The sequence below is a fragment of the Arachis hypogaea genome, chromosome 19 (genome assembly GCF_003086295.3).
Source record: "Arachis hypogaea cultivar Tifrunner chromosome 19, arahy.Tifrunner.gnm2.J5K5, whole genome shotgun sequence".
NCBI lineage: Eukaryota > Viridiplantae > Streptophyta > Magnoliopsida > Fabales > Fabaceae > Arachis > Arachis hypogaea.
This window is the reverse complement of record NC_092054.1, coordinates 14,973,896-15,045,507: the sequence shown is the minus strand read 5'-3', so window position 1 is coordinate 15,045,507 and position 71,612 is coordinate 14,973,896. Positions and strand designations below refer to the sequence as shown.

The 71,612-nt window shown below is 34.2% G+C and overlaps 7 protein-coding genes across 16 annotated transcripts; 4 read left to right on the top strand and 3 right to left on the bottom strand.

Moving 5' to 3' along the window:
* The first annotated feature begins 8,855 nt into the window (after positions 1 to 8,855).
* Positions 8,856 to 15,920, top strand: LOC112779361 (dimethylnonatriene synthase). Its single transcript, XM_025823599.3, has 2 exons — positions 8,856 to 10,164; positions 15,058 to 15,920. The coding sequence occupies exons 1-2, from the start codon at positions 9,214 to 9,216 to the stop codon at positions 15,685 to 15,687; spliced, it is 1,581 nt and encodes a 526-aa protein (XP_025679384.1). The 5' UTR covers positions 8,856 to 9,213; the 3' UTR covers positions 15,688 to 15,920.
* Positions 15,921 to 18,465: 2,545 nt separating this feature from the next.
* LOC140182154 (serine/threonine-protein phosphatase 7 long form homolog) lies at positions 18,466 to 19,076 on the top strand. The gene is made up of 3 exons (XM_072228280.1): positions 18,466 to 18,521; positions 18,614 to 18,704; positions 18,804 to 19,076. Exons 1-3 carry the CDS (start codon positions 18,466 to 18,468, stop codon positions 19,074 to 19,076), a joined length of 420 nt encoding a protein of 139 aa, XP_072084381.1.
* A 26-nt stretch (positions 19,077 to 19,102) lies between these two features.
* LOC140182153 (uncharacterized) lies at positions 19,103 to 20,348 on the bottom strand. The gene is made up of 2 exons (XM_072228279.1): positions 19,627 to 20,348; positions 19,103 to 19,226 (listed from the first exon to the last, which is right to left on the bottom strand). Exons 1-2 carry the CDS (start codon positions 20,346 to 20,348, stop codon positions 19,103 to 19,105), a joined length of 846 nt encoding a protein of 281 aa, XP_072084380.1.
* Positions 20,349 to 20,980: 632 nt separating this feature from the next.
* LOC112777219 (uncharacterized) lies at positions 20,981 to 25,392 on the bottom strand. 10 transcript variants are annotated; one of them, XR_011878118.1, is made up of 4 exons: positions 25,060 to 25,392; positions 23,505 to 23,626; positions 22,573 to 22,809; positions 20,981 to 21,463 (listed from the first exon to the last, which is right to left on the bottom strand). XR_011878118.1 is itself a non-coding variant. In XM_072228875.1 (3 exons), the coding sequence occupies exons 1-3, from the start codon at positions 25,287 to 25,289 to the stop codon at positions 22,992 to 22,994; spliced, it is 381 nt and encodes a 126-aa protein (XP_072084976.1). In that variant the 5' UTR covers positions 25,290 to 25,392; the 3' UTR covers positions 22,389 to 22,991. The 10 variants fall into 10 exon arrangements, 6 of the variants coding, with proteins under 6 accessions (XP_072084976.1, XP_025677328.1, XP_025677322.1 ...); XR_011878116.1 differs by having other exon boundaries at positions 22,573 to 22,733; XR_011878117.1 differs by having other exon boundaries at positions 22,573 to 22,733; positions 23,505 to 23,623; positions 25,060 to 25,386.
* A 29,522-nt stretch (positions 25,393 to 54,914) lies between these two features.
* LOC112775208 (GTP cyclohydrolase 1) lies at positions 54,915 to 58,546 on the top strand. The gene is made up of 2 exons (XM_025818694.3): positions 54,915 to 55,635; positions 56,711 to 58,546. The coding sequence occupies exons 1-2, from the start codon at positions 55,425 to 55,427 to the stop codon at positions 57,907 to 57,909; spliced, it is 1,410 nt and encodes a 469-aa protein (XP_025674479.1). The 5' UTR covers positions 54,915 to 55,424; the 3' UTR covers positions 57,910 to 58,546.
* A 742-nt stretch (positions 58,547 to 59,288) lies between these two features.
* LOC112775209 (1-deoxy-D-xylulose 5-phosphate reductoisomerase, chloroplastic) lies at positions 59,289 to 67,434 on the bottom strand. Its single transcript, XM_025818695.3, has 12 exons — positions 67,052 to 67,434; positions 64,062 to 64,240; positions 63,853 to 63,939; positions 63,033 to 63,158; positions 62,873 to 62,935; positions 62,241 to 62,390; positions 61,551 to 61,618; positions 61,254 to 61,365; positions 61,044 to 61,148; positions 60,555 to 60,676; positions 60,310 to 60,456; positions 59,289 to 59,669 (listed from the first exon to the last, which is right to left on the bottom strand). Exons 1-12 carry the CDS (start codon positions 67,122 to 67,124, stop codon positions 59,516 to 59,518), a joined length of 1,386 nt encoding a protein of 461 aa, XP_025674480.1. The 5' UTR covers positions 67,125 to 67,434; the 3' UTR covers positions 59,289 to 59,515.
* Positions 67,433 to 70,684, top strand: LOC140182475 (uncharacterized). The gene is made up of 3 exons (XM_072228874.1): positions 67,433 to 69,567; positions 69,643 to 69,788; positions 70,116 to 70,684. Exons 1-3 carry the CDS (start codon positions 69,420 to 69,422, stop codon positions 70,314 to 70,316), a joined length of 495 nt encoding a protein of 164 aa, XP_072084975.1. The 5' UTR covers positions 67,433 to 69,419; the 3' UTR covers positions 70,317 to 70,684.
* Positions 70,685 to 71,612: the final 928 nt, after the last annotated feature.

The following is a 71,612-nucleotide window of genomic DNA, read 5'->3' as shown; positions in this document are numbered from 1 at the left end:
ATCAGCCAAATTCTTTTCTGACCTTACAAAATCCATAGATATTACACAACTTTCAATAAGCTGTCTTATAATGTTGTGCTGCATTCTTATATGTCGGCTTTTACCATTATAGATCTTATTCTTTGCCCTAGTAATAGCAGCCTGGATATCACAATGTACAGTCACAGATGTTTCTCTCTTACTCTATAATGGGATATCTACTAATAAATCTCTTAGTCATTAGACTTCAGTCATTGCCTTCTCTAATGCTATAAATTCTGATTCCATAATGGATCTGGCAATACATGTCTACTTGGTGGATTTTTAAGATATTGCATCTCCTGCTAACAGAAACATAAAACCACTTGTAGATTTTATCTCATCAGAATCAGAAATCCAATTTGCATCAGTATATCCTTTTAAAACAGAGGGACAATCGGAACACAATAAACTAAAATTCATAGTTCCTTTCAAATATCTCACAATTCTAGTTAAAGTAATCTAATGATCTTTATTAGGATTATGAGTATATCTACTCAATCTATTTACAACATATGTAATGTCAGGTCTAGCACAATTCATCAAATACATCAAGCTACCAATTATAAGAACATATTCAATATGATACACATTATCACCTTTATACTTAAATAGATGTAAACTTGAATTATATGGTGTAGATATAGGTTTGCAATCATAATATCCAAATTTTTTAAACATATTTTCAACATAATGAGATTGAGATAATATGAAACTATCATTTTTTTTATTATCTTTATTCCAAGAATAACATTTGCAAACCCATATCCTTTATATCAAATTGAGAAGATAAAAACTTTTTAGTTTCATTTACTTTCTCTAAACATGTTCCAAAAATTAATAAATCATCAACATATATGCAAACAATAACACCAACACCATCATTAAATTTGCTATATATGCATTTATCAAATGCATTAGTCATATACTGATTAGAAAGCATAACTTTGTCAAAATTTTTATTCCATTTTTTAGAACTTGCTTTAAACCATAAAGAGATTTGACAAGTTTACGTACCTTATTCTCTTTAGTTTTTACCATGCAACTTTCGAGCTGATCTATGTAAATTTTTCATCAAGATTTCTATTTAAAAATGTAATTTTCACATCCATTTGATGTACAATAAATTTAAATATAGATACAATAGCAAATAAAACTCTAATAGATGCAATTCTAGCAATTGGAGCATATATATCAAAATAATCTACATTCTTTTGTTGTTTGAAATCTTTAGCTACTAATCTAACTTTATATTTATCAAAACTACCATCCAGTTTTAATTTCTTCTTAAATACCCATTTGCATCTAATAGAATTTTTATTAGGAGGTAAATCAACTAATTCTCAAGTATGATTAGACATAATAGATTCAATTTTAGCATTTATAGCATCTTTTCAAAAAAGAACATTAGAAAAAGATATAGCATCATTATATGATAAATGATCATTAGAAACAAGATAAGTAACATAATCATCACCAAAATTATTTTCTTTTCTAGCTCTCTTACTTATTTCATTATATTGTTCCTCAACAACATTATCAGACAAAGTATGCATGTTAGAAATATTTTTATCTTTCGACTTATTAGGATATTTATTTTCAGATAAAGAGCATTACAAGAGTCAATTATGGTATTATATATATTCAAGTACATCACTTTTAATAACAAGAAATCTATATGCACTACTATTTTGAGCATATCCAATAAATACATAATCACATGTTCTTGAACATATTTTTCTTTTCTTAGGATCCGACAACATAACTTTAGCCAAATAATCCTAAACTTTTAAGTGATTTAGACTAACCAAAATTCATAGGGTATTTTGCTAAGCTTCTTGTGCGGTACTCTGTTTTGTATATAATATGCAGATAAAGTAGCTTTCCCCACATGAAATGAAGTAGTCTTGAATTAATAAGCAATGCATTCATTATTTCCTTTAAAATTCTGCTTTTTCTTTCGGCTATGTCGTTAGATTTAGGAGAATATGGCGGGATTATCTCATACACTATACCATGTTTTTCACAAAACTCATTAAAAAGATTAGATTCATACTCACTACCTCTATCAGTTCTTAACCTTTTAATCTTCTTACTAAGTTGGTTTTCTACTTCAACTTTATACTTAATAAACATATCACATGCTTCATCCTTAGTTCTTAACAAATGCAGCTTTGTATATCAGAACAATCATCAGCAAAAATGATATAAAACTTTTTTCACTTCTAGTTGGAGTATGTTTTAAATCACCCAAGTCATTATGCACAAGTTCTAATAATTCACTTTGTCTTGTAACTTGTTTAGAAGATTTCTTAATCAATTTTGTTTCAACACATACATCACATTTATCTAATAAGAATTATCTAACTTATTAATTGAACACATTTCTTTTAATTTCAAAATATATAGTACATTAACATGTCTAAGTCTATTATGCCAAACATCAAGAGAATTAATCAAATAAATCTAAGCTGAGTTTCTTCCTTTATTATTATTATTATCAATAATGTTTAAAATAAACAGACCATCATTTTGGTAACTTTTTTTTACATAGGCATTATTCTTAGACAACATGATAATATTATTATTATCAAATGTTATCATGACCTTGATATTATTGAGAAAGTGCACGGACACAAGACAATGTTTGATGGTTGGAACATATATTATATCATACAACATAAGAGTTTTCTCAAATGCCATTTTTATTGACACTTTACCTTTACCTAAAATGAAAACCTTGCCAGAATTTCCTAGATAAACAACTTTATTTCTATTATTTATGAGAGTAAACTGGAAAAATAGTTTCTTTTTAGCACAAATGTGCTTTGTGGCACCAGAGTCCACAACCCAACTTTGGAGTCTTTCATTATATAGCATTCAGAAATCATTGCCATTATGACTTTATCATCTTTGTGATTTGCTATGTTTGCGAATACCTTTCCTCCTCCAGTTCCACTATTGCTTCCGTCTTCTTAATTGTTATTCCTTTTCATTCTATACAAGTTGATGCAAAATGTTCAATCCTACCACAAATAAAACAAGCACATTCCTTCTTTTGGGGGTTAAATTCTTGCTTCTTAAAATGAGACTTAATTACCTTACTATGAAATTTATTCGAATGATTTTTGTGCACAATTTTAACAATATTGGCTTTAGCATGCACTTCTTTATTATATTGCTCATTAGCCATATTTCTATTTTTATCCTCTATTTTAATATGTAATATGGTCTCTTGCAAATTCATGGTTTTTCTTTTTTGCATAAAACTCAATTTATAATCTTTCCATGAATCCGACAATTCATCAACAATAATTTGAGATACGAACCTTTCGGGTAAAATATCTCCTTCCTTAGCAAGTTCATCTACAAGCTTAATAAACTCATTAAGTTGAGAAGAAATACTTTTATCTTCTACCATTTAGAATGCATTGAAATTATGAACTAAAAAATTTTTACTATTTTCTTCTTCGTAAATATATTTTTGTACCAATGCATCCCAAATAATTTTAGCATGAACATAATGACAATAAATATCATATAAATCATTATTTAATGCTCTTAAAATTGTATGTTTTACATAATTTATCTTTTATTTTTCAATCTTTCAAAATTTGATCATAATTTTCGGTATCCTCATCCGGTTTAGGATCAACTAAGACGGAATTGATTTTAAAAAAATATAATACTTTTATAATCTTATTTTGCCATCGTTTAAAATTAGTTCCATCAAAACGATAAATCTTTGAAACATCGAAAATAACTTTTATAGCGGCTAAAATATTATAATCCATAATAGAATAATTGTAATAATAAATTCTTAAAATTGTTGAAAATTAGACTTCCAAAATAATATTTTAGTTACTTTAACTATAAATAAAATTTTGTAAACAAATAAATTAAAAGAATATTAGAACGAGTTTACTACGAATCGTACTAAGCACTATCCTTAAGGATTTATTACCGTCCTACCCGTAGGTGGAATGGTTTCGACGGAAATCCTCCAAGATTAAACATTGATCATCAAAAATACAGTCCACACCAATATTTTTGGAACACTTAGAACAACACAACTTCGTTCTTTCTCTTAATTAAAAAATATGTTGCAAGTAACTCTTGCTAATATTTGAGAAGACTTAATGTTATTAAGAGAAAAAGAGCACAAGTTGTAGATTAAAAAAATTGAGTGTGTTTTGGGGTATATATATTATTGCATCTTATATTTCTCCTTTTATATAATTTAATTTATGCAACGGTCATAAAACAATTCAATAATTTTATTTTTAATTAGTAATAATTCAATTTAATGCTTTTCTTCTTAATTAGCATATTTTCAAGAAGATTAACAACGGTCATAAATCAATTCAAAACTTTTATTTTTATATTAGAATATCTCATGTGGTACTAAGTTTGAAATACAATCTTAAAAACACAACATTAAAAATATTAGAGTTATAACTGAATATTTCTTTCCAAATTAAAGGTATTCATACTTAAAATCTAACTAAATCTTTAGAAGTTAGATCCTCTAAATTTTGAATTTTTATTTGAGAAGGTAAAATGTGATCTCTCTCTCTTAAATGTTTTCTCTCTCATATTTTTTTTGTCCTACTTATGAAATAAACAGTGAGAGACTATATTTTATCTTCTAAAGTAAAATTCAAAATTTAGAGAATCAAAATCTAAATCTTTGTCGGTATATATTTTGGAAAAAATATCCTATTAATTTTAACGTTTTTGATATAAAAATAATTTAATTATAAAATTAAAAAGAATGCAAAAACCTAATTAAAAAATATATAAAAATTTAACTAAAAATTTAATAAAATTATAGAAACCAACCCAATTATTAAACCTACCTTTATTTTATTGTTCATCAGAAATTCACCAAAAAAAAATATAGCAACAGAACTTGGAAGAACGAATATCACAACTCCAAAGCTCACCTAACTTATGATCCCTGTGTATTGTAGTGTGTATTTTAACGAAATAAAAAATATCTTTCTATAATGTATGCACATAATTTATTGTTAGGTTAGCTTCTCTAATTCTTTCTACCATGTTTTTCAATAACAATTTATCATCACTCTCCAGCTTAATTATTAAGGCAAAATAATTGATTTTTTCAATATTTGTGTGTAAAAAATCCCAAGGGCAGAACCAAACCACATAGAAACAGATCGACCAACTTCAACGTGTGGATGAGATGACTATGGTGGTTGTTAAATAATTACATCAACAGCATTTAATGGAAGAGAGAAAATTGAGACATACATTTATAGTTTAATATACTTGTTGAGTAAACTACTAAGGGCCATTTGGAAAATTTTAGAACTAACTTTTTTTAATTTTTGACTTATGAAAAGTAGTAATATTAATGTTTGGTGTAATTTTTAAAATTAAATTGCAATTTTTTAAGAAGTTATTTAGGAGCTTATAGAAAAGTTTAAAAAAAAAAAAGACTTCTCTCATAATACTTCTATTTTTCATCACATTTCTATAAAATAAACACTTTTAGAGTTAAAAATCCAAACACAAAATAACTTATTTATAAGTTACTTTTAACAAAGTCATTTATTGTTTAAATTATTTTATCAAAATAAGTTTAATTAAATTGGTTACCCAAACTGAGCCTAGATACTCCAAAAATTTTGATATGACTAATAAGATTCATAGTATTGTGAATAAAAATGGTTAGATATTTCTCATTGATTGTAACATGATTGATATTGATACATATATATACAAGTAGAATAGTGGACAGCTCATCAAATTCTAGAAGATTCCTAATTATAGTAGGATGCAAAGAATAAAATAATAGAATACAAAAAGTGAGTGATGAGTCACTACTTCTAGAAGATTGATGTAACATAAACGAAAAAAAAAAAAAAATACTCAATTCGGTCTTTATCTATTTTTACGAAGAATAAAGTAATTTTTGTCTAAAAAAATGGACATTTTGATCCTCAACCTTTTTATTATGGGAACCTTTTTATTGTGGGATAATACAGTCTCTCCACAAACTATTAATAATTTTATTTTTAAAAAATTCCTTCATTAATGGTGGTTAAGTGAAGAAAAATCATTGATAAAAATGAAAGTAAAGTACCAATCCGGTCCTGTCTATTTCCCAAAATGACAAGCCGATCCTTAACCAAAAACACGTTCCATTACGGTCCCTGACCCTATACTCCGTCTGCCAACCCGGTCCTTCTGCCAGTTTTCCGGCAAAAACTTGACGGAAATTGCTGACGTGTCAGGTTAAAAAATGGACAGGGACCTAGTTGTCTCTAAATTTAAATTGGTTAGGAGTTTATTTGTCCGTATTATTCTTTAAATAATATTTTTTAATTATTTTTTTATTCATTATATTAATATTCTTTTTTAATAAATAAGTACAAACTAATTAATAAATTATTCAAATTTAAAAATATCATTTATTATAAACCCAAATAAATAATTTTTAAATATATAAATAATAAACATTAAAATTCAATTAATATATTAATAATAATAACCCTATGATATACTATTAGTATTATGATCTAGCTAATTTTTACAATAAAGTGAAAACTAATGAACACATTATTTAATATATAGTAAACTTTTTTTGACTAATAACAAATTTAATTTTTTATCTCTTTAAACTAAATTAATAATTCTATTTGATATCTTTACACTAAAATACACTATGAGTAGGCTACTAATACTAAATGAAATAAAACATAATAGAATTATTAATTTAGTTTAAAGAGATAAAAAATTAAATTTGTTACTAGTAAAAAAAAATTTACTGTATATCAAATAATGTGTTCATTATTTATAATACTAATAGTATATCATAGGGTTATTATCACCAATGGATCCACTCCTATAGGTGTGGGGGCAAGCGCCCCCACTACAGTTTGAAATTTTATTTAGTAGTATATAATAATAATATTTATTTGCCTCCATTAAATTATTAAATTTGACCACACAATAATTTTTAACTTTCGACACTTGATAATCAATTTGAGAACTTCATATTAGATTTTCATTATAATAATCAATTTTTAAACTTAAATAAGATTGGTGTTCTTTTTTAGAAATCGGCTCAAAAGAATATTATCTATCCATTTGTGTTTCTTCTTTTGAAATTAGCTTTAGTTTTTTTTCATAATAACTACACTAATTGAATGAATTTTTCAACTATGGATATCATCAAGAGCTAATTGTATGAAAGTTGAGTTTTAAATGATTGTTTAACGAATAAATGATATTTTTAAATTTGGTTTCATAATAAATGATATTTTTAAATTTGAATAATTTATTAATTAGTTTGTACTTTTTTATTAAAAAAAATATTAATATAATGAATAAAAATATAATTAAAAATATTGTTTAAAGAATAATAAAGACAAATAAACCCCTAACCAATTTAAATTTAGAGACAACTAGGTCCCTGTCCATTTTTTAACCTGACACGTCAGCAATTTTCGTCGAGTTTTCGCCGGAAAACTGACAGAGGGACCGGATTGGCAGACGGAGCACAGGGTTAAGGACCGTAATGGAACGTGTTTTTGGTTAAGGATTGGCTTGTCATTTTGGAAAATGGACAGGGACCAGATTGGTACTTTACTCTAAAAATGATGCCACAACAAAAAGTAATTATAGTACAATACTTTTTAAAGGAAAAAAATAATATCGAATAAGAAATAAAAGAAAAGAACTTTAATGTTGATAATATTAGTATTGGTGATGATGACGGTAGAGGAGATAATGATAATGATAAAGTATGGTTACACAATAAAAATAATAGAGGTATGAGTGATAATAATGAGGATTAAAAAGATAATGGTAGTAGTAGTAGTAATTGGTTATACTGTTAAAAATATTTTTGTGGAGGTTTAAAACCCCACAAAATACAAATAAAATCTCTATAAAATTAATTTTTATTATTATTTAATAAATTTTTTAATAGAGAGATTGTATTGTTCCAAAATAAAAAAGTTGAGGGTCGAAGTGTCCCTTTTTTTTTTATAAGGATCGCTTTGTTCTTTGTGAAAATGGACAAAAATCAGATTATGTCTTTATTCAAAGAAAAATGATATCAATCTTTTGAATTTGATTGGATTCTTTGCTCTTTATGTCAAAAATTTTTAACTTAAACGAATTAGTATAAAAAGGTTGACAAGAGAGAGAGGGGTCTAGTGAATATATCCACTAATTGATTACAAAAAAGTTTTATCAATTCGATTTAAACCTTTTGATGCATAAGATGATAATCGATCTCTAAATGTTTAACTCGTTCATGAAAAAATAAGATTCGTCGTAATATAAAAAATATTATGATTGTTAAAAATACTTAAATATATAGTTAGAGTGTTAATTTTTAGTTTTCATATGCTCCAATCCTTTTGTATTTTTTGAGCAAATAAATATATAATTCTATGTGTAAAAAAAAGTATATATCTTTTTTGAAATTTAAACATGTAAGTTTTCCTATAAATAATAAAACAAATAAAGGATTGTTTAAGAATATTGTGATGCACTTATTATAAATCTTTAAGGATAAAAGAAGTATTAAATTTTTGAGAAAAATTTGAGAACAACTTATAAATTTCTGAATTAAAAAATAAAAATATTAAATATTTAAATAAGTTTCTAAAAATTTGTAATTAAGTCTCTAAAAAAATAAAATTGAAGACTAAAAGACAATTAGTGTCCAGCGTTATATAATTCTTCAATGATTTACTTAGTGACTTTTTTAAAAAACCTATAAATCTACCAAAATTTTCCAGTGAATTATTTAATACTTTAGTTTCTTCAAATATTATAATTGACCACAAAATCTACCTATTCTGATCATGAATGGCTACAATCACTTCTCATTATGAAATATCATTCTTGTTGAACAAAATATTTGAGAGTAGTCTATTTTTTGGTTGAAGATTGAAGAGTAAAATTAACAACCAAGTTGAGTTGGTCTAATGGTTAACTCACTAGTGTGTTTAGAGAATTTAAATCTTACCTTTTACTAAATTTATAAAGAATGCACAACAAAATTATATATTTTTTATTTTTTTTTTAACTTAAACAAAATAGTCGTCACTTTATCTTGAGAAAGTATTTATTGCCGAGTACAGAGATTTTGATCCTTATAAATGCAAGTGCAGCTAGCATTGTGTATTGTACATATTCTCCTAGAGACATACCATGGATTTGGATATTAATTCTCTCCAAACTCTTATTTTGGCTTTGTTAATCTTATACTTCACCATAAGGTCCATTAGATCACATAACAATAGTGGATCCAAAAAAAGAAATATCAAAACCAAAGTTCCTGAAATACCAGGGGGTTTACCCATCATAGGTCACCTTCATCTTCTCAATGATAAAATCCCTTATTTTAGAACCTTCTCAGCCATGGCTGAAAAATACGGCTCAATCTTCGCTCTCCGGCTCGGCTGCCACCCTATAATCATGGTTAGCAGCGCAGAGATCGCCAAAGAATGCCTCACAACGAAAGACAGAGTCTTTGCCTCGCGGCCGGACACGGCCGCAGGCAGATTCTTGGGCTATGACAATGCCGTTTTTGGTCTCGCGCCATACGGACAGTACTGGCGCGAAATCAGAAAAATCGCGACGCTCGAGCTTCTCTCGAGTTCCAGGCTTGAGAAGCTGAAATACATCAGAGACAGAGAGATTTACACTCTTGTCAAAGATTTGTTCAGTTTTTGTAACTGCCACGGGAACTCGAATAAGTTAGTTAGTGTAACCATAAGTGATTTAATAGAGCACATGACGTTTAACATTAATGTGCAGATGATAGCAGGGAAAAGGTTCAGTGATGAAGCGATTAAGGAAGAAGATAGTGAAGGATGGAGATTAAGGAAAGCGATTAGAGATGCTACTTATCTTAGTGGTGTTTTTGTTGTAGCTGATGCGATTCCATGGCTTGGTTGGTTTGATTTTCAAGGGTATGTGGGTTTTATGAAGAGAACTGCTAAGGAATTGGACTCTATTCTTCATAGGTGGATGGTTGAACACATTGAGAAAAGAGGTGAATTTGAGAATGATTTTTTGGATGTGATAATTTCAGCATTTGAAGAAAATGATGAGATTTATGGCCATAAGAGGGACACAGTTATCAAAGCAACAGCACTGGTATGTTTCACTGCGTTAATTACTATTACTGCTAATTACTACTAATATATATATAATATCCGGTTTATAATTTTGGTTAATAATTGAATTACTAATTTTCAGGAACCGGATATTTCTAAAAATTGGGCCGGTTCATCGGTCATCAAATCAATCCGGTTCAAGATAAATACTGATTTACAAAGATTTGTCAAAAACTAAAAAACATCAAATAATTGGTTAATTAATCGAACCATTCCAATTTTTAGTAATTAACTAATTTAAAAAATAAAATATTAAAATATATTTTTTTAAAATATTATATATTTTTATATATAAATATATTATTTTATTATATTCAATTTAATTTCAATTAAAATTTTTTAATTTTTTAATTTCTAACTCTACTTATTTGATTAATGATTTAGTTTTCAGAAACTTGGCTAATCTGATTCGGAATGCTTAGCTAAGAAGCAAATTTTCTGTAACTAAATTTGTTGCTGATAATTATTCGCATAGAGTTATATATTATATAATATATAATATTAGGATATAAATATTTTGATTTGTCTCCGTAACTTCAAACTAAAATGCCTATCCTGTCTCAAACTAAGAAATCTATAACATCAGATTTTGAATAATTATGGTATTTTTGTCAAAATAAAATATAAGATATAACTTATATGTAACCTATGCTAATTAATAATAAGCCAGACTTTTGGTATGTGATACTAATAACTAACTAAAAACATATCATGTATTTTCAGTTGATATTTATATATCGAAATTTTTGTGGATCGTAGTCATTGTTGGAGAAGTTTTAGACATAAACATGCCACGTTGCCAACCTTGTTTTATATATGATAGAGTCTATCATGATTATCATTTTAGTAGCTAGAATGGATATAAAAATTTAGTAACACTTATAAAGTATTAAAAATTATATGTTTGCAACATTTTTTATTTTTATTTTTAAATTAAAATATATTTTTAAATATTAAAAAAATAGTTGTAAAATTACATAATCATAATAACAATAATACCTTTATATATAGGTACATATTAATTTGCTTAAACTATGATGACTACAATGTCTTAAAAATTAAAAAATTATTAAAATTAAATTAATATTTTTATTATTTAATAATATTTTTTAATTTAAAAATAAAAAAATATTATTAAAATATAAAAAATTTGTGACTTTAATTTTACAATATTTGTATAGGTACTGAAACATCTATGTACTAAAATTTGCCATATATATCCAATGGTTCTTAATTAACAAGGACATAATAGTCATAAATATGAAAAAATGCAACACAACACAACAGCTGCCCACAAAATTTGTTCTGTACATATTTGTGGCCTAGCTTTTTGTGGTGGTCCTTCTGCCTAACTAACTGGTGAAAAAGATTGCCAATATGGATGAAGTCTGTTTGTATTCTGTTTTTTGTTATGATATTTAAAAATTATTGTTTAATTGTTAAAAAATTTAAATAATTAATAAAAAATTAAAAAATTTAAAATTTAAAAATTTTTAAATATTAAAAATTAATCATAAAAAATAAATTAGACAAAAACTACCCACAAAATAAGACACATTATAGAATTGACCTTTTACTGTTTACAAATACTAACTGAAGCTACTTTATGCAACTATGTATGAATAGCTTTAATAATCCAATAAGTTTAACAAAACTTGACCATTGATCATTGGTGCATGAAGTTGCAAAACTTGAGTCTCATTTCATTTTCTTTTTTGTTATTCGGCCATCTAATTTTGATTGATATGCACGTTGATATTTCATGTGTAGCTTCTACTAAAGTGATATAAATGAAGAATATATTTAAAATTATTTCTGAATTTCTTTTAATATGTTAAGGGTATGTGAGCCAAGTACAATAGTAACAAAAATGTTATTCCTAAGAGAAGGCGATCTCTATTTAAAAAAAATAACGATATTAGTATTGGTAATAATGATGGTAGAAGAGATAATAATGATGATAAATATAATTATATAATAAAAATATAAAAGTAAAAGTCATAATGATGAGGATAAAAAAAGAGATAATAATAATAGCCATAATTGATCATATTATTAAAAAAAATTGTGAAATTTAAAATTCTATAAAATATAAATAAAATCTCTATAAAATAATTATCGTTATTATTTAACAAATTTTTTAATAAAGTTATTTCTCAGGAATCGTGGGATGTCAACGCATGTTGCATGTTTTTTAGTTTAACGACACAATAATGTCAATGGAATTTAGCATTGGATTATATTATAACTATTAGTTTGTAATTTAAGGATTAAAATATTACAACAACAACAATGAAGCTTTGTCTCATTAGATGGGATCGATTATATGGATCAAATGATTCATTGAACTTTATCATGTATCATATTTTCAAAGAGACCGTGTAATATAGATCTTATTTGACTACTTTATGGATGGTCTTCCTCTATCTTTCATCCCTTATCCATCTTCCATCTCATCTACGCTCTTGATTGGGTGTTCTGTCGGTCTTCTTCTCACATGTCTAAACCACCTGAGATGTGATTTTACCATCTTTTCCACAATAGATGCTAATCCAACTCTCTCTCTCTCTCTTATATCTTCGTTTCTTATTCTATTCAATCGCGTATGACCACTCATCCATCTCAACATCTTCATCTTTGCCACGCTTAACTTATGTTCGTACTCCCTTTTGGCTGCCCAACACTTTGTACCATAAAGCATAACCAGTCTAATAGCAATGTCATAGAATTTACTTTAAAGTACGCGCTTGCGCGCCTATGTGTGCGTGTGCACGTGTACGTATGTGTGTGCGTACATGTCTAATAGGCTGTTTAGTTTGTGAGCCCCTATCCAATTTCGGGACCCCCGAGATTGGGCCCGATTCCGATATAGGTTTTTCGAAAATTAATTATTTGAATTCTTATTATTTAGTTACTAAATTAGACTTTATTTTAGTGAGCATAGAAATTTTTTTTTTTTGTTTAACATAATAAGAGATTATAAATACCTTATAAATTATTGTAGTTGTCATTGAGTGACTAGAGATGTAAACCCTTCTTTTTGGGTTTCGTAATGAAACCATAGTATGGACAAGTGAGGTTGAACGAGTTTCTCTATTGTTGCATCTAGGAATTGGGTAGAAGGTTGAGTGAGTCCCTTCGATTCATCCCAAACTATGGTGTAGACAAATTAGGTTGAGGAGTCCCTTTCTTGTTGTATCAAGAAACTTGATAAAAAGTTGAATGATTCTCTTTGTATTCAATTTCAACCTATCCTTTTGTTTTCTATTTTCTATTTTCAATTTCAATTCATTTTTTTCTATTTCAATTCTTATCTTCTTATTTATTATTAGTTCTTCTTTTTTATTATTGAATATCAAATTTTAGATATTAGATTAATTCTTATTAATCTATATTTGTTCTTCTTGTGTCCTAAAAAAAATCCAGTGCCTTTCGCATTTTTTTATGTTATTGTCATTTCTATCTTCTTTGTTTGTATGTTATTATATTTTTGTTGTTTTTGTTGATTTTATTGTTTAAAAAAAATAAAAAAATATACAGAGCAACAAAAAAAGATAAAAAAAACGGAAAAAAATGTATTTCTTATATTTGTTCTTTTTATATACTATTTTATTCAACTACAAAATTCGAGGACAAATTCTTGTCAAAAAAGAAAGAAAATGATACGTGTTTCAAATGTTCGTAATATGAATAGTTCAAATATTATTTAGTAATTATTAGTTTATATTATAAGTATTAAAATGTTTAATTTAATTTTATGTATTTTAATTTTTTTTATTTAATTACTAGATTGTATGTTATGTTATTGGGTTTAGAATTTTTTTATTTAACCTAATAAGAGGTTATAAATATCTCATGAACTATTATAGTCATTATTGAGTGATTAGAGATGTACAAATCTCTTTTTTGAATTTTGTGATGAAACTATGGCGTGGACAAGTGAAATTGAATAAGTGCCTCTCTTATTGTATCGAAAAATTGAATAGAAGATTAAGTAAATCCCTTTTATTCAATTTTCAAATTACAGTGTGAACAAGTTAAATTGAAGAGTCTCTTTGTTGTTGCATTAAAAAATTAAATAAAAAATTGAATGACTTTTTTTTATCCAATTTCAACCTATCCTTTTATTTTTTATTTTTTATTTTTAATTTTAATTCATTTTTTTATTTCAATTTTTACCTTCGTGTTTATTATTAGTTTTTTTCTTATCATTATACTTCAAAACTTAATATAAAAAATCGGTCACTATATATTTGTATATTTTTATAAATATTATTTTATATATTTTTTAACAAAATAATCCGTTATTAGAATGATAAAAAAATTTGCAATAAAATAATCAAATTTCTCATGACAAAATAATCAATTTTTTTAAAAACAGTATGATAAAAAAAATTTAGAATCACTAAATATTTATTTTTAGCGGAGACAAATTTTTTATATCCATAATATAGCAAAATTGATTACACTCATGCAATACATATCCTTTTCCATAACTATAAATCTTTTTTATTATAAATACATATCTGGTTTGATTATATATGGTAATGATTTTCATTACAAATATGTTTTATTATAATTGTGAATCTAGTTAATAAAGATTGCATTGTTTCTAATATTGTGAACCACTCCATATCCATGACTGATTTTGTGATTGTTTATACTTTATATAGCACTACTCAAACTATATATCTATTTGACTTTTTTTTTTTTGGGTGACTATCTATTTGACTATTTGGTTGCTAAATAATAATAAATAAATATTTTTTTGTCTTTTGTTCTTTTTCCTTCACATGAGTGGAAAACAAAATATTTATTTCATTTGGTCAACGAAAAACAGTGGACTCACCAACTTTAATTTTGTTGTATGCAGATGCTTGTCCTAACTGGATCAGGAAGCACAGCCATAACATTAACATGGGCACTATCCTTACTCTTAAACCACCCAAATGCCATGAAAGCTGCCAAAGAAGAGTTAGATACCATCGTCGGAAAACACAAATGGGTCCAAGAATCCGACATCAAAGACCTCAAATACCTCCAAGCCATTGTCAAAGAGACTCTTCGGCTCTACCCACCGGCACCCTTAACCGGTATACGGGAAGCCACAGAAGACTGCTATCTCAACGGTTACTATATCTCAAAGGGCACTCGCTTGTTCATCAATCTGTGGAAGCTCCATAGGGATCCCAAAACATGGTCTAATCCTAATGCTTTTGAGCCTGAGAGGTTCCTTAACGCTTGTTCAGGGGTCGATTTTCGCGGTCAGGACTTCGAGTTTATACCATTTAGCTCCGGAAGAAGGTCGTGCCCTGGCATGACGTTTGGAATGCAAGTTGTGCATTTGACGTTGGCTAGGTTGATTCAGGGTTTCGATATGTCAACAAAGGGTGGTGCTGAAGTTGATATGAGTGAAGGGTTAGGTGTGGCCTTGCCTAAGAAACATGCCCTTGATATTGTTCTCAAACCTCGTCTTCCTTTGGAGCTATATGAAGGCCTTTGAATGCATGTATGGGAAGTAGAGAAATAATTCTGTATTTTAAAAATATATCTAGTATATATTTTAAGAATATTCACAATTATGTATCAAAGAAAAAGGTGACTGAACATTTACAATTGTAGTCTTGTAAGAATATAAGGGATGCAGGAGAATAATGAGGTCATTTGAGAAATAAATTGTAGTTGTATTACTCTTACTGGTATCAATAAAGGACAAAAGTATCCTGTTGCTTATTACTTTTAAAAGCTTACTGGAAAATAATTGCTTATTTTTAAAAGTTTAAATCTGAAGCTAGATGATATTTATTACCAAATTACATGCGCTTTTTAATTTGTATATTGGGACTGAAATAATGTTTTTCACCGTTATTGAGACTCTGTGTGTAATCCTTGGATATAGACAATGACAAAAGATAAATCGAAAGCTCAGATTTACAACACCACAAATCGAAGGGTTAGTTTTCTTCAAATCAAACCCTCAGATTTGAATACAACTGGAACACACTTATGAGACAATCGGATGGCCAAAAATAAATCAACGAAAGATCGAACGGTGAATGCAATGATGCCCGAAATCTGAGGCTCAAATTTCACTCTTCATCAATCTAACGGGCAGGGTTATATCAACAATGATCAATGGTAAAAGAGGACTCTACAATTTTGAGCCTCAGTATTGTGGATTTGTGGTCAGTAACCACCTGTGCCCCATGCACATGGAGTGAATGGGACTTGATAGCAATTGTACGAGAGTATCTCTTGCTTCTCTCTTCATTCATCCCTTTCAATTCCATTTGGTTCAGTTTCAGCAATCTTTCTTCATCTTTTACCTTTCATAGCTCCAAATTCATACATTTACAATAAATAAAAACCACAATACCTAAGAAAAAAAAATTAAAGAAAAAGATCGAACTTCATATTATTAACTATCTTAGCCAACCTCATTATGTAAGTATTTTTGTTAATTTTTTTAATATAAATAAAAAAATAATTATATTGTAGATTTGATGTAATTTATAGTAAATATATTATAGTTAAACATATATTGTTTGTTGATAATGGTTATATATATATATATATATATCGTCCTGAACTTTATATTATTAACTATCTTAGCCAACTTCATTATGTAAGTATTTTTGTTAATTTTTTTTAATATAAATAGAAAAATAATTATATTGTAGATTTGATGTAATTTATAGTAAATATATTGTAGTTAAACATATATTGTTTGTTGATAATAGTTAATTTAGTCTTTTATATATATATATATATATATATATATATATTATAATATTAGTTTGTTCGTTTATAATAATAATAATAATAATAATAATAATAATAATTTTGTAGGTAAAAAAAATTAGTAGAATATTAGTTATTATATGATTAGATTTGTTTTATAGGTTTATTAATTGTATTTGTTTGAGTAAAATAGTAATTAGAATTTAGTTTAGTGGGTAGTTTTATTGATGACAGTTGTTGCTGGAATTTTTGGTAGTTTTTATTTAGTGTTAGTGACATAATAATTTAATTAAGCACTATTAATAGAGTTTAATTTCTCTATAATTATATTAATTATTTTAGATTGTAGGAGAATATAAATTAGAATTCTTAAATTTATTTTATAGATTTAGTAATTGTATTTGTTAGTAGAATGGTAATTAAAATTTAGTGGAATGATTAAAATTATTGATACCACCTGATTAGATTTATTTTATAAATTTAGAAATGTTGATTAAGAAATATTAATAATTATATTAATAGAGTGTAGTTTGTGAATAATCTTATAAATTCATTTGAGTTGTATGAGAATGTAAATTAGTACTTTTAATTTAATGAATAAACTATACTTGTAACAAAATAGATAGCAATTTGAACTAATTATTGTCATAATTTAAATAATTAAGTTATTGGAGATAATTATTAATTAGTTTTTGTGTTAAAATATAAGTAATAATGGTCATTTTGTTGATAAGAAGCTTAGTGATAATGACAACTAAGTATAGAGGTTAATTTATTTTTTGTTTGGGTGTATATTTAATGTTAGTTATAAGTCTTTGTACTCATGTATGATTAACTACCAAAAGATAACTTGAGTTAATTATTCGTCTATATTTTGTAGGGCACAAAAACTTTGAGGTGTGTTCACATGAACTCATCGGGATTATACAATCCGATTGTTAAGCTTCTTGTCCAAGCCATTGGATTTTATCATGTATCCTAAGTTGGAGTGATCCAAGGTCAGTCAGCTTTGGTAACAGCTCTAGTAGAGAGATGGTATCCAGATACTCATACCTTCCATCTCCCGACGGGTGAGTGCGCCGTTACGTTGGAGAATATGGCTCTAATCCTAGGTATTCCGATAAATGGTCTACCCGTGACAGGAACAACCATAACTAGTCAGGAAGCCATGGAATCTGAATGCTTACATCAATTTGGAGTTGCACCGAGAACCAGTGATTGCAGAGGAAGTTATATCAAGATGACCTGGATTAAAAATGTGAAAGAAATATTAATTTTGAATGATCGAGTTGCCATGGAAAAGTACGTTAAATGCCATATATTGTTGTTGTTTGGGTCAATCTTGTTTGCTGATAAGTCTGGGTCAGCGGTTTACTGAAAATTTCTTCCATTGCTTCGTGACTTCTCACAGATACACGAAATTAGATGAGGATCGACATCCCTAGCACACTTGTACAGAGCATTGTGTAGAGCATCTCGATTTAACTGTAAAGAGATTGATGGTCCACTGACATTGTTGCATATTTGGGCTTGGATTCGTATGCCGGTTCTTGCCCCGATTTCTAGAACCCCGTGGTTCTTTTCACTGGCTAACCGGTAATATCAATTGTTAAATGAGATTGAATATTGTGTTACTTTCTATTGCAATATCTGGTTTGAAACTTTAGTAATAAAAAAAATGTTGACAGATGGCGTAACTGGGAGCATCATAATTGGCAATATAGATATCATACTGTTGCTTATTTTAGGGGATTGTTAGATGAAGTTCAGGAAGGTCAGGTGTATTCTCATCCATTGATATAGAAACATCTGGATATACATGTTTCTTGATGCCTTCGTATTATGTAGTGCTTAATAATATTTTTTTATCCAATCCAGTTTGTTTGGGAAGCTTACGACGTTGATCGGATAGAGGCAGATGTCATTCCAGAAGACATCTGTAGTCAATCAGAAATTTGGAGTGCAACGATACCATTGATATCGTTTGAGACTCTTGAGTGGTATGCAACCGATAGGTGTAGGAGACGATTTGGGTTCGTACAGGGTGTGCCACATCAGGAGAGGTCTCTAGATGGCCAACATGGTAAGATTTTGACCGGACCCAAAAATTTGGATTGGTCTGTCACACACAGATTTTGGATAATGCAGTAGACCAACCGATATAGTCATGTCCTAATTCATGAGCCTGTGAAATTAACCTGAATGTTCCCGGCTGCGCGTTGATTTGCATGCAATTTAGAGGTCACGGTCTCTGAAAACACATAACCAGCATTAATTCGAGCCTCCGCTTCAGCCCTTTTCCTGGTGAATAACTCATTCAGTCTGTAAAATGTTGCCTTTACAAGTGCAGTGACTGGGAGATTAAGCGCCCCCTTCAATACCGAATTAATGCACCTCCACTAAATTTGTAGTCATGTGACCCCATCGATATCCACCATCGAATGCCAAAGCATACTGTTCACGAGGAATTCTGTCCAGCCACCTTGTGTATGCTTCACCCCGCTCGCGTAAACGTTCGTAATGCAACTAGTATTCGCGCACTGTCCTAGAGTATCCTGCGACACAGAAAAAACAAGACATCCATTACAATGACGGTTACTATAACATGCAAACTATGTATTTATTTTAGTTACCTATGTTGACGATAAGCTTTTGGAGATATGGTGCCTTAAATTTTCTCAAAAAATTAGACTCTATATGCCTGATGCAGAACATGTGGAAAGCTCTCGGAGGCGACCAAGCTCCATTATTGCGTTCCACGGCCGAACTTATAGAATCGTGTCGATCAGAGATAAAGCCCACACCATCCCGTGTCACCACATGTCGTCGCAAATTACTAAGGAAAAAATACCACGCATCAGAAGTCTCACCCTCGACAATAGCAAATGCAATGGGCACTATATTGTTGTTTCCATCCTGTGAAACTACCACCAACAGACAACCCTTATATTTTCCATATAAATGAGTCCCGTCTACCTGTACAACTGGTTTGCAGTGCCTGAATGCTCTAATGCAAGGGTAATAACTCCAGAAAACCCGATGTAGCACCCGAATATTAGGAACCAAGTCATCCCCCTGATAACAAGGCATGGTCTCAAAGTGGACGGCTGCTGATGGCTCCTTAGCACACATGACTTCAAACCATATAGGCAGAGCTTCATAGGAAGCCTCCCAACCTCCAAATATTTTTTCTACTGACTTCTGCTTTGCCAACCATGTTTTCCGATAACTTATAGTGTAATTAAACTTTGATTGAACTTCAGCAATGACAGATTTTACCTTTATGGATGGGTCAGCTTCTACCAATGTCTTAATGGCTTCTGCAATTATGATTGAATCCAGCTTGAAATGGTCTTGAGAAATACTTGATCTAGTGCAAGTGTGACTACCATTATATCTTCTAATTTCTGAACAATACTTCATCTGGATCATGCTAACCCTAATCAGTCAATTACAACTTGTTCCGTACTGTGTACATTTGGCATAGAATGTTTGGGGTTCTGATTCATACATCCGGTAATCTACGCCTCTTCGGATAGCATAATCTTTAACTGCTGCAATCACAAATTCGCGAGAACTAAATTCCATCCCCACGACAAATTCACCATCTGCCACAACCAAAGGCTCTACAACAACAATATCATGATATAAATTCACAAAAGTACATGTACAAGTATATATAAATACATACAATTTTATTAAACAAATTATAAATATATAAATTTATAATAAAATATTAATATAAAAATACATTAATATATCCATTCACGTAAATATATAACTTTCATGTTAACAAAAAATATAAGTTATATTATTCGGTAACCGTATAATATAACATAAGAATGTATTATACGGTTATATAATAATATCAACATATTATCTAAATTTAAATAAATATATACATAGATTTTAAATTTTGAATACTTGGACAAAATATATAATAGACATACATAAATAAATATACAAATATGTATAATATAAATTATATAACCATATAATTCTTAAATATAATTTAACTTTAATATATATATAATTTAATTTTATACACATCAGGATAATAATAATCATACTAATTGTCTTCAATAATAATATATAATAGTGCAATTTATATTTTAATTCTACAAATACAGTTACACATCACTACAGAACCTAATAATAACCATACTATTTGACATCAAATTTAATTATTTATATCATAAAGTTACTGTATAATTATCTAAACTACATACTTGCATTAAAATTTTTAGGATATTCTGGTGCATGCATAGCCTCCAGATCTAATGCACGCATAAAAGATGGCTCTTCGAATGGTTGCTGATTTGCTAGTGCATTTGTCACTTCCGCCACATCTGTCTCCATGATGTCATCAGCTTCATCATCGTTTTCGTTTGGCTGAACAACCTCATAGTTGCTGGAACTCAATGTACAGCTCAATAAATGACACTCGTGATCGACTTTCGAAGTAGACTGAAAACATCTCTTGCATGCTCCCTTCATCCGATATAAAATACTCGATATCATCTTCGGTATATGCGGATCTATTCTTTCGCAAATAACACATTTTAGTTCTTCAAATAGTATTGTAAAAGGAACAATAACATCATATGGATTCTCGCATACAAATCTTACTCCCTCAGGTGTTTGTAATAATATCTGACCATGATAATATAATTTTAACATAATTCTATCCTCCATTTTTTTTCAAAACAATGTCTCTCCTTTCAGCATTAGTTCAAAGTTGCAAAAATGAAAAAGAAAAACCCAGGCTTAGAACGAAGAAGGAAAAGATGAATTGAAGATGAATTGAAGAAGACGAAGTGTACGAGGAGAGTATATATATATTACAAATCTGACCCTCAGTTTTCAATTTTAATGAATTAAAGTTTTTTTAAATTCGAAAAATTGATCCACAAATTTCAATTTTGCATTTCATGAATTTTTTTTTAATCCAAAACTTACCTTCCGATTTGCTTTCTTCTATAAAAAAAAAAAAATCTAAATCCACACAAATCAAAGCACCGATATGTCCACTCCTTAATTTAAATTTTACATTATTAAAATCTGACCCTATGTTTTCTAACCCCCTACAAAACTGAGGCTCCGATTTATATTTTTCAATTTTAAAAAAAAATCAACTCCATATCTTTCAAAAACACACCAGGTTTCCATATCCAAGCATAACATGTATTCCAAATTCATAACTAAATAAATGAGCCAATTACATGCATGTGTAAATCTTATCTTTCTGGTTGTCTCCTGTTACAAACTTACACTTGTAGTCTTGTGTAAGAATATATGGATTGCAGTAGAATTATCAAGTTAGGGAAACAAAATGTCGTTGTGTACCCAAATTGTAGTGGTATTAAATATTAATATATAAATATACGATTTAGCTAACATGTACTTTAAGGGTATATGTTAAAATTACCAATTAAAATAAAGTTTTATAGAAAAAATACAAACTTTAAATTTCCAATGCATTTATTAAAATAATAATTTTAAAAACTTCTACTAATAATAACATTAACATGTGCTAAACCCATAAATATATTGGCTGCTAACATCCAAATAAAGATAGATATAAGAAGGAACTCAGACTTCTAACAAGTGCAGACTCTCCTTGTTATAATACTACCAAACAACTCACCATAGATCCTCATCTCTGGCATGGACTAAATTAACATCCTTTAGTGCAGGATCTTCATCAACCACCTTGAAAACAACCCTTTCATGGATGCAGAAATTCTTGGAAGACGTTGCTTTCTTTGTTAAAGTATTACTTCTTTCCCTTCTTGCCTTGCTTCTTCTCTGTATGATATCAACAAAGAACTCCAGATGTGTTTGGAGAAGCCAAAAGATAAAAATTGTTTCAACAATTACTTATCTGCATAATCACTTTGTTATATAATTGATTATCTGGGAGTTAATTAATGTTTAGATATTTTAACTCGAGGGATTTAAGATAATACGTTGTGTTTGGACCATTCAAAAGAATGTTACTTTTTGTATGGTAAAATTACTGATAAGGTTATAGAATGATTGCTTACATTATTTAGTACTTAGGAGTTAGGATCCATTCGGTAAAAGCAACATTTCTGAAACAATAATCAGCTTTTACTTACAATCATAAACTTCAAAAAAAGATTTATACTTATAAACTATTTCGCAACTTACAATCTATTTTTTTATTTACCAAACTATTAGATTGTTTCAAAAAACTGTTTATAGAGATTATAAAACATGCTCTAGGTGCATTAGTGATAAGGGTTCATCAGTCCTAATCTTTCCATCCAATTTTTTCAATTTTAGTAACACCACACTTGACTTCATCTTGTGGATTTTGACTAAAAAACATATTTGAGACAAATATAAAGGAAGAAACAGTATGCAGGCCTGAATGACTTGCTCAATTTCTCAACTGTAACAGGTTCACTTGAGATTTGAGAATAAAGTACACATAACCCTAAACATATCAACACACACAAACTGCACTACATCTCTTTGCGTAAGTATCTATATAAGAAGATATATATTAAAAGTCTGTATTAATATGAGAATGCTGAGGACAAATTTGCTAACCTTGTTTCCTCCTTGCTTCAGATTTTGCAAAGAATTCTCTCCATTCATCAGTTAGAACAAAAATTGGCTCGTCATCTTCTTCCTCGTCATGTAGCTCTACATGCTCCAGCTCTTGTGAACTCCTTATACGAACAAAAAAGCATCAGAATAAGATCACCTTTCAAAGATAAACAAAACAACATCAAAGTCTTATCCCATTAGATTGAGTAAGTTACATGGATCAAATGAAGACAAAGATAAACAAAGAGGAGATATATATAGTGCTTAATGTGTTTCATGGGTTCGTAGTTACAACAACAAAATGGATACACCGGCAATGAAATCATGTGTAAACAAAATTGTAGAGTTCAATTTCCCTAGTCAACCAGGACAGCACAACATACAGTATCTATAGTAACATTGAACAATGTCACACTTATTTTGGCGATGGAAAAAAATGGATAATCAAACTAACCAGGACAATTATCACAGGAAAAATTCCTTAATTTTAAGGAAAAGATTATATATCTAGTCAGCTTGTGATCTTAAGGAAAAACTATTAGCTGGGGTGACAACAGCTCAATTACAAAAGTGAATAAGTGATTGGCATTACCCAACCACAAATTTGTCCATCGTTAGAGATCACAGAGACAGTTCCTCACACAATAATCCAATTCTAGGTTTCTAACCAAGAACAGCAGGTTTCCCTTAAACTTTTACAGTGTGAAGTGTGCCATTTTAGTTCCCTAAACACAAGGTGGAACTCAAAATCTAACTATCCAATGGTTGAATTCAGAATCTGTATACTCTTCAACACTTCCCAACATTGCACTTTCTAGCATCCTTTCAACTATCAAGAGAAATCAAATCACCCTTTCTATCTTGCCTATTGCCCTCACAATTTTTTGGCCCAAGGGTTGCTTATGTAAAATTCCGGAGATTCTTGCATGAGCAGAAATTTAACACATCACATTTACATAGACTCAATTATTTGAGTCCCAGGATTTTTATTGTTAGCTAGAGCCTAGAAGCATGGACAGGCCGACTAAGTGAGGTGTCTGTGTCCTATCATTTTAAAAATTGTGCGTCGAGTGTCCGTATCCTTGCTTTTGCTTCATAGATTATGAGTGTTTCTAAATGACTAAATGTGATGCAGTAGATTCGTGCTCATCCAGCAATTTTTTTTTCATAAAATCCTCCCTAACAAGAATAATTCCAAGATTCAAACCCCTTAACATTAAAAACCATATAGTTCTTCTGCAATCGCAATCTAGTTCAACTACTGCCATAAATTACTTAAGCAAAAGCAAACTTCAATTTGATTCTGCAAACTATCTAACACAAACTTAAATTTCCAACTACAGTAAGGGTCTAAGAATTCTGCAAGAAACCCTAACACTGGAAACTACCATATTGCTATAACCTATATATTTCCATTCTCTAACGATCCTATGAAATTAGCTACAGTTAAACCTTTGATCTTGCTTTTTTTCTTTTACTTTTTTTCTTCTCAACACAACTAGTGTTTCAATCATAAGAAAGAAAACACTGAGAGAGGAGAACGAAAGAATCTTACTGTGCAACAAAAGCGTTGGATTCTTCATTATACTTAGTAGCCTGTGAAGTTGGAAGGTGTAAGGGAGCAAAGAGGTGGGGATTCTGAGGAAGCGGACGGAGATACTGTGGCGGCGGTGGGAAGTGGTGGGTGTGGAGTGGGCAGTGGTGGCAGTGACCGCGGAGGGGGCAGTGGGGACAGTGTGCTTGTGGAAATGACCTCCGTACCCTGAATTCTTGTGACGAAGCCATTTTCCGTTACACTACGATTTTAGGTTCACCCACAACGGAAGAGAAATGTGATGCGAACAAAAAGAAGAATGACTTGGTGTTGCAAATGTCCTATGATAAGATCCGGGATAAGCATACATATAAAATATAAATTAATTTTTTAAATTATTTTTAATATTTTATTTTAATTATATTAAATATTTAAAATATTTTTTTATTTTATTAAATAATAATATATGCTATATCTACATTTATATTAAAAATATATGTTAAGAATAAAATTTAGCATGTTGATATATGATGATATTTATATGTATTTAAATATGTTTAAAAATTTTTTTTTATTTTTTATTAAAACACAGTTAGACACAATAGACACAAGTATCAATGAGTGTCGAATCTAAAATGTGTCCGACACACGAATACAACAACTCAACAAAGTGTCCGTGTTTCATAACAAATGTATAAACAGTAAACGAATAAACTCCTATTTTTAGACTTTTTTTTTTTATAAATAAAAAAATCATATTTATGTTTTTAGTTAAAATTCAAATTTTTTACTGTTTTAGATATTATTTCTTTATTTTACAATCAAGTACTATAATAATGCATTCACTACCAACACTATAACAAGAAAACAGGTCTCAAACTATAGCGCAAATTTGCATACGATATAGCTAGATAACTTATTATTATTAAATATATGATTATTTTAATTATTAAATAGTCATCCAATATTTGTCGTGAGCAAGAAAAACTAGAAAAGTTACAACATCAGAACGTTCATCTACAGAGAAGATTTGTAATTTGTTTTCGGATGAAGAAAATGAGATTTGTGATTTATTCCTAGATAAGACAGAGGATGAGTTTATTGGTAGTGATTGGAAGGAGATGAGATAGTATAATGGTAGTGGTGGTAAAGGGAAGGAGGCAGCGATATCGGCAATGACGGTAGTGAACAGGGACGGATCCATATGAGTGGATGTGGAGACAAGCGTCCCACTACAATTTGAAATTTTATTGAGTAGTATATAATAATAATATTTATTTGCTCCCACTAAATTATTAAATTTGACTTCACAATAATTTTTTATTCAACTTTTGACACTTGATAGTCAATTTGAAAATTTCATATTAGATGTCAGTTATAATGATCAATTTTTAAATTTAAATAAAATTTGTGTTCTTTCTTAGAGATCGACTCGAAAGAATATTATCTATCCATTTGTGTTTCTTCTTTTAAAATTAACTTTAATTTTTTTCATAATAACTACACTAATTGAATGAACTTTTTTAACTATGAATATCATCAAGAGCTAATTTGTATGAAAGTTGAGTTTTAAATGATTGTTAATAAAAAAAAAGGACATTTTAATTATATTATTAAGGTTTCAAAATTTGAAATATAAAAAATTAAATTTTAAATTATATGTTATTATTTAAATTACTATTTTAGTATTTTAATTTGTAATTAGATATTTTGAAACCTAATCATATTTTACAATAATAAAATATAATTATAAGAACAATTATGCTACGTATACATAAAATAATCACTTGTACAGAATAAATTTTAAAATATAAATTTTGAAATATAAAATATATATTAAAAATAAGTTAAATGATATATGTATTTATACACAAATTTATAATAGATAATTTGATAGCTAATTTTTTATGGAATAAATTATTATTTGTATCCATGAAAGATGCAAAACAAATGTATCCATATAAGAATAAAACGACAATTATACCCACGAAAGATAGCTTTCGTGTGCCAAGAATACCCTAACGGACCAATTGTGTAACCAACGTTCGGATATTCTTGGCACACGGAAGTCATCTTCTGTGGTTATAATTGTCATTTTATTTTTATATAGGTACATTTGTCAGCATCTATATTTTTTATGGGTACAAATGATAATTCATTCTTTTTTATGTAAACATAATATTTTTATTATAAAAATTATTATAATGTTATATATATTTTGTCCCCACTATCAAAATTTTCTGAATCCGTCACTGGTAGTGAAGGTGGTAATTGAAGATGAGAATGGTGGTGAAAAAAAATTTAAGTGGTAGTAAGATTTTTTTTAGTGACTAGGTGGTAGTGAGATTTGGGACCAAAATGATAGTGACGTAGAGTAAAATTAGAATTTAAATTAGATTAGATTAAAAAATAGTTTAAAAATTTTAAATAAATTTTTAAAATTTAGATAGTTTTATCAATAAAAATCCATCTTTCATAGATATAAAAATCAATTTCATCTTTTTATAAATAAATTTGTTAGCATTTTAAAATTTTGTGAGTAAAAATAATAATTTATTCAAAATAAACACTAAACTCATTCCTTTTATTTTGCCCGATACAATTGAAAACCATTGCCCAATAACAACAATAATAATAAAACGGGCAAAAAACATAAATAAGTCAAGGAAAAAATAATTTTACACAAATCAGCCAAAGCAAAATCTGATTCATCAATCAACCAAACCACGTTTACATGTAGTTCGAACCTACCTGCTTCGAACTTGGAATGCATGTACTTCGAATCATATAGATTCGAATTACTCACTGGCACTCAAAGCAATATAATTCGAATTCAGCTGATTCGAATTACGCAGTAACATGTAATTCGAATCATGTTGATTCGAACTACTTTCATGCACGTCATTCAACGTAATTCGAAGTGGGTTAATTCGAACTACACCAAGTGTAGTTCAAACCAGGCTGGTTCGAATTATAAAGGAGCAGAGTTGTATATATATGGTGTGAATGTGGGTTGCTCTCATTAGAGGGGAAAAATGGCTAGCGAGGAGAGTTTTGTAGTGTTGGTTCACCATAGAGGATCGATTAAGAGGAAAACACATTCCGGTGTGAAGTTCACTAAGAAGGGTCATCTCTGTATTATCGTGAGGCCTATGACTAGGTATGATGACCTTGTTAACTCTGTACTGCTGAAACTTGGTCTGGAAGGTGTGAAACGGGTTAAGAAGTTTTTCTATCGCATTCCAATCACGGTGCTCCAAGAAACCGTGAAGTATGATTGTTTCACCATCGGGAGTGATGAGGACTTGTAGGTCATGTTTCAATGTCGCCGGCAATTTTCCGAAGTGAGGACACCAGAGCTGTTGGCAAAGTTGGTTGATGTGGTATCCAGCTCGGGGGTTCGAACCAGAATACCCCCACTTTAGGCACGGTAGCCGGTTCTAGCTCCAGACCTGCTGGTGATTCTTTGTCTGTCCCTGTGTATGAGCCACCCGTCCAGCCAGTCGCCTCCCCTTCGTTCGCTGTTGATCTCAACGGCAGTGTAGGCGTCGAGGTTGGAATAGGGGATTTTGTGCCGACCTCTTTACAGTGTGCTTTATCGGATGGGGTTTGGAGATGGATTGTTGGATGATCCAGAGGACGATGATGTGGAGCCAGATATGATTGCTAATGACAGTGGCAATGATGTTGGAGCGAGTGAGCCTGCAGGGGTGGGAGGTGGTTCTAGCTCTGGCACACAGCAGTACCCTCCACATTTTTCATCTTTGGAGTTGGATGCCATGAGGCAGGAGGGTGTTCCTGGGGAGCCTGCTGGATTTGGCGCTAGAGATGCGGAAGGGTCTGCAGGTCTGACAGAGTTTCAGGTTGGTCAGCAATTTCAGGATAAAGATGAGGCCTTGTTAAGTGTTAAGACTTACAGCATCCACCGAGGGGTATAGTACAAGGTAGTGGAGTCTGACTATCGCCGGTATGTGGGCAAGTGTTCTGAGTTTGGGAATGGGTGCACATGGTTAATTCGGCTGAGTCTCCGGCAGCACAAGGGCATTTGGGAGGTCAAACGGTACAATGGACCGCATACGTGTCTCGCGACCTCCATCACCAGCGACCACAGGAGTTTAGATTATCATGTGATCTCGGCTTTCATTATGCCAATGGTTAGGGCTGATGCATCCGTCAGCATCAAGGTGCTCCTAAATGCCACGGCCGCACACTTTGGGTTTAGGTCGACGTACAGGAGGGTCTGGTTGGCGAAGCAGAAGGCTGTTGCCCTCATCTATGGTGACTGGGATGAGTCGTACAACGAGCTCCCTAGGTGGGTGTTAGGAGTTCAGCAGGCGATGCCTGGTACTGTTGCAATCCTTAGGACGAGCCCTGTTCAAGTTGGGGGACAGCTGGACGAGTCTCAAGCTTATTTTCACCGAATGTTCTGGACGTTTCCACCATGTATCGAGGCATTCCTTCATTGCAAGCCGTTGGTTAGTATTGACGGCACCCATCTATATGGCAAGTATGGGGGAACGTTGCTTGTCGCGATTGCATAGGACGGGAACTCCAACATACTACCCGTTGCATTCGCACTAGTCGAGGGTGAGAATGCTGAGTCCTGTTCCTTCTTTCTCTCCCACCATCGTCAGCACGTGACACCGCAGCCGGGTCTGCTGGTTATATCGACAGGCATAACGGCATCAAGGCCGCGCTTGAGGCTCTCGACGGATGATGGCTACCTCTAGCTGCATACCGTGCATTCTGCATTCGACATGTAGCAGTAAATTTTCCCTTAACCTTCAAGGGCAAAGACGCAAGGAGGCTTCTTGTGAATGCAGCGTATGCTAAGACCGAGGTAGAGCTCGATTACTGGTTTGATATTCTGCAGTCTGAAGACCCTGCCATGTGTGAGTGGGCGAACCGGATTGAGTATTCATTGTGGACACAGCATTGTGATGAGGGTCGGAGATTCGGGCACATGACGACAAATATCTCTGAGTGTGTTAACTCAATTCTCAAGGGGGTCAGAAACCTCCCTGTGTGCTCGCTGGTGAAGGCAACATACGGAAGGTTGGCCGAACTATTTGTCCGCAAGGGGAGAGAGGCTGAGGCCCAGCTGGGTACCGGACAACAATTCAGTCAACACTTGGTGAAGTGTATCGAGGCCAACTTGAAGACGGCGAGGTGCTTCACAGTGACTTTCTATGACAGGAATAACTCGAAGTTCACCGTCACAGAGACAACTCCCACTGGTTCGTTCTCACTGGGTAGCTACAGGGTCTCACTTGGATCTCAGACATGTGATTGCGGATACTTTCAGGCACTTCATTTCCCGTGTCCTCACACCCTGGCATGTTGTGCCTACTCACGGCTTACTTGGCAGCCGTACGTCCACCAGGTGTATCGTCTTAGTTTCGTGTTTAGTGTGTATCGGATGGGGTTCACACCTCCCATTCTGGAGAGTCTCTGGCCACCATATGATGGGTCGACAGTGATCCCAAACCCGAACAAAAGGCGTGCGAGAGAGGGTCGTCCCAGGTCGACTCGGATACGGACCAATATGGACGAGGCAGATCCGAACCGGCCGAAGAGGTGTGGCCTCTGTCGGCAACCCAGACACACACGTCGGAGTTGCCCACAAGTCGGAGGACATCAGTAGGTGTATTGTTAGGTTTGGTACTTTGTTGATTTTACTTTGGCGTTTAGATTCCACTGTTTTAGGTATCCTTAGTTGTAGTTGATAAGTGTTAAAATTTGTTAAACTTAATGCTATGTACTTTGCATGGGATACTAATTAATGAATATGTTCCGTTTCCATGGTGAAGCATGAAATGTCCGATGAATACACAAGGGAAAAATGCCATCTACAATTACATGAATACATGATGGGAAAAATATCCTAATAACTTAAAGAAACAATGAACACCCGTTTTCAAAATAACGGAAACACAATAAAGCAACAAAGTACTCAAACATAAATAACCAAAATACAAGTTGGATCGCAGAAGTACATGAAAGACATAAATAAAGGTGGCTAAGATACAACACTGATCATCAAATAAAGTCATACAACATACAGAAGAATCATCTGAACAGATGCGAACCGGTGAAGCAACGACGGGGTACCCGTGTCTTGTGGCCTCTCTGGATAAGCGGCTCCTCGTCTTCGATCTCATCCTCCTCCTCATCCGGGGCAGGTTGTGCAGGTGGCCTAGGCTGGACGGGTGCCCCAGACGGCCCGGCAACTAAATGTGACGCAGCAGTATAGGCAGAATGAGGGGTACCACCCAATGCAAAATAGTCAGGAGCAAGCATGGTAGGAGGCTCGTTCAGATGGACATCTAAAGGTGCCTGTGTGCCCGACGTCTGACCACGCCGACGGGTCACATCATCCTCCTGCATGATGGCACTAATCTCATCTAGGAAGTGTGACCCGCCGAAATCCGCATCAAGACCATCACCGGCCAGGAAGTCTAAAAATATTGTCGTCGGGCTAACCCATGGCGTACTCTCCTGAAGTGTCTGGTCATGGGCGGGGACACCAAAAAAGTAATTGCCTAGCAGCCCTGAGCCAAGTCCACCATCACCCTGGTCAGACCCATCACCCGTACCGGACCCGTACCACTCTCCACCATGCCCTCCACTCACGCTGGCTCCGTCGTGTCCCCACACGAGCTCTCCTCTCAACCCGACACCTATCCGGCACGTCGTCAACACGATCCATATCAGGAACTCGCCCAGCACCCCTCTGCGTAGCCTCCACAAGAATAGGAACGATTCTCGGATCCCCCAGGTACATCTCTGGTGACAAGAACCTCTTTCCATGCTGACTCCACCACTCCAGGAAGTCATGTGAGGGTCCAGGGTCTGCGACAACATTGAACCGGAGAACGTGGTCCGCACGGCTCTCCCAATGAAGATGCTAGAACTGCAAACTGTATGGAAACCAACGATCACATCCTCTCCCATCCTTCGACATAAGAAAGTCGATGTTCAGGGCGGGCTGGGGACGGGGCTGGACTCTGCCGAACTGCGGTAAAACCCTATTTATCTTATGCAACTCTATCACGGCAAAATATATCAGTGACGTCACAGACCGCCGTAACGCTGTATGACGAGGCTCCAACACCTCCGGATGCACAACCTGTAGTACCTCGGGGGAGCTATACGGCATCCAGATGAACTGCAAAAATATTTCAACATTGAGAGGCCAATTAATATTCCAAAGTCATAAAGGTTAATTAATTAAATAAACATTGGCGGTTACTGTACTCACATCCATGGCCTGTAACATGTCTATCCTCAGTCTCCACATCTACACTCTAGGTCCCTTCTTGCTACCGGAAGGGTTGTAACCTGACCACCTGCATGTCACATCGGTGTTATAGCTAATTAAAAGTGTGACAGAATTGTATAACATTATAAGCGTACATGGAATTAATTAATTTAACTTGAAATAAAAGAGTTTGAGAATGGTACCTCGAGGCCAATGGCCAGCTGCACGTATCATACCCAGCAGGCCTAAACCTAGGAAAGTGCCAAAAGATCCAAGACTGAAGTAACTGTAATGGGCCCGCTAACTTCGCCACATGTCTGTTGGCCACTCGGCACATGCACCATTACAGCCATGCTAGTGCTACAGACCCCCAACTGTAGGCACCCATCTCCTCAAGCCTAGCCACGTAGGGTAGCCATCTGATGTGAATACGGTTGCCGGACTTGTCAGCAAACAGCTGAGTGCCCAACAACATCATGATATAGGCACGAGCAAATCGGCGCACAGTCTCCTCGTCGGCTCCTGCGGGGCACTCTCCAAAAGTCTACTGGAACCAGGTGCAATTTACTGCGAACTTTTGAACCTGGCTCGGAGGAGGAATCACTCCAAGCAACTCCTGGAACCACACCCAAGCTAGACGGTCGCCCTGGATGTATATCTGAAAATCTGTAAGGCAACCACTGACATAACGCCCATCCATTGGCAACCCCAACTGGTACGCCATGTCTTGAAGTGTGATCGTGCACTCTCCGAACGGTATGTGGAAGGTGTGCGTCTCCGGACGCCACCGCTCGACAAAGGCACTGACAAGGGGCTCATCTAACCGAAACCATCTATCGTTCAGTCTCGCAAGATGGTATAATCCGGCCATCTGCAAGTACGGAACGTACCGCTCATCGAGTCGCATGCCCTGCTGCCACCGCATGCTCGAGATGCATCGCTGGGGCTGTGCATCACATGGACCGCATTATTAGAACCACTTACAAAACTACCAACAAAAACAACTAACAACAGAAACTATTTATGGAAACCACTAACGGAATCTACATGCAAAACCAACATAATAAACAACTAGCAAAACCACATGCTTAAACCGCTAACATAAACTGCTAACATAAACCGCTAACCTAAACCATCAACAAAACCACATACAAAACCACTAACAAAAACCACTAATAAAAACCACTAACATAAACCATCAACATAACCGCATGCAAAACCTCTAAATTAAACCACTTGCAATACCACTAGGATAAACCACTAACATAAACCGCATGCAAAACCACAGAATAAACCACATCTAATACCACCAACATAAACCGCTAACATAAACCGCTAACCTAAATCATCAACAAAACCGCATACAAAACCACTAACAAAAACCACTAATAAGAACCACTAACATAAACCGCCAACATAACCGCATGCAAAACCTCTAAAATAAACCACTTGTAATACCACTAGGATAAACCACTAACATAAATCGCCACTAAAACCGCATGCAAAACCACTAACTCAGATAAACCATTAGCACAAAAATTTCTATCTACTAACCTCGTCGTTGATGACCCCAGCTATATGAGCAACTCCATCCAACCGATATAGCCTTTCCGGATCATCCCCATCGGCTGAGTATTCTGCTCGAGTCTTTGTCAGAGCGAATCTGGGTCGTTTTCTCTAGGATTTGGTGGGGTATGAGAATAGAAAAGTGATTCGAATGAGGGAGATTCGAACTCCTTATATAGCCGGATCCAGTGTAATTCGAATCAACCCCATTCGAATTACTACTAGATGCAAAATGGGAGTAATTCGAATCAACTAGGTTCGAATTACTTGGGGAATCATGCACATGTGTAATTCGAAATTACCTAGTTCGAATTATGCTTGTTTGTAATTCGAATCATGTAGATTCGAATTAGTGTGTTATTGTCTTCGAGTATAATTCGAATTGAGTAGATTCAAATTATATACAAATGTAATTCAAATTTAGCCCTTTCAAATTACATAGAAATGTAGTTTGGTTGATTGATAAAGCTTTTTTCAGATTGGCTGATTCATGTAAAATTTTGCTTCCCTTAGTTTAATTGGGTGTTTTGCCCTAATAAAACAAACCATAGTGGCAGAAGCTCTAAAGTAAAAAATTAGTAAAATCAAGTAGAAAAAATTAAAATAATTATTGAACACAAAAATGCTATGTTAACAAATGATATTTATATCATATTTTATCATTAATTTTTTCATCTAATAACAAACCATGTGAATATAAATATCATTAAAATATTTATTTCTTTTGCTAACAGGTGAAGACATGATGTAAAGAATATTACTTTTGATAGATATATGATAGGATTAATATTAGGTTAATTAGCTCAATTAAAGAATTATACTATAAATAGGAGTATAATATAATAATGTAGGATAGACATGATGTAATTGAAAATTTTATTTTTTTTCTTTGACCCTAATTTTAGAAATTTTTTTTCTATTTTCTCCTATTATCTCTAATTCTCTCTAGTTCTTGATACAAAATCTTATCAGATAGTGCTTTCATTAAACACCATGCCAAATTCCTATGATGACCTAAGTAATGTTTGGTTACCAAAGAAAATCAGCCAAAAACAGGCATAACTTGTCTTATTTAGCATTCATTAATTGTTGCAATAATTAATTAATGTTAAATAAGACAAATTCCTATGATGACCTAATTTGGGATTAGAGTCAAACTAGCTTAGATCGCTTGAATTCAGATTATGAAAATGATCCAAGATACTTGCAGAAATTCAGGAAACTTGCACCAAAATTTGTGCTACCTTGAACGATCATCAACGACTCCAGCAGCCTCCAATATGCCAGATTCAAGCCAAATCAGAAGCAGAAAATTCAATCCAAATCCAACAGCAAAAAATTCAGAAGCTAAAGAAAAATCAGCTCTCGGACCAAGGTCCAGTGCTAGAACCGAATTCATCAGAAGATTCATCATCAGATTTCAAGTTTCAATTTCAACCACAACAAGCAAATTCAACAGAAACTCCATATCAAACAACAATTCAACATTCATTATCGTCAATTTGTAAATTACAAAGAAGTAGTATCACAATTTCAGCAACAACAACCAAATTCTTGCCAAAATTCAACAATCATAGATGCAGCAAAAGAAGAAGAATCAACGTTCAGTTTTGTAGTTCAACCCGTAGAATCACCAGATATGCAGATCAAGCAGGATTTCAAAATTCAATTCCAGAACTGCAATCACAATTACCTCCATATCAAGAAAATCACTTACTCTCAGGAACAATTACGAAGACAGTAGCAGCTCGCAATAATAGTAGAGACATCATAACGTCTTTCAACGAGTCAAGCAGGCCCACTTTTTTCGCGGGGTCTTCAATAGTGACGTTCGCGATGGAGCAGGTGGAGTTCGCGGATCCAGAACTGACAAAGGTGAGGGTGCCGTGACCGCCATCGAAACCACCGCATCTGAACTCGAGTGCGGTGGTCTTTGTCGGCACCGATGACGCTTCAGTGCTGCACAGAGGGGGCGGCTTCGAGGATGGTGCACCAGCAGATCTGACCCAATTCTAAGGATTTCAGTTTTTCTGGTCTATTTTCAGATTTCTGCAGCAATTCTATTTTGTTGGTTGTGGATTGAACAAATTTTTTTTCAATGGGATCTTGGTGGTTAAATTTTTTTTTTAGCAGTAGCATAGACAATTTTATTTTAGAATTGCTGATATTTTTTTTTACTTGTAATTTGCCTTTACAATTTTTATTAGAATTTATATTTTTTTCGCAACATTGAGGACAAGGTTATTTTAAAGGGTAGGATAATGATAGGATTAGTATTGGGTTAGCTCAATTAGAGAATTATACTATAAATAGAAGTATAATGTAATAATGTAGGACAAGCATAATGTAATTGGAAATTTTATTTTTCCTCTTTGGTCCTGATTCTAGGAATTTCTCTTCTATTCTCTCTGATTATCTCTAATTCTCTCTAGTTTTTTATACAAATTCGTATCAATATATGAGATGAAATGAGTTTCATATATTCTAGTTATCTAATTATAATATTTTGATGTTTTCTATTTTTTTTTATTATGAGTCTTTATAATGTATTACATGTAACGGATAATATAATATATTTTAATTTGTGTTTTCTGAACTAAAAATATATTTAGCATATAATATATATTTTATTTTATAATTTAGATGACTTGAATTTATATTTTTTTAGAATTATTTTGTAATTAATTATCATAATTTTTAGATATGATTATGTTTTAAAAAAATAAATATTGCAATTTTGAATTATTGTCTAACAAATGTGATGCAGAGTACGAAAAACAGTGATGGTAGAGTATTAAAATCGCGACCATAGCTTATTCTATAGTCACGGTTTTTAAATCAAGGTGACCATAAAGTAAGTTATAATCACGGTTTGAAAGGCTGAACATAGATTAAGTTATGGTCACAGTTTAAAATTTGAGTGGTCATAGCTTTTAGATGGTTATAATTTTAAAAAAGCGTAATCATAGAGTAAGCTATGGTCATACTTAAACTGTGATCATAGAGTAAGTTATGGTCACGGTTTTAAAATAGCATGACCGTAGAGTAAGTTATGGTCACAGTTAAAAATCGTGGCCTAAAGTATTAAATAGAAAACACTACAATCAAACCATAGATAAAGAAACTGTGATCATAGATTTATGACACGCCAAAATAGGTCACATTGAAAATCGTGACCTAAAATAAAAAACAATGACCATAGATTTATAGTCACATTTTTCACTAGCTATGATCATGGTTTTAAAATGTGATCATAGGTCAATTTTTTTGTAGTGTATTCGATCCGATCCGATTCGCAAATATCCGTACAAATTATAAAGAGATATTAATTCTTTGTTGATTCTTGAAGTTGGGAATACTTCAAGGTTTTCTTAGAGTATGATTCTCTAAGTAGTGAGACTTTTATACACTTAGTGGAAAAACGATACCTCAAAATATATTAAGTGTTCAAAGAAAAATTATATAAAATTTGAAATTCTTCATGTTCTTAGAGCTAGCAATTTTAATTAGAGTTCGATTTAATAAATTAATGGTGAGGATTATGTGAGATGTATCAAAGTGTTATTGTTTGTGATGGTTTATCAAGCATCTTAGAAGGTTGGTGAATAATAAATAATTTTTTGGAAAAAGGACAAATTAGTCCCTAAGCTTTTATTTTGTGGACAAATTTGTCCCCGAAGATCTAAAAATACAAAAATGCCTCTTACTATTCAAAACGCATGACGGATCGGTCCTTCCATGCAAAATGCTCCCTCAGACGTAACGGAGACAGGTGATGTGGCACTTAGTTGGCGTTGACGGGTGACCTCCACTGTAACGGTGTACAGGTGTAAAGGTCGATTGATGTTAGGGACAAATTCGTCCCTAGATGAAAAGACGACGTCATTTTGCTTATGTGCCCTATGGCTTCAAATGGAACCCAGTCGTCATTGCTGTTGTCATTTCTATGAGAGCTTGAGAGTGATGGTATTGTGCAGTGTTCAATGGCCATAGACGGAGCTTCATCCAGTACATGACGCGTTTCACTACCGTCAACCGTCAAATGCGTGGAAGCTAGAGAGGAGAAAGACGAGATTGCTCCGATGTGTAAATGTGGAATGTATGCCATATTATACAAATTGAGGACGACGAGGACGAACCTCAATAGATTGTTCTTTGGATGTCCATTCTTTAAGGTAAGTTGGTGATTTTGTTGTAGTGAGTTTGATTATACGGACTTTGTTTATGTGATTTTTGTTTTGGAATGATGAACACGTAGTTGAAAAACCCCAGTCATTGCAAGTTCTTTTTATGGCTGGATGATCATGTTTCAACAATAGGAGCCAAAGATAGGTTTATGACTGAGAACGAAGTTGATGATCTAAAAGTGTATCTTGGAAAGAAAGTAGTAGAACAGAGACTAACTGATTTTGAGAAGAAGCTGTTGCATCTAGAGAGGAAGAAAAATGTTAATGTGTATTGGGTTATTCTTGTAATGGTTAATATAATTTTTGCTTCCGTTATTGCCAAAATTGGATGAAAAGTGAAAAAGTATGTCAGAAAAAATGCTGTAATGAGGTATGGGATGGGTTCCCAAGAATTGTATATTTTTCAGACAAAAGTATTGAATTAAACGATGCTATATCCAGCAAAGTGATGAAAAATGTGTATGAAGCTATTGCCCTAAGCAAGTTAATGGCAAAATCTGTAGAGATATGATTAGATAAGTAAAGCATATATTAATCTCATGAAAGAGATGTTAGTGTCATCAAAGAAGTCTAAACATGCCTACTGCCAAAATAAGGCATAACTTAAGCCTGCGAGTTATACAATCACATTGTTTCCAAAAAGAGTTGGTTTGTAAATCACACTGTTTCCAAAAAAGATGTTGATATCATAACTGTAGTCTAAACATGTAGTGTTAACTACTAGGCTTGTTTAGTCTTGGAGTGGGGATGAACTTAAACAGTTGTTGAGTTGCTTTGCCTGCTGATGCCAAAGTCTGTGGAGAGGCTCCTGATGTAGTTGTTGTGAAGAGGGCAGATGCTGTTCAGGCTGGGGAAGTGGTACAGGTTGAGAGGGTTTGTTTACCCCAGGCTTCCTCCTTATGGTTTGCTTAGGTCTAAATAGCCTAGGAGCAGGCCATGATGAAGACTGGGCGAGAGGCTTAAATGGTGCTTGCAGAGGTCTTGATGGTGTCGCAACCACTGTTACTGAGGGTCCAGATTCTTGCTTAGACTTCGGGGCAGAGTTTGTATTCGGATTACTCTGTAGCAAGGTCGAAAGAATTGTAAATACATCGAAAACAACAAACAAAAGCCAACAAAGTCTATGAGAGGATACCTCATTAGCAAATGAATATTCAGTAGAATTCTGTTCAACATGAGGAGGGTTGGTTGCATCAGGGTTACTTTGCTACCTAGTCTAAAATGCCATTTAGTGTTAACAGTCTCAATGAAACATTTAATAAATTAAGACGTTTAAAACCCTAATGAATTACTGTAGAGATAAATAAAACCCTAAGTAATTTTAAAATGGACAACTAAACTCCTGAAGTTATTATCGGGGAGACAGTAACATCCCTGAGTAACTAAGTACTACCTCTCCCTGAGGGGCTGACTGTGACAATGGAAGCACCACAAGTGAGAGGCATTTGTTGGGCTTCTTCCTTGGCTTCTTCGTCTTTGGCTTCCAGTTTGGGTTGGATGGTGCCCCTTTGCACGTCATGTAGTTATGTCCTGTCGCACCACACTTGTTACACGTGACATAGAAACTCCTCTTTAACTTGTCATCATCAATGACAGCCTCAGTTGGGTCTTTTTGTCTAGTATCGACCTTGGGACGTCCAATTGGCCTTTTTAACACGGGTGGAGCATGTTTAGTATACTTAGGTCGTGTCCAGTATTCCTCACTAGTTACTCGCTGGATGAAGTATTCGTATGTCTTTTTAATAAACTCCATACATAGCCATAGATGCACATAATCATTAGGGTTATCATGTCTTTTTCTTACCCCAGCTATAGCATGAATGCACGACATCCCTTTACAGCAAGACAACAGTAAAACAATAATAAAATGGCATAAGCATGATTAAAATTTCAGGCTTTGACTGACCAGTGAGTTGCCATCTGTTACATGAGCAGCTATGCTTGATCAGATCCACATCGACTTTGGAGCCCTTGTACGTGACTTCAAAACGTTTGCGCTCGTTATCACCAGTCTACTCCACTATCCATTTGCTGCTTGGTTTGATGAGCCTCTTCAGCCTTTTCTCTTGCACTGGTGCGAGTTTCCCTTCATGAGTCCCTAACAGTTTCTTGTGTTGAACAATTCGCCGCATCACATAGCACCGTAATTCCTCGCACATTGTAAGTATCGGCTTGCATCTATACCTCAACACCTTTGCGTTAAATGACTCGCACATGTTGTTTGTTAGGTTGTCAACCTTGGGGCTATGGCTAAAGTATGCTCTAACCCAGGTAGCAGGATCAAATTTCATGAGGTAGGCCCAAGCGTCCTTGTTCACTTCTTTCAGTCTTTGCATGGTTGACTTGAATTCAGAGATGGTGGTGCATCTTACACAGTCTCACACTATTTCTCTGATATACAAATGGTTTATGAAATTCTTCCACATATGCATGACATAGTTTCTGACATGTGCATTAGGCATTACCTCTTTCAGTGCAAGTAGCAGGCCGCCAGGCCCTAATAAAAATGAAATAATCCAAGTTTATAAATAAATATAATCCACATAATGACTCACAGAACACATAAGGATTGACAAAAAGTTAACTAACCTTCTGTTGGTCCGACATAAAATTCCAACCGTGGTTTCTCACATTACCAATATCCTCTTGTAAAATTGTTAGGAACCATTTCCATGATTCTTTGTTTTCAGATCTTGCAACTACATATGCAATGACGTAGAACTGATTGTTAGCATCCTGTGCAATGGCCGAAAGTAGTTGCCCCCATGGTAGGTTTTAAGAAATACTCCATCCAGGTGAATCAATGGTCTACAGCCACTCTTAAATCCCAATCTACATTGTGCTCATTTCTATGAATCTTGACTTGGAAGCATTGTAATTGCCTATTGTAAGACAAGTGGGCAATCCAAGGACACTCTTCATCCTTGCACCCAACCTTAACTCTTTCTCTGTCATTCTTGATCCAAACTAACTCCCTGCCTTCAGTAATAAAGGTATCCTTTACAACCTCTTTGAACCTCTTAATTGTAGCAAATCTTGTTCCAAGCTCAAATTTTCCTTCTCTGAAACTATATTGATAACTGAACTCAGGCCAATGATGTTTGTTTCCCTCATCCTCAGAAGAAACGGGTGTATGCAGCTCCTCAGACTCATACTCCCAGACAATATCATCATCATCCGTGTCTACATCACTGATATAGTCTACAAGTGCTAGCCTTGCTCTTCTAGTTCTATTGGGCTCCCTTGCAGGCCTAGATCTATTGGGTTGTCTTGCAGGCCCACCTGTCTCGGGCTCATGCGTAGGCTCATTCTTTCTTGCATTAGACCTTGTTCTCTGAGACACACGTCTTGCTTATTTTTTGGGTTGCTTCTTGGGCTGAGTGGTTCTCTTAGAGGAATCAGGCACTTGTTTCCTCTTCCCTTTGCCAGATATAGTCCAATTGACACCAGCTTCTCCACTCTCATTGTTACTTTTATAACTGGGAGGTGAAGGTGCATACACCTCATCCTCTGCACTCTCGTAACTATCATGCTCAGTCGACGACTGATCCAATTCCTCCACTTCAATACGAACGACATCTTCCTCTACCTCATCTTTTTCCTTACTAGCACCATCTGCAAGCTCCGGGTCATCAATAGGATAATTGAAAATATATAGAACTCATCAGTGTCTTTATTTTTCATCTTAGCTTGACGCATCTGGTTGATTCCTGCATCTCCCCTCAATACATGCAGCCTTGACTCTATATCCTTGCTCTTTGGATCGTACCAATATGCCTCCTTGTATGCTTGATATCCCAGTCCTTTGAACAATGTTATCAAATCACCAAAATTTACAAAATTCAAGTCCATCGGTGGGAACCTCTTAACTTTACCATGTAGGTAAACTAACTCACCAGTAGGGACCCTTGAAAAGTAGCCCCCATGATGAAAAACAGGAACCACAAAAATATTGTTCATCTGCAACATTGTTCGACACAAAATATTCAGATAGTTCACATTTTACCAAACTTGTCTACCATGATTAGCACTAAGCATTAGCAAATCGGCACCTACCTAAGCCCTAAACCCCCACATAACCCATCTTCCATATCCCTCACTAACTATATTACACAGAAATCCCAACACACGATATGTATAGCAAATAACGTTCGAAAGCACAAACCCAATGAGTTTTGAAATAAAGGTACTTACTAGTATAGACGACACCGTTAACTCCACCAACGAAGCTTCACTAGTGCAACGTTACACGAAAACGAAGAACTGGAGAAGATCAATCGTTGTTTTTTTTTTTTTTTGGAGGAAAAAGATCATACATATGTGTGCTAGGGCATCAAGTAATTGTGTGGGATTCATATGGCTTCTTTGAAATTACGTTTAAATGCAAGGACTACCGTCAATATTCTCAAACGTTGCCGTTTTAAGTCATAGGGATCTATTTGTCCAAGACTTTTTTCACAACGGACACACAAAGCTTCCTCAATGATACCGTGTCAACACATAGACACATAACACGTCCACTAAGCGCCACATCACCTGTCTGCGTTACGTCTGAGAGAGCATTTTGCACAGAAAGACTGATCCGTTATGCGTTTTAAATAGTAAGGGGCATTTTTATATTTTTAGATCTTCGGGAACGAATTTGTCTATGAAATAAAAACTCAGGAACTAATATGTCATTTTTCCTTATTTTTTGACATGGTTGTGGGAAGGACTAAACATAGGTATAGAAATGTGACTGAATCAAAATAAAATTTACTGAGTAAAATCTCTCTATCTTTAAATTCTATACATTTTATTGTTATTTATATTTTAAAGTATTATGCAAAGTTTAGAATTCACTTACAAATCTTTAAAGAAAGTATTAGTACGAAAGCATTTGTTCATTTAACTTGATTATGCTTTCAAGTTATAAAAAATTATCGATTTTCAATACCTAGTTCACCACTCGGGTATCTTGCAACAGGGTGAGGGGACAAGGGATGATTGAATGTGGAGCGAGGGTTGGAGAGAGAGAGACAGAGTGTGGAGGATGATGAATGATGATGATGGTATTAGGTTGAAGGGAATAAAATTAGTAAAAAAAAATGGCTAAAGGTTAGCGGTAAGAGTAAAATTAGATGATAGAAATAAAGTTAAAATAAATTAAGAATTCAATTTTGAAGTGTTGTTAGTATATAAGAATTTGACACATACATTTAGTTATATAATGTCACTTAAAAAAAAGATTTTTTTTACATTGATCACATGAATGATAATTTTAAAAAACAGATATGATTAACTGACTATATAAAATATTGCATACGGTTAATATATTAAAACTAAACTTATAAATTAAATGTTAAAAATAATATTAAAAATTTTTATAAATTTATCCTATGATTTATTTTTTAAAGAGTCATTTTGTTTTTGGTGAAAAATGAACGTTTTCCGAAACAGGAATGCTACACATCCATATAACTATGTAACCAAGTTGGCTCAACACAAAAAAAAAACCCAATAAAATTAAATGAAATGTGAAATACACGCGCCCAACACATACGAAATCGCTCTTACCCAACGCTTCTTCTCCCCCACGCTTCTTCTTCTTTTTCTTCTTATTCTTCTTCTTCTTCTTCTTCTTCTTCTTCTTCTTCTTCTTCTTCTTCTTCTTCTTCTTCTTCTTCTTTTCACGCTCGTTTATGCACGGAACGTCTTCTTTTTCTTTGCCTTCTTCTTCACGTTCCTCCTTCTCCGTCCTCCTTCTCCTCCTTTTTCGTGTTCCTTCTTCTTCACGTGTTTTTTCCTTATTGTCATTCTTTTGTTGCTGTTATTGCTGTATTTTTTTCTTTTCCTCCTTCTCTCTCTGGTGAAGAAGCAGTAGAAGGTGAAGAAGAAGAGTTTTGAATAGTATAGAATGAACCGAACATAGTACTCATGGTGAACTGAACACAATACAATTGTATAGTACTGAGTGAACGAAACATAATCCATTATATAAAATCAAATTCAAACAGCTTTCTGCAAAATAAACCGAACACAGTACTCATGGTGAACCGAGCACAATACTCATGGTGAACCGAACACAGTACTCATGGTGAAACAATTGTATAGTACTGAGTGAATGAAACATAATCCATTATATAAAAATCAAATTCAAATAACTCTGCCTACAATTTACATATTATCAATTCAATTCAAATCAATTCAATACACCTCTGTCCATTTAATTCAATTCAAATTAGCAATTGCATTCCATTCAATTCGATTCAAAATTGAATAATCCAAACTTTGTCAGTTTGATTCGTTTCAGAAGAGTAATCCAAATCGCTCTCCTGTTTACCAAAAAATTATGAACCCCTAAATACTGAATCCTAAACCCTAAACCCTAAATACTAAAACCAAAACCCTGAACACTGAACCCTGAACCCATAAACCCTAAATCCCTAAAACTCTAAAACATAAACCCTAAACCCTACACCCTAAAACCTAAACTCTAAACCCTAAACCCTGAACCCGAACCCTGAACTCTAAACTCTGAACCCTGAACGCTAAACCCTAAACCCTAAACCCTGAACTCGAACCCTGAACATTGAATTCTGAACCATGAATGCTAAACCCTAAACCCTAAATCCTAAACCCTGAACCCTACCGTATACCCTAAACCCCTAAAGCCCTGAACCCTAAACCCTAGACCCCTAAACCTTAAACCCTCAACCATGAATACGGTGAACTGAAATTAATACACGGGGCGAACCGAAAGTTTGAAATACACTGAACCCCTATACACTAAACCCTGAACCCATAAACCCTAAACCCTAAAATCATAAACCCTGAAACCCTATCATCATTTTTTTATTGTTGTTGTTGCTGTATTTTTTTTTGTCTTTTCCTCATTCTCTCTCTGGTGAAGAAGTAGTATAAGGTGAAGAAGAAAAGTTTTGAATAGTGCAGAATGAACCGAACACAGTACTCATGGTGAATCGAACACAGTACTCATGGTGAACCAAACACAATACAATTGTATAGTACTGAGTGAACGAAACATAATCCATTATATAAAATCAAATTCAAACAGCTTTCTGCAGAATGAACCGAATACAGTACTCATGGTGAACCAAACACAGTACTCATGGCGAAATAATTGTATAGTACTGAGTAAACAAAACATAATCCATTATATAGAATCAAATTCAAATAACTCTGCCTACAATTTACATATTATCAATTCAATTCAATTCAATTCAATTCATTATACCCCCCTCCATTTAATTCAAATTTGCAATTGCATTCTATTCAATTCGATTCAAAATTGAATAATCCAAACTTTGTCAGTTTGATTCATTTCTGAAGAGTAATCCAAATCACTCTCCTAATTTGAAGTTGAGTCATTTATTGTTTCGATTCAGAAGTGCAGATCGAAGAAGAAAATGAAGAAGAATAGGAAGAAGATAAATGCAACCAGATCGAAATAAGAAAATGAGAAGATGAACGCGACCAGAGGAGAACGACAATGGTAATGCATATCAATAAGGAAGAACGTGAGTAGAAAAGAAAAAAAAAGAAGAAGAAAGAGGAGGAGGTTTACATTGCAGTAGAAGGTTTACGTTGAGCAAAACTTTAGGTTGCAGCACGTTATATGTAGCACGTATATGACAAATGAGTGAGGGGTGGGAGATGCACGTGTAGAGGAAATTACTTGAGATAAGCCTCAAAGTGGTCCCTAAAGTTATCCTCGAGCCTCAAAGTGCTCCCTGAAGTTAAAAATTACTCATATTCATCCCTGAAGTTGCACTCCAAAACTCAGACTCGTCCTTTTGGTCAATTTCATCCAGCTGGCACAACCAAAAAGCTGACCTGGACTCGTTGGTGACATGCTGGCTAGCTGACGTGGCGACGTAAACTGTTTTGACTCAATTTGGTCCCTAAATTGAGGTTAAAAACCCTAACCCCCAATTGACTCTCTTCTCCATCACACACTCTCTTCTTCTCTCTTCTCCATCGCACCAGAGGTGACTCTCCTCTATTGCTTCTCCTACAGTGTCTTCTCCATCTTCAAAAACCACACGTTATGGCTAGCGCGAGCAACGCAGCTAGGAGCTCCAATAACCCACGATCATTTGGAAGCAACATAAGGAGAATGAATAGAAACAGAGATGCACGTCTGCTAGAATGGTGTGAGTGCGGGTTGAGACCAGTGTTGTGATGGTCAACGATGGATTCTAATCCAGGGAGACTGTTCGTGGATTGCCCAAACTACAATGTAAGTGTTTGATGCTGTTGTTTGCTGTAATTCTGGATGTAAACTTGGTTGATTCACTTTCCAGGGTGCAGACTGCAGGTAAGAGGTGGTGTGGATTATTTCTGTGGGTGGATAAAATTCTGGAAGAAGATGCGGTAACATGTGATGGTAGAACAAGCTCTTCAAATGACAACGAAAAATGTGATTATAAGCAAAACAAGCTCTATTTCATATTAGATATGCAGATAATCATATGTATGTGATTGCATATGCAATTGTCTCTGTTGAAAATACTGAAAACTGGAGGTGGTTCTTGGAATTACTTCATGAAGACTTGGGAGATTATAAGCAAAACAAGCTCTGTTTCATATCAGATAAGCAGAAGGTACGTTTTAGAAATTTATTTGTTGTTGTATAATTAGTATTGGCTGCTGTGATAATAGAATAAGTGAGAAGATATTCATTACAGGGTAGTTGGATCACTGCTTATATAATGAACTGTTGTGTATATAATAAACTACTGCTTTACTTAGTAGATGGACTAATGCTTGATGAACTGCTGTGTATATAATGAACTGATTTGAATGTAAAGAATAGGGACTATTTTGATGTCACTTATAAAACTGAAGGGACCATTCTGATGTCACTTATGTAACTCTAGAGCTGCTAATGAGGATGCTGCTGTTGCTGCAGAGGCTGCTACTTGCCAACCCCTTGCTACTAATGGTGATGAAGCCACCCTTGTCCCATAACCCCCCACCAAAATTTGGCTTGAACTCAGTCAACCACCCTTGTCACAAACCGATGACTCTTGATAGGTTCAAAAAATTAGATGACATTCATTTTATTATGTGCATGTTCTTATGTACTTTTACTAACTATTTTACATGTCTTCACTAATAGGTTTTCCCTTCTCCTGTGAGGCCACCAAAACTCCCTCCCAAAAGGAAGTCCTCCAAACAAGAAAAGACAACTTCAAGAAGCAAAAATCAAGCAGCAACCACCTAACCAGCAACCAGTTAACCCACAACAAATCATCTGTCTCATCCTATGCAAGGTGCATCACAGGAGACCGTTACAAGGCTTGCTAACTTCATGAAGTTTGTTCCCAACCTTGGATTCAGATCACCCAGAAACAAAAAATGAAGACTAGGATTATTACGTTTAGGATAAGATTATTTTATTTATCTATTTTGATGAAGCAGCGTGCTTTCTGAATTTTGAACCCAGTGTTGGGGATTTTAGTGTTCAAAACTTGTGTTCTCAATATGTTGAGAACTTTGATATACTTGTTGAATATTGCCCTGACTCTGTAATGCCTATTTTAAATATGTTTTCTGCATTATGAATATATGAATATGGATTATGACTCCCTTGAATTAAGTTGTGGCAGATTTTTTTTTCTTGGTCTCTGATATGCAATTAAAATTAATTCCATTAGATGAATCCATTAGTAGTGCAGGAATAATTATTTACATATAACCTCTTGTTTATTCAAATTCCAAATTATTCTTACACAGTCATGTCAAACAGTTTAATCTGCATTTCTGTCAACCAAAAGGACAGGTACAAGTACATGAACAGAACAACATATACATATCCCATGTCACATATTTTTTTGCTAAATACAATTAATTTTGTTGTCTATCCAACCTTAAGACAAGCACAACAACTGTAATCAGTAGCAGCAGCATACATGTAAACAGCAAAATCCCCCACCCCCATTTTGAGAACTCTAACTTTAGAATCTAATCTTCATCCTCCATTCTTTGTTGTCATTTGAAGAGCTTGTTCTACCATCAGATGTTATCGCATCTTCTTCCAGAATTTTATCCACCCACAGAAACAACCCACACCACCTCTTACCTGCAATCTGCACCCAGGAAAGTGAATCAACCAAGTTTACATCCAGAATTACAGCAAACAACAGCATCAAACACTTACATTGTAGTTTGGACAACCCACGAACGGTCTCCCTGGATTAGAATTCGTCGCTGACCATCGCAACACTGGTCTCGACCCGCACCCACACCATTCTGGCAGACGCGCATCTCTGTTTCTATTCATTCTCCTCATGATGCTTCCAAATGATCGTGGGTTGTTGGAGCTCCCAACTGCGTTGCTCGCACTAGCCATAACGTGTGGTTTTCGAAGATGGAGAAGACACTGTAGAGGAGAGTCACCTCTGGTGTGATGGAGAAGAGAGGAGAAGAGAGTGTGCGATGGAGAAAAGAGGAGAAGAGAGTCAATTGGGGTTAGGGTTTTTAACCTCAATTTAGGGACCAAATTGAGTCAAAATAGTTTACGTCACCACGTCAGCTAGCTGTTGTGCTGATAGCGTGTCACCAACGAGTCCAAGTCAGCTTTCCGATTGTGCCAGCTGGACGAAATTGGCCGGAAGGACGAGTCTGAGTTCCGGAGTGCAACTTCAGGGATGAATATGAGTAATTTTTAACTTCAGGGATCACTATGAGACTCGACGGTAACTTCAGGGACCACTTTGAGGCTTATCTCGAAATTACTTGGTTAACAACCATGTAAAAAATACATGGATGTAGAACTTTTACGTTTCCAAAATTATCTTTAAATGTGGACTAAAACCTCAAAGTGGTCCTTGAGATTGAGCGAGTTACCCATACTTGTCCTTGACTTTCAAAATTTCCTAACAGCATCCCTCACATTCAGCTCCGGGACCCATAGTTGCCCTGCAACCCTTTCCGGCGCCAAGTCAGCAAATGGAGGGATGATCTGGCACCTCCAATGCCACGCTGGAGCTAAGTGAAACAACGCAGTATCGATTTGGTGCCCAATGAAAAAGTAAACGACGTCGTTCCTAAGTTGGAGCCGTTGAAAACGGTTCGCCTTCACCATATTTGTTTGAACACTCTCACAATTTGTCTCCTCTCCTCCACGCTCAGTCTTCGTCTTCTCATTCTCTCATCAATGGCAGCGACTTAGCCTTGTCTTCCCCGTCTCCTCCACTGTCACACTTCGTTTGAAGAGTTTGGTGTTCCTTTGGAGGCAAGTGGTTTCTCTGTCTTCTGCGTCGTTGAAGGTATGTGTTGGTTGAAATAATTTTTGAATTTATTTCATGAATTAATATATGATAAAGGTGTATGATTGCCTTGTTACTGTGTTGGGTTGTCCTAGAGTTTCATGGCTGCATTACCTTAAAGGATTGTATTTAAGGATTTTTGTTAGGGTAAAGGGTTTGGTGTGTATATGCTCTATTTTTTGGCAATGAAACAGAGATTTTTCAATAGTGGGTTAATGCATGTTGGTGACTGTGATATTAATGTATAGGATTTTAATATGATGTTGAAGTCCTCCGATATGATTGTGTGAGATTTAATGGTTTTGATTTGTTGGTGTAGATGGATGTGTTGTTGGATATAATGTTTCATCATGGAGGAAACTTTGGGAAAGATGATGAAGAAAATTTGAGATATACCCCTGATAACTTAACTTGCCTAGGTGATCTGGATGAGGATACTTTGGACGTTTTCTTCATTGTTGGTGGCTAGTCCCCGGGAGGATGTTAGAATCTGGATTAAGGAATCTAAACAGTGACAACGAGCTTAGGAAGATGTGTTTCCTTGCTCACAAGAATAATGGATTGGTGGATGTGTACTTTGAGCATGGGGTGTCATCTCCAGATTATTTACAAGATGAGGAGGAAAAGGCGGGCATGGACAATACAGGAATGGTTGTTGCAGAAGAAGAAGGTGCTATGGTCACTCGTAATGACAAAACAAGGAACCCCAGCAGTGAATCCCCCCAAAACAAGCCAACGCCTGTCAACACCATTGACATTCTGAACCTTCCAATTAATCCGACTCCTCCTACTAATCCAACACCTCCAACTATGCCAGAATCTATCACGAATCCAAAACCTCCAAGTTAGGAGAAGTCTCTTGCCAATCCAAATGATCAATCTCAGGCAAAGCCTGCTACTAGTCAAAAGCCAAAACCTCCCACTAATCCACAGCCGAAGGCTCCTACTAATCAAAAGCCAAAGCCTCCTACTAATTCAAAGTCGAAGCCTCCTACCAAGCCTATTCTCCCTAAAAGTGTGTCAACAGTAACATCCAACTCCACACTAAAATTCACCTTCAAGAAGAAGAAAACGACAACAACCACCCATAATTTTAGGCCTTGTACGAGGAGTGTTGCTAAGGGAAAGGCGGTGTTGCAAGCATGATAGGAGGGAGGTGATGCACTATCCTCTGATTCATATGATAGTGACGAAGATAGTTTGTATAAGTCAAGGATCAAAGATAGTTCTTCGTCTGATGATGATGATTATGATAATGATATTTGTAAGGCTAAGACTGTTAAAAAAGACATCAGATTTAAACATGCTCCTGCTGCTGCGTTTGCTAAGGATAAAGAGCAAGTTACTATTGAGGATGATGCTTTGTTGAGGAGGTCTCAGATGGGGATGTGGACCTATGCTTTGTGGGTGGAACAGGGGATGATGCATATAATGCATATGATCCAGGGGCTGACTCAGACGGGGCAAATTCATGGCATTCTAAAGAAATGAAGACTCCCCCAAATTCAAAAGATGAGGGGGCAGATGAGGAGTCCGAAGATGTTTGTCCTGTGTTCAGAGAAGGTATAAGGTTTGGAGAACTGCAACTGGAAGTTGGCATGAAATTCAACACAAAATGGGATTTTAAAGAGGCTGTTAGGGAGTTCACAATCCAAGAGGGCAGACGGATTAGGTTCAGGAAGAATGACAACATGAGGATGAGGGCTACATGTCAGGTGAAAGGATGTCCATGGGTGGTGTATGCATCAAGGGATTATGAAGATACTTGTTGGCAAATAAAGACATTCCTTAATGATCATACATGCCCAAGGGAAGATAAGAACAGGGCAGCTAACAGAAATTGGGTGGCGAGTAAACTAGTCAAGAAGGTTAGGAAGTACCCCAATTTTAAGCATTGTGATGCTGCCACTTACTTCAAGTCAAGGTTTGACTTGACCTTGAACAAGAACTCAATATCAAGGGCCATCTTTGATGCACGAAATGCTGTGTTCGGGGATGAAAAGGAACAATACAAAATGCTGAGGGATTATGGTCTTACACTTCTCATGAGTAATCCTGGATCAACAGTTGAAATTTGTTGCACTCCCCAACCAGAATCTGATCCAATATTTGATAAAATGTATGTGTGCTTGAGTATATGCAAGAGTGGTTTCAAAGCCGGATGCCGACCGTTGATTGGACTGGATGGTGCTTTCTTGAAAACTCAATTTGGTGGGCAAATTCTATCGGCAGTGGGCCAGGATGCTAATCACCATATCTACATCATAGTGTGGACAATTGTTGGCGTAGAAAACAAGGAGAATTGGAAGTGGTTTCTTGAGTTGCTACACCAGGACCTTGGAGACTATAGACAACATGGGTGGTGTTTTATCTCTGACATGCAGAAGGTATTTTCTAATTCATGAGTATGTTAGAAAATAGTGGATTGTTAGTCATGAGTAGAGATGAAAATTGTATGCTTTCTTATCTCTTCCATGCGTTGAACATCTATGCAATTTATTCAACAAGGAATTGTATGCATTGTGTAAATTATTAGTTATGAGTAAAGATGAAAATTGTATGATGTTTCTATGCTGATGAATTTTAATAATGAGGATAAGAAACGATAGATATGACGGACTTATATGAGTATCGTTTCTCAAAATCAGGGACTATTATGTGTAAACAATTCAAAAGTCAGGGACTATTATGGTGAGCGTGAATGAGAGTCAGGGTCAATTATGGTGATATGGTATTTGGTTTTGTGCATAGGGTTTGTTGCCGGAAATGGAAGAAGTGATGCCACGTGTTCATCACCGCTTTTGTGTTTGGCACTTGTGGCAGAATTTTAACAAGCAATGGAAGGATTTACAACTAAGATCCTTGCTGTAGGGTGTGCACGAGCCACCACGTATCAAGAGTTCAGAGATAATATGAACAAGATCAAGATTATCAAGGAGGATGCATGGGCATATCTATCAAAGTGGGGAGGAGAACACTGGACCAGGAGTCAATTCAGTCACATGCCTAAATTGGATAGCATATGTAATAATGCGTGCGAGGTATTCAACTCAAAAATTAAAGAGGCAGGGCCAAGCCAATCATTACTTTGCTTGAAGGTGTGAGAATGTTTGTCATGAGAACAATAACTAAGAACAAGGTAAAATTAGCTAATCATGTGGGTAAGTTACCGCCAGTAATTCACAGTCGTCTAGAGAAAGTGAGAAAAGAGTCAAAACATTGACACCCAATATGGACAGGTGATACTGGTTATGAGAAATTTGAGGTACATGGTTACCCAGCAAACCATGTTGTTGATCTAGGAAAGCACCTTTGCACATGTCAATTTTGGATGCTGACAGGTGGATTTTATTTTGTCCAAAGTAACATTCATTCATATATTACTACCTAACACTAAGTACTAACTTGATTCATTGCTGTTTCGGATGTAGGAATACCCTGTGTGCATGCCTGTGCTGCACTAGCTAGGGTGAACAAAAATCTAGAGGATTTTTGCCACAAACTAGTTACTATGGAATCATATAGGGAGACATATCAGCATCATATCAATCCCATTCCTGGGCAGACTTTCTGGGAGGTTTCAGAATCTCTTAAGCCCTAACCTCCAAAGATTAAGAGGGGGCCAGGTAAGTTACAACAAAAAAGGCGGATAGGCACAGATGAAGCTAAAGGTGTCTCGAAGAAATCCAAACCCACTTCCACCAAGGACAACACAAACCTAAAGAGGCAGCTTGCACCATTCACATGCAGCTACTATGGGAAAAAGGCCACACAAAGAGGGGTTGTAAAAAGAAGAAATTAGCAGATGCTGCTGCAAAAACCAAAGCTGCTGCTGCTGCACAAGCAAAAGCTGCCGCTAAGAATACAAGTAGAGCTGAAGCTAATGTGGTTGAGGATGGTTCGAATGCTGCTGAACCTAACTCCAATGCTGAACCTGATCCGAATGCCACTGATGATGCCAATGTTGGTAAAGATGCTCCGGCTGATGATGATGACACTAATGTCCAACCAGTTGAAGTTGAGCTTTCTCAACCAATTTACTCTGAACCAGAGGAGTCTCAGCAGGTAATCAATTTATTTTTCATCTAATGACAACTTGTAAATTGTTTAGTGTTATGTAATTATAACCGCATCCTCTGATATACTACAATTCTTGTAGGCTGCTGAAGTTTGTACCATCACTAAATCAAGACCGGATAAGCTCCCACCAAAGAGAAAATCATCTATCTCACTAACTTCTGCCCATACGCCAGTTAATCCCATGCAAGGTGCTAGCTTAGGAACAGCTGCAAGACTTGGCAATATCCTCAAGTTCATTCCCACTCCTGGATTCAAGGCACCTAGGAAGAAAAATTGAAGACTCTTGCTTGTTGTATTGGGAGTTATTTTGTATAAGACAATTTAAAAGTAATTTTGTATAACATGCTTGTTTGGTTAGGTTTACTTTGTTACCAGACATATGGTTATGTTTATTTTGTTAGCAGCACCTTCTTATGACTTTGTAAGATAGTCAAAACTTATGAATCATGACTTTGTTAATTTAAAATGATTAATATATTTTGCTATTGCTATATTTTGCTATTGCTATATATCCAGATCTCCTTTAGTGATACAAAAACAGTTAGTATCTCCAAAAGGTTGGCTAACACAGTTACATGTTGAGCAACTTTTTTTTCATTCATGCAAATATTACACATATGAACTCAATCGCATCATTACTCAACATTGAGATCAAAGTTTGCAAAATACCACTAGTAAGAACAACAGCATTACAGAAACAACCACAAACAATAATTTGATCATAAACTTTTGACTCCTAACATCCGATTCTAATTTTTCCAGCCTCCAACCTTCTGTCATCTTCTGCTCATCATTATAGTTAAGACTTTCTGATTTTGCAGGCACAGCCTCTTGCCCAACATCTGCCCAAACAAACAAATCACACCATCTTTTACCAATTGTCTGCAATCAACGAATGTTTCAATAACCAAATTAGAACTTGGGAAAGAAATGAAAAATCAGAAAAAACCAACAATTACAGCTAACATTATAATTTGGGCATCCAAAAAGGGGCTTATTTGGGTTGGAATATGTCCCAGACCACCGGAGCACAGGTCGGCAGCCGCAACCACACCATTCTGGTACACGCGTAGTCCTGCTACGATTTTGGGTCTTCGCCCTGTATCCATTGCTTGTTGACCGTATCGAGCTCCCACTGGCTTGCCCTTCACCTCCAAACATTGCTTCAGAGCTTCAATGGTGGACCAGAATGTTGGGACGAAGGAGAGAAGAAGAGATACTAGTTATAATAACGAATCTTAGCTTTTAGGGTTTTAATGGGACCAGGGACCACATTGGGTACAAAATTTAGATTTGCCACATCAGCTAGCCGTTGCTGACTCCAGCGTGGTATTGGAGGTGCCAGATCATCCCTCCGTTTGCTGACTTGATGCCGGAAAGGGTTGCAGGGCAACTATGAGTCCCGAAGTTGAATGTGAGAGATACTGTTAGAAAATTTTGAAAGTCAAGGACAAGTATGGGTAACTCGTCCCATCTCAGGACTTCTTAAATGTGAGTGAAGGTGAAGTTGGTGCATGGCTGCAGCCACCAAAACATTTACCCACCCACCAACCCAATCCCACTACACAGATCCCTATCCCTTCCTTTTTGGTTTGCACTTTGCAGCGCCACCTTATATATACATACACCACACACAAATTCAACACATCCCCACCCTTCGTACCATTCGTTACCAACACCACCACCAACCTTCTTTCTTCTTGTGTGGGTCCGTCTTTACAATTCCATTTCATTGCATTCTACGAGATAGAAGACCAGGATCCACACATTTCAAGATCAACCTTAACCCCACGAATCCATTCCTCCTTGTCTTCCCTATCTCTTTCTCTTTCTCTCTCTGTCTCTAATTCATGATTCTTTAATTCCTTCTGTTTCCGAGACCGATCTGATATATCGTTTTTCTGATTTCTGATCTGTTTGCTCACTCTGTCTCGGATCTTGTTCTCGTCACTTTGGATCCGTTTTGTTTGATATTGATATCGATATTCCTGGTTTTGTGGGAATTGTTAGATTTCAATGGGCTGTTTGGATGAGGGGCATTTCAACGGTGAGCTTGAGAATGAATTGAGTATTGGACTTGGTGAAGTTGGTTTTGATGAAGAGCGTGTTGCTGCCATTGGTGATGCTGTGAAGCTTCTCTTGCAAGGTCTTGGTGAAGATGTAAACAGGGAAGGTCTTAGAAAGACGCCTCTTCGTGTCGCCAAAGCCCTCCTTGAAGGAACCAGAGGTATATCATTTATATCCCCCTTTTTCAATTATTTAGAGTAACTTCTAGCTTCTGTTTTAGTTAATATTCTTTTGAGACAACATCATTAGAATTCTGTAGACGTAACTGAACCCAAAAACTAGTGCATCTTTGGTTTCCCACGGTTTCCCCAGACAAGGACTAATATACCGCCAATCAGAACTCCATTCAAGGGTCTTGAATGCCGCTGGCAGTTTGCTTTATACACAAGGCAGGATTTGAACCCCAGACTTGTTTAAGTGGTTGAATAGTTAACCATTCAATCAACCCTTTTGGTTAAAACTAGTGCATGTTAGTCGTTGTTGATTTTTCTTTTAGAGGGAGATCTATCAAGTTGTTACTTCATCATTGCCATTAATATTGGTTTCTTCCTTGTCCCATCCTAGTGCATGTTTGGATCTAATTAAGATGGTGGAAGTTGGTGGAGGGTGCTATACTTTCTTTTATTTTTGCTGCATGATCTTTATCAATTAATGCTGCATTTAGCCGCGGGGATAGTATACAAATACAGAGACAAAAAGTTTGTCTTCCCATTATCTCCACTTTCTAGAAGGACAGAAAATACATGAAATTTGTATGCTAGGACACAGTGTCAGTACATGTCTTGAGTTCTGATTTGTGTATCTTTCTGTATTTGCGTTCTCTATCAACTACCAGATGTAGCCAAATAGAATCCCTTTTGGTCCAGCATTTTAATGTGGTTGTGAAATCATCACATATCGTTGAGTGAATGTATATTACTTCAACCACAAACTTTGGATCCTTTGCTTATAGTCTCAACTTTATGAGGCACAAAGGATTTGAGGTTACTGCTCTTTAATTAAATGTGTACACTATGGTTAAGATATAGATAGTCATGATGATCATTGTTTATTTCTAGGGTTGGCTGACTAATTATTACGTTCAAAACTTTTGAATTTTTCTTCTGCCTTGAATATTTGATCATCTTCTACAGTTTCTTTTGATGTTGATGTCCGTTTAGCATTTTATCAAATTGTGTTATCATATTTTCTTGATGGTACTCTTACTAATCTTTTGTGAATTGATCTTCTTCCAGGTTACAGACAAAAGGTGAATGAAATCGTTGGCGATGCTTTGTTCCCCGAAGCTGGTCTGGACAATAATAGAATCGGTCATGCAGGGGGTGCAGGCGGACTTGTGGTAGTCCGTGATCTGGATCATTTTTCCTATTGTGAATCATGCTTGCTACCATTCCAAATCAAGTGTCATGTCGGTTATGTCCCTTCTGGAAAACGAGTGTTGGGTTTAAGCAAACTTTCTCGTGTGACCGATGTATTTGCTAAACGACTCCAAGAGCCACAACGTCTGGCAGATGAAGTGTGTTTGGGTTTGCAACAGGGAATAAAGCCAGCAGGTGTTGCAGTGATACTTCAGTGTAGACATTTACACTTTCCAGATATAGAATCAATCTTTCTTGAGTCAAACCACCAAAGGTGGGTGAATGTGATTGTCTCTTCAGGTTCTGGAGTTTTTGGAAACAAAAGTGCAGATGTTTGGACCGATTTCTTTGGCCTACTTAAATTTCGAGATATAGATATTGAAAATGTTCGTCCTAGAGGATCATCTGACCAATGCTGGTGTCCATCTGTGTCTTCTCTTTCTGCTAAAGTTTCGTCAAAAATTGTACCTCTCAATCCTGCAATGGTCACAGCTGTATCTTCAATTCTAAAATCACTGGGAGAAGATCCGATGCGGAAGGAACTTGCGGCAACTCCTAGCCAATATGTGAAATGGTTGTTGAATTTCCAAAGCATTGACATGGATGTGAAGTTGAACGGTACTCTTTCTGGTGGCCTAAACCCTCTGAACTCCAATTTGGAAGTAAACTCCAACAACAAACAAATATGCTCTGAGCTGAACTTGCCCTTTTGGTCGCAGTGCGAGCATCATCTACTTCCATTTCATGGAGTTGTTCACATAGGATACTTCCTTTCCGAAGGCTTCACTTGCATCGGAAAATCCCTTTTGCAATCAATTGTACATTTTTATGGTTTCAAGCTCCAGCTTCAGGAACAGCTTACAAGGCAGATAGCTGAAACCATTTCGCCATTGTTAGGTGGAAATGTAATAGTAGTTGTAGAGGCCAGCCATACATGCATGATCTCTAGGGGAATTGAGAAGTTTGGAAGTAGCACATCTACCATTGCTGTATTAGGACACTTCTCAACTGACCGCGCTGCAAGGGCTGCATTCTTGCAAAGTATTCCTACTCCTACATATTGCGAAGGGCAATAGTTCTTGTGGAGCTTTTACTTGGAAGGATTTTCTTTGCATTCTTGAAAGATTTGTTAACCACACTACAAGCAATGCTGAAGCCTAGATCTCGATGAATTCAAAAGACATACTATCATGGACAGGTTCAGAAATTTTGAAGTCGCCTCCACTGTGAAGTTGACTTATAGTTGATGGTTAGATCTTCCTTTTATGTTTCACTTCTTGCTTATAATGCGATAACATGCCATAAATCATCACTTCTTTTAGGGTGTGTTTTTAAGTTGAAGTTTTGAAGAAGGGATAGAAGTAAAGGGTTATAAGTGTTAAACGGATGTGACTTGCACTTCAAGCGTTCCCTTTTCCTTCTTTTCCTTCCAAAATCAAAATTGCATACAAGAAAAATTCAAGGGGCAAGCACTTCTTCAGCCAGGTCCAGCACTTTGTCTTTAGAAGTTAGTTTTGGTCCCTTAATATAGATTATAATGATGGTTCTTCATTTTCATTATACTATATATAGGGTTTCAATTTTGTTGTTTTATGTAAGGTTCTGAAAGTCATGATTGAAATTCAATTGTTGTTGTGCCTGCGAATGCTTGAGTGCAACATATATGAAGCGTTTGAATGGAGATTACCAATATCATCTAGACATTTACCACTACTTGAAATGATGATTATAAGTGTCATTTTATTCAATAGAAAATGATAAGAATGATACATGTACCAAAAGAAGGGTTTGCAAAATATAATCTAACCTATTATCGTTGACAAGTTAAATGGATTAATTAGTCAGATTTAACCCCTTTTTGTCATTTCTCAGTTTGATAATTATCCCTTTTTTCGGTGGATAGAAAATTTAGAGGCATCAGAAGAGAGTTAAAACAGAGTTCTTTTTTCATTGTCCTTAGGCTTTGGTGGACAAATTATCAGGTTTGTGCATTTTGATTGCTTTTGTATTTGTCTTTCTTCAAACAGGTTTGTGCATCTCACTTTATATTTCTCTTATATAAAGTGAAAGGTAGTTAATTTTACTAATGTGGTATATATTATTGGATGCATATGTAAAATTGCTTTATATTAACAAGGCATTAAAATTAAATTCTTTAATTAATAAAAACTTTGAAGTTTTCCATTTGAAGCAACCTTAACCAGGGACCTTGGGCAAAACACCTTCTTTTATGAGGATCTTGGTAATGTGCATAATACGTAATTAAGTTAGTTTGTCAGTTATGACATTGGTATGTGGTAGTTAGTTACAGTTAGGCTAACCATGGTCACATGCGGCTGACTCTAGTTAGTTAGCTTGTATATATACAGTGTATAATCACTAACTTAGAAACAATATGAATCATTCTTCATTGTTTATTCGTGTCTCCTTGTAAAGTTAGTGTAATGTTCTCTCATTTCTCAGAAAAGTAGTTTGATTCTCATTCCACGCTCACCATTCATGGAGCAAGTGTCTTTTGTGATACACTTGATATTGTTGCAGGTTGCATCAAAATGACAAATTGCTTTTGCAACATTGTGTTGAGTGAACTTTTATTGAAACCATTTCTAAGTGTAGAAACATATTCTGGCTACTCATATACATTTACACACTTGATGCATGCCATCAAATAGGATTCGAATTTCAAATACTTGAAGCTATTTGCAGACCAGCAGCATATTGTCGCGCCCACTGGTCATAGTGAAGGATTTCCTCAAGTGAAGGAGACGGCACCAATTCTTTCTGATGCGCTTCGCATGTTAACTCCACAACCTTGAAAATATCCAGATAGGTAATCCTGGAAACAGAACCAAGTAGTTAATCAGAACAGTATTTAATGCATGTTTTATTTGTTTTAGGAATTAGGATTTAGGATTTAAGATTTCAGTTTTGCTAACTTTACCCTAATTGCGGTATGAGTCTGCGCAAAACATGCATATGCACACATTATTGGACTAATATGTTTTCTTAGAGGCTGTTTGTGAGTTGGATTTCAGGGAGAACTGGAAGGAAAGGTAAAGAAAGTTTTCTACTGTAAATTTTACACTAAAAACCCTTAATTTTCCTTCCTTCTCCAAACTCTCATCCTTAGGAACAGCCAATTAGTTTCTTTCACTATTCATAGCTTCAAATAGAAGGAATTCTTCATGCTACATAAGTTAAGTGGCATATATTCTCTTGAAAATGAGTAGTCATTGTAATAGTGGATTGAAACTGCAAAATTGTTTCTAATAAAGAGACAAGATTGTTCTTCTCATATAAACTAGTAAGTAGTTTTACTTGGGAAAAATAAGCTTACGCAATTCAATAGTCCAGATGCATACTACTCAAGTGTATGATAACCTTCAATAAAGGTAATTAAAAATGTCCATAGAAACATAAAGAATGCAATGAAATTTGCATAAGAAAAATTAAGTAGGGAAGTTAATACTACTTACTTTTCTTCAACAAATAATTCAACAGCTTTCTCATTTGCTGCACTGAGAACTCCAGTCATTGTTCCTCCGGCACGTCCAGCAGCATAGCAAAGATTCACAGATGGGAACTTATCAGTGTCTGGTGCTTGAAATGTTAGGGAACCATACCTGAGTATTCAAATTTTGAACATAAACTCTATCAATCACCCAAAAATTTGCATAGGGAACTCTCTTAAATCAATAAAATGGTTTTCAAGTGATATTACTTGCTAAGATCAAGACGGGGCCAAGTTACTTCAGAACAAGGGACTCTTTCTGGCCATGACAATGTGTAGAGGAGAGGCAAACGCATATCTGGTAACCCCAACTGTGAAATAACAGATGAGTCCTGAAAATAACAACAATTTTTTCGTAAATTTAATAATCGAATATATCTCGACATCTTGTTCTGCTGTATGAACCCATTTTTGTTGTTGGATATTATACAAAAGAGATCAAACAAAAAGGAAAATAAAGTGAGAGGTGAAAAGAAAACTATGCCTTTGATTTGTGCTTTTGTTTTTAGTGTTTTTTGTTTTTTTTGTAAAGAAAGAATAGAAAAGTAGAGATAAAAACAGAAAATATAATTTTATTGTTTTCACTGTCAATGTGTATGACACACAAACACGCAGTTAATGTGGTGATTTTGTGCTTTCTAAATAAATATAAATAATACAAATTCAAGTAACAGCTAAAAGGATATTGCAAGGTTAAACCTGAGTTTCAATCATTCCATGTATGATAGATTGTGGATGAATAACAATCTCAATATCATCATATTCAGCTCCAAACAAATAATGTGCTTCAATTACCTCCAGACCCTACAGAATAAGAAATAGAGAAATTTAATTTATAACTATGAATATTATCAAATAGATTTCCTTTTTAAAGGAGAAAAAACCCAGAAACATTGAGGACAGGAAAACCTTATTGAAAAGGGTAGCTGAGTCAATAGTTATCTTTCTTCCCAAACTCCAGATAGGATGCTTTAGTGCATCAGCAAGTTTAATTTCTTTCATCTTTTCCTTTGGCCATTCCCTGTCAATTATTCGAATAGACTAGTCAGCAATAAAAGCAGGTAGACTCATAAATCAGTTTCAGAAAACCTACAAAACATAAATCACTTTACACAAAAACCAATTCTATAAAAAGCAGAACCAACCACACAAGACTCATAACTCAAGCCAACCTTAAAAACACTTCTTCTAACTACTTTTCTTTACCTGAAAGCACCTCCAGATCCAGTCAAAATTACTTTCCTAAGTGCACCCTTTGGCAACCCCTGGATACACTGTATATAGGAAATAGTACTTCAAGCATCAGTGATGATCATCAGCATTAAGTGGTAAAAAAATTGCAATAGTAAATTCATTGACTCCAACCAAATAAATGAGATAAGGATTATCTCTAAGTCATGTTTGGTAAGTATCTCAAGACTGAAATTCAAAACAAAAATGCTATGTAAATACACAAAATCAACTACCAAATCAGGTACTATGTATTTGTATATAAACGCATATATTGTTTAACTCATTTTCAATATGTATTTTGTATTTCAAACATGTATTTTATACGAGCGGTGATTTGGTGACTGATTTTTTATGTGTAGTAGCATGATTGAATTCGAAAATACCGAGACAATGACAAAACAGAAAGGTTATATCTCTGTCTATTACAAGTCCCACATCTCTCAAGGATAAAGTGTGAATCATCCTTCATCCATGAACTAGTTTTTGGGGTTAAGTTAGGCCCGTCTAATCTCAATTCTAATACTGTCTTCATTTTTTTCGGGTAAATAAAAAACTAGACGGATTTTTCCCCCTAAAATACAGACATTGTTTGTTTTTATATCTCAGCATCTTTACCCTGAGATAGTCACAAAATTGGACACAAACGATGAACTTAGAAAGCACCTGAAAGATGGCAGAATGTTCTGAATCAGCTGGAAGAATTTTGATGTTATGTTTGTGAGCAAGAGGAAGAACAAAGGCGCCTCCAGCAATCATTGTCTCTTTGTTGGCCAATGCTATGTCTTTCCCTGCTTCTATGGCAGCAACAGTTGGCTAAAACATTAAACAAATAAGGGAAAGTATCAACTTCCTGTTAACATTATAATGGTCTTTGTATTTTGTATCAATATATGTGTAATGAATCATGGAAGGTTGTGTGTATAACGAGGAGAGTTTAATGTAATTCACCATTTTCTATATGTCTTTTATGTAATTGAAATGTAGTAACTTGTATCCGAAGAAAATTGCTTTGCAGGGAAAAATTCATAGTATGCAATAAACATAATCTAAAGATAGTTATCACCACAAAGAGATATCTTTTAACAGATTTGAATTTATGAAGATGGGTATTCCTGTGAAGATAACATTGCAAACTGTCGGATGGTTCAGTCAAACAAGTTTAGTCAACTTGTTCTGAAACACAATTTGCTATTTTATTTTATTTATATTATTGTTGTATTAAATTACAACATTCAAAATTAGATACACATTAAATAGGTAAATGAGATAATGTAAGCAATTAGAATTTAAATTACCTTTAATCCTGCGCAACCAACTATTCCTGTAACTACAGTGGCTGCATCAGGGTGGCGAGCAACCTGAAAAAATAAAATAAAATAAAATAAAATGGAAGAACAAATTGTGTTCTATAAAGTAGCTGAATGATATGGTGTTGAGGACAAAACATTTTCCCACCTCAATGACTCCTTGTTCTCCGGCGACGATTTCAGGTTTGTGATCGGAATCAGCAATAGCCTCTTTGAGTTCACCAATTAGAGACTCATTTCTAAGAGCAACAAGTTCAGGCTTAAATGTTTTTATCTGCACAACATGGAAACATTATACCAATTAAATTAATTTATCAAAACCGTTTGAATTGATGTTGAATCAATCTTAAAACTGTATTAATCTAATCTAAGTTAAAATGTTTACTAGAGTGTGAGCATATAGGAGACTGGACTCTCAGTATTGTGTTTGATAACTAGAGACTGAATTAAAATTTTAGTTTTGAGATAGAAAAATTCGATTTTTTTGGTACCATAAAAAAATAGAGAAACAGGAACTGAAAATTTTAAGTATGGAGACTGAAATTTTAATAATATTTTAAGAATGAAGACTGAAATTTTAATAATATTTCTTTTCAAATTTCAAATATACCCTTCATTCTTTATATTTATCTTAAACTAAATATAATATTGAGACATAACTCAGTTATATATATTTAATATCAAACATAATATTTGTCTCTTAAGTCTTTGTAATTTAATTTCAGTCTCAGTCTCTCTTTCAAATATAGCATAACTGACTGACTGACTAACTAACTAATTTTAACTGCCAACTATATAGTTGTAACAGAAAACTGAAATGCTTTAAGAGCAAAAAATGAATTGCAAGGGCCAATTTCTTGCCAAAAAGGAATGACAAGGAGCATATACTGCATATGGTGCAACAATTCTAGGAATAATAAATGATTCAAATTGATAGCAATTATTTGGACTAAGTAGTTATTTATTACCTGATCAGCAAGAAGAGTAACATTTGAACCAGCTGCAAGCCCCACCACTTTAAATCTATCCGGAAACTCAGCCACTATATTCAGTGTCTACAATAGAAAATAAGCAAATTACTTAAAAACATATAACATAACGTATTTTAGTTCATTCATATTCTACATTGCAAGTGTTTCCTTAAATGAATTGAAACAAGTGAGTCAATTGTGCATACCTGGGTTCCAATTGAACCTGTAGATCCTAAGATAGAAATTGGTTTTGGTCCATCCCATACTTTAGCATTAGGATCAGGAATAGCAGTTCCTGGCCATGCTGGTGCTGGTGATTGCACTGAGCAACATATTCTTCTTTCTACTGTTGTCTCATTTTCTTTTCTCTTCAAAGAAAAGCTTCCTGATAATACCAATCAAATTCCACCATCAATATTTACCTACTATTCCACTACAACCAAGTTTATCCAAACATGTCAAGGGATTAATATTTTTTATTAATATTAGTCAATATTTTGACTAACACTTTATTTATATACTATTAGAATTTAAAATTTAAGATTTAATATTTAAAGTGTTGATCAAGTGTTAATAAAAAATAACAAATTTTATTGATCATGTAGTATTGTTATTTAATAATTTTATTAGTCATGTAAAACTACACATATGTCGTTGTGTGAGAGAGCTGGTAGGTTTTGGTGCATTAACATGAAAATAGAAGGTATGCAAATTTATTTGGTAAACAAGACAGTGACAAAATAATAAAATTTTTCAACGTTGAAATCCTCTCAAAAGTTTCTTTCAATATATTATTAGTAGCAAATTAAATATCTAGAGAGGGTCTTGATCGATGAAACTATCAAACTAATATAACTGTATAAGGCTGTTACTCGTAACTCCGTTTTTGAAGATCTTATATTTCAGGGGTAATAAAATCAGTTGCAAGAAAACATATTTTCTTTTTCAACAAGGCTACAACTACTTTAGAAAATTCTAAAAAAATAAAAAACAAATGTTGTGTTTTCAAGAATGTAAAAAAGCAACAACTTCACTACTACGTTACTAAAAGTATTTCTACCATGTCAATTCTTATTTATGATTGTGTTTAATGAAAGTATCTTTGTAAATGTGTCTAATAAAAATATTTTTTTATGACTGTATTTAATGGAAGTATCTTTATAGATATATTTTCTGGATGTGTTTCTTTATATATGTGTTTAAAAAATAATAATTAATTATTATTAACAATAAGTTGACAGATAGTATATTGGTACCCTATACTTTTCCAAAAAATAATAATGCTAGTTATAAAACTATTCATTATTAAAGGGTGTTTGGGATATTAAAAAGGCTATTTTAAGTTTTAATGTTTATATATGGAAATACGCAAATACAGTTATTTTCAAGTGAAGTTAAAGTAAAAATTTATAGTTAAAAATTATTAAATGAAATGACATGTTTGATTAAATTATCATTTAATGATATTTAATTATTAACTTTATATAAAAACAACTGCATGAAAGTTTTCACTTTTATATATAGTTGAAAAATGTGAAAACTATTTTTATTTCGAAATATTATTATTAAAAATATTTCTAAAATATTGTTGAAAAATGATTTTTTGTTGAAACCTTGGTTATTTCATAAACTTCAAACAAGCATGCAAAAGGTGAATTTGTCAATAAAAAAAATGTTAGAAAATGTTTTTTAGGGCTAATTTATATATAGTTATGTTAGAAAATAAATTCGGAAAATATTGTACAGTAAAAAAGATCTTTTCGTAGATAAATAAAAATATAATAAAAGTTTCGCAACAATTAAAAATAAAACTAAAATTAAAGCTACATACTTTTATTTTTCAACAACACTTTTAAGTTAATCACACATTTTTAATTTTCAAATTAAGAAGTACTGAAAATAGAAAAAAAGAAATTATAGTTTTAATTTTAGCTATATTTTTTTAAATATTGTAAAAAATTTATCTACTGTATTTATCAAATAAAAATACTATATACATACTAAAAAATAGCTATCAATTAAGTCATTATGTATTTAATTATAAATACATATATGTGTAGTTTAAGTATTTAACTCATTTTAATTATATTTTTTATTTTAATATATATTTTATATTAATGATGATATATATTATTTTTTTTCCTATTTCTCTCTTTCCTTGTCTGTATTCCTCCTCTCTTGCTTTCTTTATCTTTCTTCTTAAAATGGATAACCCACTAAAAGCGGGTTTACGTACCTATCTGTCACTACTCAAAATATAGTGATCTCCTAATTAGACGAAGAGAAATGCTATTTGTACACTAAAATTAGATACTAAAATTAGTCACCAATATATTTGTATATAAATATGTGTGTGGTTTAATTTATTTTTAATATATAGTTATATTTTACCATATATTATATACTGATAATTGACTTTAGTATCTGATTTTAGTGTATACGTAATCCTTAAACGAAAACAAATAATTCAACCTTTATTTCCCATTTCTTTTCTCTGTCTAAATATTTCTTATTATCTTCATTTCATGCAGCTTATCAGTCAACTCTTTGTCAAATATATACATACAAGGCTTCTTTGGTAAAAGCTTTTTCTTCCTCAATAATCAAAATAATATGCTGCATGATTTTAATTTATGATCTTCTAATAAAACCAGTTAAACTGCTTTAGTTTGTTGCCTTCTCCATGGTTTCCAACTTTGATCAAAGCGTTGATCAGAGCATATATAACATCATAGGTGTAATAAGAGGATGATGGCACATGTGGCTAAGACTAAGAGAAAAAAAAAAAAAGGCGGTTATTCAAGAAAATATTACTAAGTCATCACAATAATAGCCCATAAATATTGGTCCAAATCATAAAAGAATTAAAAAAAAAATAAAAAAGAGAAGAAGAAGTTACCAGTGTAAAAAGGTATATATATCAATTTAGTTAAAGAATTATTTTTTTTAAGAAAACAATCAATAAAAAATTAAACAGAATATTTTAAGCCAATTTTTTCAAATTTTATAAATTAGGTATAATAGGATCACCTTCTCATTAGTTTTTTTTTTTTTTTTTTTGTTACGTTATTAGTAAATATGAAAATTGAGAGTATAAGTGAAAAGTGAAAGTGAGAAGCAGAAGCACATATAATTTAGAAAAAGACAGATAGAGGAGAGAGAAATGAATGAAAAGAAAGAGGATGAAGAGAAGAACCTGGAAGCTTTGGGGAATCAGAAGCGAAAAAGAAGGGCTTCACTTGCGCTGGAGAGGGCAAGTTCAGAGCCATTCAAATGTATTATTCGCACGTACACCACCAAACAATGAACCAATCACCTCTATTAATATTCTTCTTCTTATTCTACTTATCCTTAATGCTATGTTATTAATCAAAACATCCAAAATAGTAGCTTCCATATAGTTAATTAGCAAGTAAGTAACTGCCACGAATTGATTTGTGTGGTCTGTGAAATTTGCTAACCCTAACGAGTTACATCCCATATTTCTATTTTTGTGTTCAATAAATTTTCTTCTTTTTCGTTGGTGCACCTGCCTTCTATTATTGTTAAAGTCCAAAATGTGGATAATGCTCTAACTATAAGTAAAGAATGAAAGCCACGGCGCTTTTTGGACTTCGGAGGTGGGTCCCATTTAAATAACCAGGACTGTTATGAAGCTTTTGCTCGTACGTACGTATCTTCATCCATTCCATAAAGTATGAGAAAAAAATTAGAGAAATCTTAGATAAAAATGTTATTTTTGTAAAGTTTTTTTTATGCATTTTTTTCCGATTAGATTTTATTGTGTTAATAAGTTATTGGATTAATTTAGATGAATTTAATTACTAAAATATTTGATCATGTAGCATTATCGTATAAATTATTTGTTTTTGCTTTTTACAACAGTCTATTTCATTTTTTTCAAAATACATTAACTTTTTAATAAAATATTTATTTTACTGAAGAAAGAATAATTAAGCAACCGAATATTCTTAGAGAGTTTGTATCAAGGGAGAAATTTAAGTGTAGTTAACTTTATGTGAGGTTGATAATTGAGAATAGTTAAATGATTTGATAAGTTTGACCAAATCATTACCTAATAACGACTCTGAACTATCAACTTCACATGAAGTTAACTGTGCACCTGAGTTTTTACCTTGTGTCAAATACGTACATTTATTAATATTGTTCCGTTAAGGATACTCTCCGAATTATAGCTCGTCGCCGCTACTTGATAAACGCTTCCACGTTTTCTGAATAGCGGAAATAGGAGACCTTGAAGTTCTTGTCTAGTCGTGAAACCTGCAAAAAAGACTCCGATACTCAAGTCAATAATATATCTCTTAAAAGATTGACGTTTTTTCTCTTGAAATCTGCCCCTTTAACCCTGTTAGTGCTGCTATTTATCGTTGTTCAAGTTAACTGACTGGTCGCCACTATCTCCAAATTTTAGGGTGAATCCGAGAGAGTTGGAGGTGTTTTTTTTTACTGGGAAGATCTTTATTTAAAATATTTTGAATATGAATCCGAAGTATAACCGTCTTCATCCGAGTTATAAGGTAACAGAAACACAGCCCCAAACTTAACTTGCTGAACCGCACCTTCTTGTTAGCAAGTTGAGCTTTCGTTATGGTGTTAAATCTCGGATTAATGTTGTCCCTTGAGCCCCCAAGTTCAACCCGCGACATTTTAGTAGGTAGGGGCAAGCTTGGTTTCTTATCTCTGGAATTCGAAAAGTGTGATGTGGTAATAAATTTTTGTGTGGTTATTTCAAGGAAATCATTGGTAAATGAACTTTTTTTTTTAAATTTAACCGTTGAGTAGTGGGAGAACGTGTGAGGGGGTTTACTTAGTTTCTTTATTATCTGTTTTGCTTTGGAAAAGACACTAGTTATCTACTGTATCTAGGTTGAAGAGAAAAAGACATGACTTCAAAAGGTTAGTTGTTCTTGTCTTTCTTTTTGTTTCTTTAGGTGATGGCTAGAGATAAGGTAGTAGAAGTTAAAAAAGATGATATTTACGGGTGGGTTCACGTTGATGTGAAGCATCGTGCTTTAGCTTTCAACAATGTTGAGTCCTTGCGTGGACTCAATTCTGTAAAGTTGATAAAGACTGGTGCGGCTGTTGGTGTTGAGTTACTTCCCTAAAGTGGTGAAGAAAGGGTTTGCGAGAAAAGAGGGGAATAGGCGTATTTCTACATGTACACCCTTTGTTTGACAAAGTTAAACTTGAAGTTCTTTTTTTTAGAGTTCGAATGCAATGGATTGACTCAAATTGTGCTCCTTCGCAACTCCATCCAAATGCATGGGCTTTTCTGCGAGCCTTTGAATGTTTTTTATGGATTTCTTTGAGTTTCCTCCTTCATTGAATATCTTTTTCTCCTTATTTCAATTTAAGGGTGTGCGAAAAGATTTATGGATTAACCTTAGTAGCTACCTAGGTCGCTTTCTGTTTATTTTGTATAAATCTTCGTTTAAAGATTTAAGGCTATATTTGTGAAGGCTCGGTCATCAGAAACTGAGTACCCCTTCTTTTTAGATGACGAGTTTGGTGAAAAATTTCTCCTTTACTGGTGTCCAGAGCCGATGCAAATATTGGGGGCTACTGTGAGGAGTGACGAGGAGAATTTGTTTTTGGATTACTTGATAGATTGCTTTGCAGCAGGGGAATTGTTGTCGATATCTGAATTGTTAAAAGTGGAATCAGATAAGGAGGCACTAGTGGATTATATAGGTAAATGAATTATTTTCAGAGAGTTTGTTGTATAATAATGTTATTTTCATATGTGTATTTTTCTGTATATTTTAGGTAGAAGGGCTTCGAACTTGGCCACTTCTTATCTACAGTCTTTTCTGAGCCAGAAAAAGAAGAGTGACAAAGATGGTGTTGCTTCTGGTGTGAACAAGAAGGCTGGCACTGATGCCACTCAATCAAGTGCTCTTCATGTTCACCAGGTGAAAAGGAAATGACTTGACTTAGAGAAGTCTTTAAAGATTTTTTTTGAGGAGGAGTTAAATGTGGGAACTGGGGATAAGTCTATTTTTGAAAGGCAAAAGAAGTTACATGGTTTTATCAATGGGGATGGTGCACAGTCTCAATGGAGTGAGTAGTTTCCTTTTGCAGAGCTGTCTGATAAGATCGCTTAGCATGTTAGCGATGTGAGGATGTTGAAGAAAGTTGGGAAGGAGGGTATTAGGAAGTATATGCAGGTAGAGTTTGTAATGTTTGGATTATATATTTGTTTGTTGTTCATTTAGTCTTATGTGACCATTTGTTTGTAGGTAATTACTTCAAGGCCGTTGTGTATAGGTCAGACCACTAAGCTGTTAGGGGCCGAAGAAAAGGGTCAGGCAAAAAAGGTGGCAAACTTGATCTGTGAAAGAGAAGGAGGCCGTTACTACAAAGATGAAAGATGGAGAAGAAGAGATTATAAAGCTTCAGGATCATATTCACCTCTTACAAAGCCAGATGAAGGAAGCTAATAATGAAAAAGGAAAAATGATGTCCAGAATTCATGAGTTGGAGCATGAGGTGTTAGAGATGTTTGCTGGAGGTTTTGATTGAGTAGTGAGTCAGGTGGTGACTTTCACACCCGAATTTGACATCGGCAAGCTTGATGTTACGAAGATCGTCGTCAATGGTGAGCTCATTGATGACAAAGCTGGTGAAGTGGAAGATGAGAACGTGGCTGCTGTTGATAAAGATATTGCTTAGTTTTGGAATTGTCTTTCTCTAGTTTTGGAACTTTTTTATTTGAACTGTTATTGTTGGATTGTGACCGATCTTTAATATCGGTTTTGTTTTGTAGAAAACTTATTTAGATGTTTGGGTAATATGTTGGTTTTGATTATTTTATGTTGAATTTGTTGACTTTCAACTTTTGTAGGTTGGTTTGTAGAAATGAGATAGTGTGGAATGTTTTGTTTTTATTGATAAGACCTTCCGTTGTGGAGGGCGTGGGGTGATCGGCCTCGTTAAATCCTATCCAAGAAAAATCCTTTGTGGGATAAAAACTCATGATCAGGAAAAAAAGTACATCTCAATCCCGTCTTTTACACAGGATTATCTATAATACAATTTTAAGGAAGACATGTTCCATGTATTGGGTAACTCCATTCCGGCTAGTGTCTGCAAAGAATAAGCTCCTTTTCCATGAACCTTTGACACTCTGAAAGGGCCTTCCCAAGTTGCTGCAAGTTTTTCATGTCCCGGAGGTTTCCAAACTTCTTCAATTTTTCGAAGTACCAAATCTCCTTGTTGCAATAATCTTGGCCAAACTCCGTTGTTATACTTTCGTCGTATTGTAAGTTGCATAGATTGTTGTCTTAGCCTGGCCAAGTCACGTTCTTCATCTAGTGTGTCGAGCTCGGTTAATCATACCTGTGTGTTGGTCGTGTCATCCAAGAGGTTAGTTCGTAGTGATCGTTGGGAGATCTCCATTGGAACTATCGAATATGCACCGTGTACTAGTCGGAACAGTGTTTCTTTTGTTGATGACTGTCGTGTGGTGTTATAACTCCATAAGATTTCGGGAATAAGTTCGGCTCAACATCCTTTGGCCTCTGCTAATTTTTTCCTTAAAGCCTGTAAAATAATTTTGTTAGCTACCTCTGCAAGCCCATTGCTTTGTGGATGCTCTACAAAGGAAAAATGGTGCTTGATGTGAAGATTCGTTGAAAAAGATGCAATTCTTTTATCAATAACTTGCCGACCATTGTCGGAAATGACTTCTCCGGGCAAACCATATCTACATATTATAAATTTCCAAATGAAAGAGC

Excerpts from the sequence above, each read along its gene's own strand:
- LOC112779361 (XM_025823599.3), top strand. The coding sequence starts at position 9,214 with ATGGATTTGGATATTAATTCTCTCCAAACTCTTATTTTGGCTTTGTTA. Across the intron at positions 10,165-15,057 it reads TTATCAAAGCAACAGCACTG|ATGCTTGTCCTAACTGGATC; the intron begins GTATGTTTCACT and ends TGTTGTATGCAG.
- LOC140182154 (XM_072228280.1), top strand. The coding sequence starts at position 18,466 with ATGCCGGTTCTTGCCCCGATTTCTAGAACCCCGTGGTTCTTTTCACTG. Across the intron at positions 18,522-18,613 it reads TTCTTTTCACTGGCTAACCG|ATGGCGTAACTGGGAGCATC; the intron begins GTAATATCAATT and ends AAATGTTGACAG. Across the intron at positions 18,705-18,803 it reads ATGAAGTTCAGGAAGGTCAG|TTTGTTTGGGAAGCTTACGA; the intron begins GTGTATTCTCAT and ends TATCCAATCCAG.
- LOC140182153 (XM_072228279.1), bottom strand. The coding sequence starts at position 20,348 with ATGAAGTATTGTTCAGAAATTAGAAGATATAATGGTAGTCACACTTGC. Across the intron at positions 19,227-19,626 it reads TTCCACATGTTCTGCATCAG|GAAAAGGGCTGAAGCGGAGG; the intron begins GCATATAGAGTC and ends GTTATTCACCAG.
- LOC112777219 (XM_025821537.2), bottom strand. The coding sequence starts at position 25,289 with ATGGCTTCGTCACAAGAATTCAGGGTACGGAGGTCATTTCCACAAGCA. Across the intron at positions 23,627-25,059 it reads TCCAACGCTTTTGTTGCACA|GAGTTCACAAGAGCTGGAGC; the intron begins GTAAGATTCTTT and ends TGTTCGTATAAG. Across the intron at positions 22,734-23,504 it reads TGAAGCAAGGAGGAAACAAG|AGAAGAAGCAAGGCAAGAAG; the intron begins GTTAGCAAATTT and ends GATATCATACAG.
- LOC112775208 (XM_025818694.3), top strand. The coding sequence starts at position 55,425 with ATGGGCTGTTTGGATGAGGGGCATTTCAACGGTGAGCTTGAGAATGAA. Across the intron at positions 55,636-56,710 it reads CCTCCTTGAAGGAACCAGAG|GTTACAGACAAAAGGTGAAT; the intron begins GTATATCATTTA and ends ATCTTCTTCCAG.
- LOC112775209 (XM_025818695.3), bottom strand. The coding sequence starts at position 67,124 with ATGGCTCTGAACTTGCCCTCTCCAGCGCAAGTGAAGCCCTTCTTTTTC. Across the intron at positions 62,936-63,032 it reads GAGAACAAGGAGTCATTGAG|GTTGCTCGCCACCCTGATGC; the intron begins GTGGGAAAATGT and ends TTATTTTTTCAG. Across the intron at positions 61,149-61,253 it reads CAGCTACCCTTTTCAATAAG|GGTCTGGAGGTAATTGAAGC; the intron begins GTTTTCCTGTCC and ends CTTATTCTGTAG.
- LOC140182475 (XM_072228874.1), top strand. The coding sequence starts at position 69,420 with ATGCAAATATTGGGGGCTACTGTGAGGAGTGACGAGGAGAATTTGTTT. Across the intron at positions 69,568-69,642 it reads GGCACTAGTGGATTATATAG|GTAGAAGGGCTTCGAACTTG; the intron begins GTAAATGAATTA and ends TGTATATTTTAG. Across the intron at positions 69,789-70,115 it reads GTGCTCTTCATGTTCACCAG|GTAATTACTTCAAGGCCGTT; the intron begins GTGAAAAGGAAA and ends ATTTGTTTGTAG.